At 39.0% G+C, this 72,089-nt stretch overlaps 1 protein-coding gene across 1 annotated transcript; it reads left to right on the forward strand.

Moving 5' to 3' along the window:
* Positions 1 to 6,801: 6,801 nt before the first annotated feature.
* Positions 6,802 to 53,580, forward strand: Epm2a (EPM2A glucan phosphatase, laforin). Its single transcript, XM_090338003.1, has 4 exons — positions 6,802 to 7,171; positions 22,235 to 22,409; positions 43,599 to 43,840; positions 53,207 to 53,580. Exons 1-4 carry the CDS (start codon positions 6,865 to 6,867, stop codon positions 53,482 to 53,484), a joined length of 1,002 nt encoding a protein of 333 aa, XP_090194129.1. The 5' UTR covers positions 6,802 to 6,864; the 3' UTR covers positions 53,485 to 53,580.
* Positions 53,581 to 72,089: the final 18,509 nt, after the last annotated feature.

Raw genomic sequence — 72,089 nt, forward strand, 5'->3', positions numbered from 1 at the left:
AGAGAACTGTTTTCTGAAGTCAGTAAACATAAAGGAAGTTAGTAATTTTTTTCATTATTTATTTCTCCTTTCCTACAGGGTTACTGGTTACTTAGCATCTGGCTAACCCTGCTGAAAAATCTCCTTTGAGTAATAAATTACCAGTAAGAATTGTGTTGGTGCTTAAACTGTAGATTAAAGATGAAGTTAAACCATTTTCCTAAAAGACAGAATTGATACCAACAAACAGATTTAGATCTAGACTGCCTGTTTAGGATCCTCAGTAATCCTGTTACTTACGCATAATGAAAACTCTGAAAATGGGATTACATATGTCTGTGTCACATGGCTAATCACGCTCTTTAGTATTTAATGTGAGCTAGTTCTCCGAAAGCATTCTTTATGGACTCTGAGAACAGACATATAAAGTCTACTGTGGCTAAGACAAGAATACATTCTGGTTTGCCTGGGATGGATCTATTTTATGTCTTCTGTAAATAGAAACTCTCAATTATCTTAGCTCTTCTTTTTATATCCAAACTGACCTGTGTTGGATGATGAATTACATTGTCACCCTAGATTTGAAAAATTAGAACCATGCTAGAAGAGAATAATGGAAATAATTAGAGACCTTAGAGATAGTCCCCTCAGGGAAAAAATGACTAAAGAAATCACATTTATTTGTTGAAGCATGCAGAAAAGCAGGGACATTATACTTGCTGAAGAGCAATTATAGACTATACTTGACAAATGAAAAGCCTTTGTCCTTTCCTCACAGAATCAGAATTCACGACTCTAGGTAGGGTGAATGATTTGTGGCAATTAGGAAGATATAATTAGGAAGAAGTTGTACTTGTAACACTAGGGCTCTGGGTAAAGATTACTTTCCTTCTTTTGAACATTCTCTAAGGAACAGAATATGAGCATATTCAATAATTTACAATTGTACTCCAAGGTATACACCCTTGAGAAACTTTTGCAAATGTGCCTTACCTTTCAGGACTACCTGCTATCACTACAATGTATAATGTATAGAGTATTCAAATAATAAAATATGCTAAATGGAAATCAAAACAATTGAATTATAGCTGTATGCCATATGGTTGTGGACTCTATTTTCACGTGGGGCTGACATTAACAAAAAGTAACCCAATTGTGTCTTCTCTTCATTTTGATCAAAATGACTCAAACAGTGCAGGCATCTCCTGGATCAAAAACAGGAGGAAATAATTAGAATAGTGTAACTTTCTGTTTGTGTAATTCACATAATGTAAACCCCACAATATTAAGGTACATAGTTAAGCTGTTAAAAAATTTATCTAATGTATTGTACAACACTCAACACAAATTAATTCTAGTGCATTATCATCATCTTTTTTTTTTTTTTTTTTTTTTGCCAGTCCTGGGGCTTGAACTCAGCGTTTAAGCACTGTCCTTGGGCTTTCTTAAAGCTAGAGCTCTACCATTTGAACCACAGCACCACTTCCAAGTTTTTCTATGTATGCGGTACCAACGAACTGAACCCGGGTCTTTCTTCATGCTAGGCCAGCACTTTACTACTAGGCCAAACTCACTGCCCACTATTATCATCTTTCTAGTACATTATCATTACACATATTTATAACCAGTCTCGAGTTCTCTTTCTGCATCTGCATTTAACCCCCTAACCAAATTCTTTCCTCTGTGGATTTGCCTATTTTATAAATTATAAATTTCACATGTAGCAATTCTTGCTTGACTTCTTTCACTTACTATAGCAATTCAATATGCAATGGCATATACATATTTCATTTCTTTCTCCTTTTCTGGCTGGTTTTACAGTGTGAACACCATGTTGTGCTCATCCATTCTATTGCCAGACGTTTGGTTGATGCTTGGAGGTATTATAAATAATCCTGCTATGAACAGTCAAGAGATATATGTACAAGTTTTCATGGGGACATTTGTTACTGATTATCTTAGGTGTATACATAAGAAGGGGATTGTTGGATTATATGTTAATTTTTTTGTGTGTGGAGAGTCATGGGGCTTGAACTCAGCCTGGGCCCTGTCCCTGAGCTCTTCAGCTCAAGGCTACTGCTCTACCCTTGAGCCAAGCCCCACTTCCCATTTTCTAGAGGTTAATTGGAGATAAGGGTCTCAGGTCCTTTTGTGCCCAGCTGGTTTTGAACCTTGATCCTCAGATCTCAGCCTCCTGAGTAGCTAGGATTACAGGTGTGAGCCACTGCACCCAGCTATACTTTAATTTTATGTTTAATTTTTGATCACCTTTTAAACTGTATCCATGGCAGCCACATTATAATGTAGAGTACCTTTTAGCAATATATGAAGCCTCCAATTTATCCTCACTCTTGCCAATACTTATTGTTTTTTTTAGGTATTATTATTGTTTACGATTATTATTACAACTATCTTAGTGGGTATAAATTGGTATGTCACTGTGTTAATACAAAATCAGTTTCTGTCCTAGAATTCTATCATTTCAGTTTGTAGGTACCTGATTTATCTTGAATTAATTTTCATACAGGATATGAGATAGGAGTCCACTGAAGAGGAATACAGAACTATATATTTTTTAAAAAAAAACAACAGGTGGACTACTGGGGTTAGCAACAAGTGCTGTTCTTGCTGTTTTCTGATTACAAAGAAGATTTAAGGACACTGCTTAAAATACTTGGTTTCATTTGCCAAATTAAAGATGTCTACACTAGTCTACATTCCAAACAACATAGTGAAAACAAGTTTCTGTAAAGAACTAATAAGAAAGTTTTTGTTCCTTACCATTCATGCTATTTGGTTCAGGCCTGAAATTACCTAAGCACAGAACTGAGCTGATGACTCAAACTATGCATACCTTTGTCCCCTACCCTTAAATGATCACTATAGAAATCTAATGGTAAGGTCTATACCCTGAAGAGGACTGATGATGATCTGCAGTGCTGTCTTTCTGGGGCATTATGCCATGTAATTACTTTCTCTGTCATATTCCTTTCCTAATAAACTTTTTCATCACTTTTACTACATTCACTTTGTGCTCTTGTTGTGGGGTTGGACTCAGGATCTAGGCACTGTCCCTGAGCTTTTTAAAATGTTTATTGTCATAATAACGTATAGAGAAGTTACAGTTACATTTGTCAGGTAGTAGGTGCATTACTTCTCATGCAGTCTCATGTTTTTGTTCCCTTTCCCTCCCCCACAATTCCCAATCATCTTGTTTTCCTCCCTTCCCTTTCCCATTTCAAATAAATAAATGTATATACAATATATCAGGTACAAAATTAGATACAGTAACAATATGAGATTAACCATAATGGCAAAAGAAAAAAGAGAAATAACATAGTACATTAAGAACAATCACACAAGATAAAGCTCTTGTTTATATATCCTAGAATTCCTTTCATTTAGTCCTGAGGGTTTGTTTTTGTTTTTGTTTTTGTTTTTGCCAGTCCTGGGCTTGAGCTCAGAGCCTGAGCCCTGTCCTTGGACTTTCTCAAGGCTATAGTTGCACCACTGCTGGCTTTTTTTTTTCTTCTATGTATGTGGTACCGAGGAATCGAACCTGGGTCTTCATGCATGCTAGGCAAGCACTTTTACTAGGCCAAACTCCACCCCCCCCCCCCGCCCTTTTTTTTGACTCAAGGCTACCATTCTATCACATGAGCCACAGTGCCACTTCCAGTCTTCTGGTGGTTAATTGGGGATAAGAGTCTCATGTCTTTTCCTGCCAAGGCTGGCTTTGACCCTCCAATCTTTGGATCTCAGCCTCCTGAGTAGCTAGGATTGCTGGTGTGAGCCACTGGCACATTCATTTTCTGAATAAATCTTCTCTTGTCTTCTTAGGTCAATTGCAAGAACCAAAGTTTGGTTAACCATGCATAATTTTCAATAACGGCAGAACTTTATTTAGATTGATTGAAAAGTAGGATTATTAGAACCTACTTGAATTGGGAGATTTTTATATGCAACAAAAATAGTTTAAAAATAGTTGAGAAATGTTCAGGGACTTTTAGACAAAGGCTTCATGTAATGTGTTTTTAATGTTCTGCATTCCCCAAAGGGTTTCAAATACTGAATGTTAGCTATAACATTCAAAACTTTCTAAGTTACACTCAGACTTTCTCTGGCATCTTTATTTCTTTCCTAAGCTACCAAATTGGAATGGTATATGTGATACATTTAACTTTTAGATTTACTCAGTTGAGTAATAAACTAACACATATAACAGCCCTTAAAGGGTTTGGATAAAATGTGGTTTACATCAGTGAGCATACATCTACATACATAATATTATAAAAGAAAAGATTTACAGCTCACTGACTCGTGAAAGATTGCTTCAGAAAACAAATCAGTAGAGAACCAAATTAGTTTTCTCCCAAGAAGTCTTCCCAAGAAGTCTTTGAAAGAATGTATTTGAGTTGGCGACTGAAAATTATCTATTCTACAAGAAATATTGCAGTTACTTACAAGATGACACCCCAGAACTGAAATTCAATTCACAGGAAATTTAGTTGGTCTTTAAAAAAAAATCATCTGAATTAAATGACTCGACTGAGCTAATTTTCACTCTAAATTCAGCTTGTTCCCAGAGCTCAATAGACTGACCTCAATAGACTTCAAAAATTATTCCTTTCAACAAATCTGTGATTCTTTAAAATGTAAAAGGAAAAGTTCACATGGAACACCCAAGTGAATATTTTTAGGTACAACTAAGTGACTGGTAAAGCACCAGTTCTTGAGTCTGTATTTCTGTTGTCAACAAGATAGGACTATAAGAGAACATTTACAAATTCCTAGGAGCAAAATCAAATCCTCTATAAAGACCAAAATATTTGTCTTTTAGACTCACTGATCAGTTTAGACTACCACTGGTGATTTATCTGTTTGCATCATTCCTGAGGATGTAATTAGTCACAGGACCTAATTGCAGAAATTTCACTTTGTATTGAGACCTAATGGAGAAAAGCATCTAAATATGCTTAGGTTTAAGTACACACTCTACGGTTTTCCTTATCAAACTATGCAACTGACTCTAAATGAACACAGATGCCTTTTACAATCTGTCTTGGCCCTGTGGTTGCTATGGACTGCATAGGGAAGCATAGAAAGGTTTATGTCTCAGTTTCCTTGTATTTGAAAATGGGGACAATTGTAGTTATCTCACAGGACTGATGAATTAAATGAGATTATAAAAGTATGTGAACTGTGTGCCTGGCACATAAGAGGCCAGCAGCAATGACTGTCAATAAAGCCAAAGACTGATTGGTCAGATATGATCAAAGCTATGGAAGGCATCGTTTCGTCTTTGGCATTCTTCTTTCCAGTGGCAGTTTTCTTGGTACACATTGTAACCACCAACTTTGCACCCTATTTCAGATCACACCATTAAATAAGGGTTTCCTATAGTTTGTTTAGTGGTTCAAAGGAGCTTAACTTCTTCCAAGAGTTAAAATTATTTAATTTTTTTTTTTAATGATAGAGAGCCTGTGGAAAAAATGCCCTGTGTGAAATACATGATTCAGGCCACACCACAGAACACAACGAAGTCTGAACAGTGAGCTTTGGGGTTCCTCAAAAAATGAGGAGACTCACTGAAGTTTGAATCCCACTATAGACCAATAGTCCCCTGGGCACAGCCAAAGGACTACTATGTACCTAAAAATCACTGTTTTGTAACAGCAGCTTTAAGCCGACTTGCCTGCCATTGTGACTTCGCATCTGCTTGGAATCAGCTGTGTTTGACCAGCCTTGCTGGGTTCACATTTTTCCCTGATGTTTATCTTTAAGCTTAGCAACCAATTAAACTTTGACTATCAACCTTCAGGGAGAGATGTGCGACTGGTTTACTAACTATTGGGCAGTTTGCATTTTTGGTACTTTTTGTCTTATGATTTTCTGCATACTCAAGATTTTATGTTTCCCCTTCGACATGCATAGGCTTTCAAATACTAACCAACAGGCATTTTTCTGTGAGTTTAATTCTCAGTAGACGGGTATGGTGTTAAAAGATGGTCTTCTATAGCAGCGACAAATTGAAGAGCCCTTCACATTGACACGAACAACTTTTCCTTAGGCCAAATGAACTACAACCCCGTTAGCTGACTTGAAGACGTTGCGAAAGTTGTGTTTTGTACTAGAAATAAAACCTAAACAACAGGCCTTATGTTTATGCCATGAAAACGCATGAAAGTCGTTAATTCTGGGTTGATAAACAACGAATGCGTCGTCGTCGGCCTGTGTTGAGGTGGGGACATGTGTGCAATACTCACTCCAATTCTGGTTTACGCACTGAGCAAAGGGTTTTTCCAGGTGCGGGGCTGGAGGGAGCGGGGTGTGGACAGGCGTGGGGCGAGCCCTGGGTGCTGGCCACACACCCTTCAGAGTTGGGGGATCCCTCTCTACTCCCAAGTTCAGAAACACCTGCTCTGGAGTCTTCCCCACGTCCCACCGTTCGGAGGCGCAGTGTAGAAGCCATTTCCTCCTCTCTGCCCTTCCACAGCTCCTGGCCAATCTCGGAGTCAGGAATTTCTCTCTCTCCCTCCCCACCCCCCCCTCGATCTCTCTCTGCCTCTCTCCGTCGCTAAGTCCCCGTGGAAACCAACCTCCCGCGAGGCTGTGATGCGACCAGAGGCCACGGGTGGCACCGCTGACCACTTCCCGCAGCCTCACGCCGCGACTGGCCGTGGCCTGCGCTCCGGGCCCGCGTGATGCCACCCCAAAAAGGCGCGGAGCCGCCCGCGTCCCCGCAGTCGCCCCGGCCTCCGCCTCCTCCTCCGCCGCCGCCGCCATCCAATCGCCGCGGCCGCCCGGCGCCCGGGCCTAGTGGCCCGGCCTCGGGGACGCCGCGCGCGGTGGCCCCGCCGTCGCCGCCGGCCGCCGCCTACCGCCATGCGGTTCCGCTTCGGGGTGGTGGTGCCGCCCGCCGTGGCTGGCGCCGGGCCGGAGCTGCTGATCGTGGGGTCGCGGGCCGAGTTGGGGTGCTGGGAGCCGCGCGGCGCGGTGCGCATGAGGCCGGCGGGCACGGCGGCGGGCGCGGGGGCGCTGGCGCTGCCGGAGCCGGGCCTGTGGCTCGGGGAGGTGGAGCTGCGGCCCGCGCCCGAGGAGGGGGCGCCGGAGCGGGCGGAGCCGGGCCGCGTGGACACCTTCTGGTACAAGTTCTTGAAGCGCGAGCCGGGAGGAGAGCTCGCCTGGGAAGGTACGGGCCCGGCGCCGCCCCGAGCCGCCCTCCAGTCCGCCCCGCCTGGGCCGCGCGGGCCCGGGACGCCGGCCGCGGCCGAGCCTCGGTCTCCCCGCCGAGGCGTCGCTGCGCCCTCGCGTCGCGGGTCACTCCCCTTGCCCTCCCCGCCGCCCCATCTCTGCACCCACCGAGTTTCCTGGGCGCCATTGTGGCTGCCGGGCCTGAATCGCGGGTCGCTTCCCTTGGTCACCCCCTGTCTCCCCCCGACACACACTCCGCTGGCCTCGCGGTCCCTTTGCCTGTAATCCCCGCCCCATCCCTGTATCCCCCCCTTCCCGCTCCGGGGGTGCCCGCCCCCCCACAGTGTCCCCTAGATTCTTGGAGCCCTTCATTCACCCAGGTTCCCCAGAATCTTATTCTGAAAATCGTTGCAAGCCCCAGACTTCATTGTCCACTTAGTGTATAGATGTTCTTCTTCTTCGATTATTGACAGGGGGAAAATGTTTTCCTAGCAATGGAAGAATAGACACATGCGCTGATTTCTTAAGAATAGGAAAGTAGTAACACTGGTTGTAAAGACATACGAATCTACAAGCAGTGTCTCCCTCCACGCTTCGCACACGCTGCCTGCACAAGCTGCCTTCCCCACCCCAAACTGTACAATATGTCATGCAGAATCTTGCATTGTGGATGCCTTGCAGTGTCACGACAAGCGCTTTCCTTTTATATGGAAAAGGAAAAAAAAAAAAAAAGGAAAGATTCTGCCTCAGCGTGGCCAGGGGACTTGAAGGATCAGAAGGGAGTTGGGTGTTTCCAGGTGTCCGGGGTTTTGAGTGGTGCTGGCTAGATTGGAAGTCCCGCAGTGTCGCATTGTCTTTGCGCATTTGAGAGTGTTCTGTTGGATAGATCCTGTGAAGTGAGATTGATAGGTCCAGATATGTAGCCAGATAAGACCCTGACGAAGCGATAGCCATGCATCGTGGCTCAGTGTGTAAGTTGGAAAAGATAGGAGACTAGGGTTGTGATTCAATGCAGCTGAAAGCATGAGTGTCTCCTGAGAAGTTCATATGAGAGGAAAATGGACGACTGTGTAGACCCGTAAAGAATTCACAAAAATGAAGGAGTGCGCTGCAATATGTTCCAGCCTGGTCTTGGTTTCTCTTTTTGGACCCAACTGGGTTTTGTCTTGGTATTTATTATCATTTTCATTCCAGGTGTCATACTTATTGGTAGCACAGAATTGTTTTTCATAATCAAATGCGACTTGCTCATTTTTATAAAAATGTTACTTTACCCAGGCCCTCTCTCTCTCTCTTTTTTTTTTTTTGTCATGAGGCTTGCAAGGCTACCTCTCTACCCTTGAGCCAAGCCCCACTTCCCGTTTTCTAGAGGTTAATTGGAGATAAGAGTCTCAGGACCTTTTGTGCCCAGACTGGCTTTGAACCTTGATCCTCAGATTTCAGCCTCCAGGGTGCCCGGCTATCTCCTCCTAAAGCTCTAGTAATTTGCTTATATTGCTTTTTCTTGATGTACTCACTTTGTGTTTAGATAGTTACATGTAAGTTCTATGTAACTTAAAGAAAATTGCAATTAGGCAGTATCTATTGACATCTAGTGGATACACACAAAATTAACCCCGGTTAGAAATGTGAGGAGCTCTGCTTTAGCTCACCCTCTCCTCCCTCTTGATTTTGGTATTCTTATTTTAAATTACATAAATATAGATGACTGTTGATATTCTATTATGTAGAAAAATCATTAATGTAGTTCTCGTATGAAGAAAATTGCCCCAAATAAGAGATAATAAAAATAACTGCCATCACTGCAAAGATTAAACTGCTTAATGAATGAACTTGGTTTACTCAGATAGGACATATACTAATTTAAAAAGGATGAATGTGTTATGTGTTCCATAGAGCTGGCTCTTATTATTGTACCAGAAACCAAATTGTAAAATTAAATTAAAGAAGGAGAAATACAAATCTATGATACAGAAACCATCATTGAAAGGGGAGGGGTAAAAACCCTCCCATTTCGTCTCTATAAAGCAGGCCTTTTACATAAAATGAGAGCAGACTTTACTTCCTACTTGGACTAACATGTTTTTCTACAACTTCATCCTCAACTTTCTGTAAATTACTTTAACCAAAGAATTACAGGGAACTTGCAACATTTCCTGCTTCATTGCTCTATTTGCAGAGGTGAAGTTGCTCAGCTCTTGAAGACAGTTTGGGGTTGAGTTGGAATTCTTCTCCTGTGTTTCATTGATCTGTATCTTCCTGAGCATAGCTATGAAGACCATGGGAGATTTTCTTTTAAAGAAAAATCGAATACCTGTATGCATTGTGTTGTGTTGAGTATAGGTTGTTGAATTGCTGAGAACCTCATTTTGTTGATTGTATTCTCAAATAACTTTTAAGAAATGAAAGGTGGTACCTGAGTCCCTAGAAGTCTTCAGTGGCTTTGTGCTGCCCTCAGGATTGGTCAGTCCTTTATGGAGTGTATTGTGCACTCATCTCAGAGTACTTTCCCTGTTACATTGGCTTTGCCTCAGTACTGACAAGTATTCATTGTGGCTGGTAATTCTAATGTCAAACTAAGCCTCTTCTTGGTGGTCAACTTGTTCTGTCATGCTCTGCCTCTCTCTTTAGAAGCTTTCATATTTTTTTCCCTTATCTTAGAAGGATGCATCTCACAATCATTAGTTAGTGTTACTGACACTCACTTGTGTCTTTTAATTCCAGGAGTTATTTCCTTTAGCTGAAGCTTTCATCATTTCTTTGATTATTTCTTTTCTTTCTCTGTTGTCTCCCCCCACCTTTTGGGTATATGTTAGTATATGTTATACTTTCTGCTTATATGTGGAATGCCTTTAAGCTTTTCTCTCTTATTTCTCATTCATTGTGTTTGTATACATTTCTGAGATATTTATTTGCCTTTTATTTTACATGTATACACGTGTTGTGTTGTATATATATGTATGTATGTGGATATATACATATATCATAAATAGACATTATGAAGAGACTTAAGCAGACATCTCAGAGTTGACTGCAGCTATCATCTCCAACTCCCTTGACCACAGTAGGGCCTTTCCCCCTGGCTGGGGAGCATACTGACTTTTCGTGGCCCTTGGGGAAGGCTTATGTAGAGGAAGGAGGTGGGAAATCTTTCCACAGACTCTGTCTTCTCTAGTCTGATGTATGTTTATTTGTAGGTCTCCTTGCTTTGGGCAGTAATGAGGATTGAACTTAAGACCTACTAAGCAGGTGTCCTATCCCTGCAGCCACACCCCATCCTTCCCTAATTACCTCACTTTTTTCATACACCTGTTTGCTTTTCTCACACCTAGAAGTACAGCCCCAAATCATATTGGTGATAGTGGCATGGATTCTTTAGTAATAGAAACTGAATGTGAATCAGTCTAAGAAAAGAATGAAGTCCTACCACCTACAAAAGGTGGGAATTTAGACAATTTTTATTTTCTCATATTTACTCTGTAGCTTTTGCTCTCTCCATCACCTGGGCTTCATTTTCTCAGTCTGTGTGCATCCACTCAGCCAGACTTCCCCATAGAGCACTCATGCGTATATGGTTTAATCCGGAGAAGAAAAATATAAGTACTCCTCTTCCTTTTATGTATTGAACTGCCCAAAAGTATTGTGCTTGGCAATTTCCACTACACATGTTACTCAAAACTTTGCTTCTTGAACAAAATTAGGGTCCTGACTGCCAAGAATAATGAAAACAGTAGATCTTAGGTGGTTGAAACATTACAGCATTTTGAAGGAAAATCAAGCACGCTATTTGTATATTTATTATATATATATTTCTGCCATTCTGTGAGCATAGGGGCTGTGTGTGTGTAACTTGTCTTTTCATTATACTTTTGTGACAAAGAATTTCTCATTGTTTATTTTTAAAGCATTTTTACACACATCTGAATATGTTACATATCTTTGTATAGACAGAAATATGTGTGTATTCAGGATAATATATTACCTTGAATTTTGTCTAGCGAAAACCAAAGAGAACTAGAAGGATTTATAAGAAACTGTCTTCTTTGTTTAGTTTCAAAGGCTCCATACTGCTTCTCCAAGAAGAGAGAATTATTAGGCCAACCAGCCATGATGGCTCATATGTGGTAGGGAGAGTGGGTGGATATTTCAGGATACAAAGCTGACACTCAGCAAGTGTGTGAGACTCTTAAAAATAATCAAAACAGCCGGGCGTAGTGGTTCATGCGTGTAATCCTAGCTACTCAGGAAGCTGAGATCAGAGGATCATGGTTCAAATCCAGGCACAAAAGGACCTGAAACTCTTATCTCCAATTAACCCCTAGAAAATGGGAAGTAGGGCTTGGCTCAAGGGTAGGGTGGTAACCTTGAGCTAAAGAGCTCAGGATCAGTGCCCAGGCTGAGTTCAAACCCCATGACCCACAAAAAAAAAATTGAAACATAAAGGACTGGAGCATATCTAAGGTGTCTAGCAAATATGAAGCTCTACTCAAACAAACAATAAAACCCAAACTATAGAAGAGAATTACCATAGTTTTATCAGTTATTGCTAATGTTTCTGAATATTGTAATTGTAGATTTCAGGAAGTATTTGTACCTTAAGGAAAAGCTAATTTCCTGTTGCAAAATAACAACCTCTTCCCATCTCCATTGATTTCAATCAGTAGAGATCTATTTGATGGGTGCTGCAACTATTTAGCACAATTCTAGAATTGAAATCATGTAGACTCTCATACATGGAAAAGTAGATTTAGGGTTACACTGTTGTCATTCTAGATTTGGTAGTATTTGAATATTGGCCTTGGTAAAGGTAATTCTGAGTTTTGTGTGAGAATACATTGGCTTAGGTCATTACTTTAACATGCATTAGTTCAGAATAATATGAAAAAAGTGAAGTTAATATAGAATATTATCAATGGAATTAAAACATTTTATATATAAATATTGAATATTTCATTACTGGTTGGTTTATGTTTATTAGTTTTTGATGTTTTTTCACATTTCCTCTGTAAAGTAAAATATCTCATAAGAAGAATATTTATTTCAACATTATATTGCCCAAAAGCTGAATATATTTCTACCCTCTATCTCCTCTTCTTCATTGTACGCCTGTGTCATGGAGTTTATCAAATGAGATAATCATAAAGAATTGTATAAGAACATCAACTTTTGGAAAGGCATTTGAAAAAAGAAAACGTGACAATGAAAACACACATGTGTGTCCTATTGAATAGGACACAAATCCCATGTGAATTTTAGAGAACAAAACCCCAGACTATCAAGATTTTCATGGTAATAAGGTAGTGGTTTTCGGCTGTGTTTCCCAGGCTACTTGACTGTGTTTGAGACATTGTGGTTACGTCAGAGTCTCAGTTGATCCCCTGTGAAATGCTATGTTTGGATAGGAACAGAGGTGTCATGGGAAACTGAGAAGGGTCATGTGATGTGAACTGGTGTTTCTTTGCTATTAGTCATAGGACTCCATCATGTCATTTGATCCATATCTCTAGACTCAGAAAAGAAGTATTAACACTTCTGTATATTCAACTGGATTTTTAAAGGAATAATATGTTTGAAAGCACTTTGAAAATTAGTCAGTTCTGTTATTCTACTTAAAAGTGATAGGAAATTTGTAATGTTTCAAATATGAAAATGTCTCTACATTTTAGTTCCACTAGGTGGCAGCATGTCATTTTACTATTTTTACAATGGGTTTGCGATCTCAGGAAAGAATTCAATATTTTACATGTGGAACACTCTCTTTCCACCCCTCTCTCCTTCCTCATCCCACATGCAAACAATTCTAAAAAAATTCTCATTTACTTAAAAACATTTTAATGTGAGGACAATCTTAAAACAGCAATTCTAGAACTTCTCCATATTTTTTTAAATGAGGTCTGTTAATTACTTTTCTGTGATTTTTGATATAGAAGTGTGAAATTAGTTAAAGCATAGCACTGCTCTTTATGAGTGCTTAACAATTAATTTTTCAATAAACTCATGTGGGCATTTTAGACTATGCCTCCTACATACTAGCCTTCCGTGTGCTATAAAGCCATCATATTATTGTAATTCTGAATCTTTTGATGATGATGCTTTAAGAAATGCTTTATCCTGATTCTGACACATTGTTAGAATCTTACAGAATTTCTCTACAAAATGAATTCAACAGTGCAAATACCTTGCTGACTCCCACTGATACTAAACTTCAGCGCAAGGTAGCATGTTCTTGTCCTGTTTCAAAGAAAGTCAGAATTATTCAGTTGTGTAGTGGATCACTAGTGTACAGTTGTAAAGGAATAATCTAAGTCATTTTTAAGCTACCCTAGGAACCATATCCTGTAGAAGTGAAATTATGTTTTGAAAAATTAGGCTATTTTAAATTGTTTATTAAACTAGACTCAAATACATAGGACATCTTTATTTTGAAATGACTAAAACTTGGTAGGAATTTTAATTGCTGTGTGTTAAGTAGACTTTTAAAAATATTTTAAGGGAGGCAAAAAGTTATTTTATCTTAAAACATCTTATAGTAAATTGATACAGTGCTGACAATTTCATGCTTTCCAAGTTGAAGTCATAAGCCATGTTTCCTGACTTAAAATGTCTAAAATGATGATAAGTTTTGGATTGTATTAGCCTGCGTATTTAAAACAAGTTTTTTTTTTTTTTTTTTTGACGAAGATGATTCAAGTTCCTGACTTACTCAGGTACTTAGGAACTACATAAAGTGAAAACCTCTGATGGTTCACCATCTTTTCTTATTTCTGCTACAGGTTTAAAAACTGGGTCTGAAATCTTACCTGATATGATATCAATCCAATTTGTTCAGGAGGATCTTACATTGTGAGAGTATCTTAGTTTCAACAAAGGGTATTTGAGAAGTGTCATGACTTTCGTTTTTGTATACAAATTAGAAAAGGACACAGGCTGGTTAATTAATTAGTGAGGATGATTTATTGCAACTTGAGCAGCTGGACTGTGCAACATGTGCACCGAAGACTCAGGAAGCAGAATTGCTAATTTTCCAAAGAGGGGAATTGGAATGAGGGAGAGTTGGTATCTTGATTGAGAGAAGCAGCATTCAAAATATATCCCAATGACTAAACCTAGAAGAATAATTAACAAGTTATTTCAGGTAAATAGGAAACAAGATTATGGTTGTCAAAGAGAAGGGGAAATATTTTGGAGTTTCACAGGGGAAAGTGTGCATGGTTTAGGAAAGGATTGGTCAGAGTCCGAAACCAGGTGAGTGATGGGAAAATCAGAAATCTTACATTGGGAATACATGATCCACATGATTAAGGTTATTATATCAGCTTGAACAAAACTTAGTTAAAACTATTTGAGCATGTTTTAATGTTGCAGCTGTTTTATGCATCAGCGCATCTGTTTTGCACACAGATTACAAAGATTGCAAAATGTAAGGCAGGCATAGTACTTGAGTCATTGAGTTACTCAGCACCAACTGTGATAGTCCCTGTGTTAAATCTTTTGAAATAGATTATCGAATTGAATTCTCCCACAACTCTATGAAATAGATCCTACTGTTAGCCTTGTTTTTTTCCAAAAACATGAAAACAGCCACAGGTTGCCTAAGTGATTGTTCTCATTCCTGTGTACAAACTGCAAGTAATACAGTCAGCCTTCTGCATGTGTGAATTCTACATCTGTGAATTCAATCAGCCTTGGATCAAAACTATTTGGGAAAAAAAAAGAAGAGTTGCATCTGTACTGAATGTATACAGACTGTTTAAGAAATGTAACTCCCTAAATGATATAGTACAACTATATAGTCCGCACATCACATTAGGCAGTATATGTGACCTAGAGGTGGTTTAAAGTGTCCAGGAACTTGGCTTAGGTTACATGCACATATCGTGCCATGGTATCCCCACACATGAGAAGCTATGACTGTGTAACATGGATTGGACTTCGAGTCTGAATTCTGGGGCTGTGCATGTGCCTGCTATAATCCACTGCCTTCCAGAAGAGACCTTCAACAGAGGGTGGTCACCTGCATTACATGGTAGTAGATGGGGGAGAGGGGCAGAGGGGGGAGAGAGAGAGAGGGAGGGAGGGATGGAGGGAGAGAGAGAGAGAGAGAGAGAGAGAGAGAGAGAGAGAGAGAGAGAGAGAGAGAGAGAGAGAGAGAGAGAGATTAATATTAGCAGTTAAGGTCGCTTGGTGGTGTGCTGAGGGCAGCTGTTGGCAGTCTCTCATGAGTGAGCAGGGAAGGAGGAAGTTGGGTGAGGGCAGGCCAAGAGAAAGTTGGAGGCAAGTAGAGATAGTGTGCTAACACACTGGAGCTCTCAGAGAGGTTGTGGGGAGGGCGGTTTAAGGCTTGTATCAGGAAGAGGAGGTAGCTCAGTATAACAAGGAGGCTATAATAAAAACACCTTCAGGAAGTAGAGCCAGATTTCCTGTTTCTCTTTCCTTCTGTCTTTGCAAGTCTTAAGAGGGTTTTCGTTGTTTTGTTTGGTCCTTGGGCCTCAGGCTTGCTAGGCAGGTACTCATCCACTTGAACCACACTCCCCAGGCTTTCAATGTTTTAAACAGTATATTACAACACTGCTTCTTGTATGGTTGATTAATTTAGCTTTTATGGTTGATTAATCCTATCCAATTAAAGATGTGATACATTGGGTTCTTGGAATGAAGTCAGGCTCGGCGTTGTAATCCCTCAGGAATATGATTTATGCCCTAAACGTTTTTGTAATGGAGAAAGATGATGTTTTCCAGCCTATCCATTGTCATCAGTGGCCTAAGTAGCAATTTGTTCCTCGGTGTTCTCAACTAGCAGAACACCCATTTGTCCCATCAGTGGCCCGATCAATCATTTTAACTCTAAGCAGTTTCTTTATTCCGCTTGGCTAGCAATTGATCTCCCGATATCTAGGTGGCAAGAGCTGGGTATTTTTTTTTTTCTTGCCAGTCCTGGGCTTGAGCTCAGGGCCTGAGCACTGTCCTTGGAGGCTTTCTCAAGGCTAGAGCTCTACCACTTGAGCCTCAGCACCACTTCCGGCTTTTTTCTATGTATGTGGTACCGAGGAATCGAACCCGGGTCTTCATGCATGCTAGGCAAGCACTCTACCACTAGGCCAAACTCCCGGCCAAGAGCTGGGTGTTCTTTTGGGTGAGAATTCCAGGAGAGCATTCGCTGTTCTCATATAGTGGGGCATACACAGGTGGCCTGGCCTTCTTCCTTCTTATGACAAGCACTCCACACAGGATGTCTGGTGGGTAGGGTCAGCCTCGGAATATGAGGTGTGACAAGGCCTGGCAAACACCCAAGTCCAGACCTGGAGGACGGCATAGCTCAGCATGACAGGGAACTTGGTCTGGACTGCTCCGAGGCTGTCTGACTTCCCTTCCTCATTCTGTGACACAAACATACTGGTTTAAGTTGACATTACTCAAATATTTTTTTTCTTAAAACCAGATACAGTGCATAGAGGAACAAATCCTTGAGTTGTTTCTTACATGCATGTGCTTTACATTTACAGCAAATTCCAGGATATGGTCATGAGATTTGTCCTTCTGAGAAATATGCCTTAGATAATTCCCTTCCCTTCCCTTCCCTTCCCTCCCTCCCTCCCTCCCTCCCTGCTTTTCTGCTCTCTCTGTCTCTGTGTCTGTCTGTCTGTCTGTCTCTCTCTCTCTCTCTCTCTCTGGTTGATCATGGGGCTTGAACTCTGGGCCTGGGCGTTATTCCTGAGCTCTTCAGCTTAAGGCTACCACTCTACCCTTGGATCTACAGCACCACTTCCCATTTTGTAGTGGTTAAAGAGTCTCATGGACTTTAGTGCCTAGGCTGGTTTTGAACTGGGATCCTCATATGTCAGCCTCCTGAGTAGCTAGGATTATAGGCGTAATCCTCTGTGTCCAGCGGCCTCTCTCCACCCCCTTCTCTCTCTCCCTCCCTCCCTCCCTCTCCCTCTCCCTCTCCTTTTCCCTCTTCTCCCTCTGTCTCCTTTCCTTCCTTCCTCCCTCCCTCCTTCTCTCTATTTCTGTCTGTCTTCTGTCTCTGTCTCTGTCTCTCTGTCTCTCTCTGCCTCTCTCTCTCTCTCTTTGTCTCTGTCTGTCTGTCTCTCTGTCTCTCTCATTGTGGGACTTTAATCCAGTGCCTGGGTGCTGTCCCTGAGCTCTTTCAGTCAAGGCCAGTGCTCTTATCACTTTAAGCCACAACCCCACTTCTGGTTTTCTGGTGGTTAATTGGAGATAACAGTCTCATGGACTTTCCTGCTCAGGTTGGCTCAGCTCTAAGCCTTCTGGGTTACAGATTTGAGCCACCAGTGCCCAGCAGTAATTTATTTGACCATCATGGAGTGTCAGCACAGAAGCCAAGAGGGCTACCTCATCATGAAGTGGTATCATCTTACTGATCACCTTCACACAGGCAATACATCATTACTGAAATGTTACCCGACTCTGTCTCCCCAATTAATATGTTAAGTAAGAACTTAACACAGCCTATAACATCTCAGTAAAAGGAGTTCAAACAATTTGACTTATCATTTTCAGGAACATTTAGTCTTTGAAATTTTGTTTGACTCTCTCATCGCCTCTTTCAATGAGATATACAGTTCTGGTTTACTTCCCATAATTAGGTTGAGGCCTATATGATATTCACATCCATTGCATATAAAATATTCATAAAATATTTTGACAAGAAAGAAACCGATGCCATGAAAGATATTTTTTTCACAGAAGAACTTGATCAGTTTAAGGGAACATTTTATTAAGCTATTCAGGCCACATTGTAGGAAATCTTAATTGAAGGGATATTCGATCTTGACTATGCCTTATAGGTCCTTGTAGTAAAGCACCAGTCCTCAAGGAGGCATTGTGAGGTGGGGAAAATCTTTAGGGGGGGTCTCACAGGAACCCTCAAGCCCTGAGGCGTCAGTGCAATGTTGTGAGACTGGGATCTTGTTCTAACTCTCATTGTTTGCTTCCTGGCTTATGAGCTGAGTCATACAATCTCTTCCTTCGCCCAAAGCAATGGATTCATTCACTCATCTTGGGCTGGAACCCCCAAAGCCTGTCTTTTCTCTTTTTTATTTCCTAGTTATGGGGCTTGAATGAGGGGCCTGAGCACTGTCCTTGGATTTTTCTCAAGACTAGAGCTCTACCACTTGAGTCACAGCACCACTTCCAGCTTTTTTCCTATGTTTGTGGTTCCCAGGGATTGAACCCAGGTCTTTGTGCATGCTAGGCAAGCACTCTACCACTGGGCCACACTCCTGGACCTTGTTTTCTCTTTATACATTAACTGTCTCAGTTATTTTGTAACTGGGACCGGAAGGTGATTAGCCTATATGACTTCTTTAAATAATGATTAAAGAAGGGAATAGAAGTCCTGTACTTTTCGAAGCATGGAATCCAGTGAAGGGCATGGACTTGTCACAGGAGCACCCTGGAGTTCCAGGGTGGTCACAACCTTCACCTAAATTTGTTCTTATCCATGTTCTACCCTAAACAGAAACCATTCATACATTGTTGCACTATTTGTTATGTGCCTGAAGTAGACATCACTGTTAATCACAGCTTAGGATCTGTGCCCCTATTCTCAGGCATTCATGCATCTTTCTTCAATGAACTCCATTTTCAGTCTTCTTTATCCAAGAAGAACATCAAGATTTTCTTTCCCAGAGATCCAGTTGCCCCTTAGCATGCCCTTTGACATAGCATTTTTAGCCACCATACATTGAAAACAACATTTGAGGTGAAGACTATTTACAACCTCTGCTAATTCTCTTCAGGAAAGAATTACTGAAGTTTATTTTTTCTCCAAGTTCCTTGTTATTCCCTTAGCACATTGCTGTCTTTTATCTATTTTTTTTTTTTTTGCCAGTCCTGGGCTTGAGCTCAGGGCCTGAGCACTGTCCTTGGACTTTCTCAAGGCTAGAGCTCTACCACTTGAGCCTCAGCACCACTTCCAGCTTTTTGCTATGTATGTAGTACTGAGGAATGGAACCCGGGTCTTTGTGCAGGCTAGGCAAGCACTCTACCACTAGGCCAAACTCCCGGCCCCTTCTTAGCACATTTCTTTAACTTAGCTTGATAAATGTCTGTACTGTCCTCATGTCTTTCTTTACTCATGGACATTTTCCCTTGTAATATGTACTGTTTTGTGTAGCTTGGAAGTGGTTAAAAATATTTTCTTAAAATTCTATGCTACACCTGATCCAGGTTTCTTGAGGAGTTGTCTTTTGAAGTCCTTCTCTGGAGGCATAACTGTAAGTGAATCCAAACCTGAAAGGTACTTATTCCTACTGCTCTTTACGTCACCTCAAACTTACCTCTGAGAGGACCAGTGTGTCTCGATGGCTGCTGAACCACCATCTCATATGAATAAGCCTAAGTTTCATTATTAACGAGGACAACTGAGTCTAGGCCTATGACATATAGAGCATGTGTCCACTAACCTGACATTCTATCAACTAAAACCAAATGGTTCTCCACTCTATGGCTCACTTGTGACTAGAGGTAAATTCTCAAGTACAAATACACAAAAAAGGCTCAGATATCCCATATTTCAACGTCCTTCCTTCTCTCCCTCCCTCCCGTTCTCCCTTCCTCCCTCCCTTCCTTCCTTCATATTGCTTTTCTTTATGATTCATCCGTGTCCTTATCTCAAATGTCATTCAATCTCAGATGACTCATAATTGTATTTTTAGCTCAGGTTTCTTCTGATCTGAGTGCCAAACCATTAACTCCAGCTCAATTTGACATCTTCTTTTGTATATCTAAAAATAAACAAAGTTAGCACTTGTAACTCAACATTCTAAACCCAGTTTCTTTCAGATTTTGCATCTTAGTAGATGGCCCCCACTCTACATTGAAGGTATATTCACTAGAAGTTTGGGAATTCTTATTAATCCCTTTTCCTTTTCATTTTCTCTATTTTATTATGATTATTGAACTTTATTTTTTCTCCAAGTTCTTTTTTTTTTTTTACTAACCGAGTCCTGTACCCTTCCCCTTCTGAATCTACCTTCCATTTCCACCTGCGAATTTTCCTCCTCTTCTACTAATGATCACATAGTAGTTTACTAAGTAGACTCCTTTTCCTGTCTCGTTATTTTTCAACCAATTGATCCCACTTTGGAACCAGAGTCTTTTTCAAAATGTTTGGCTATACTGGCTTAAAGTACTAAAGAATTTTAAAACCGCTCTTATAACAAATATTTAAATCCTCATGACTACCAAAAGATTTTATAAAAGAATAAACTTATGTAATTTACAGTATTTTTCTATTAAATGCCATTGACATCAACATGCATCTATATTCTTGCTACTAGTTCTATTGAACATAAATATCAGGTGTGTTGCTATCATCTATTAAATATCAAGGTTAATGGAGAGGCAGTGCAGCCATTAAGGGAATAGAGGTGTCTAATCTAGGAAGATTAGTAATGATTTATTAAATGAGTCATTGTGATTTCCAGCTGATGGAAAGGGGGTTATTTTCCAGAGAACCACCTAATAATTTAGAGGTTTTTTTTTTCCCCTTAGATTTTATATTATGGAGCTTTAAGCTACTTTGTAAGAATGAGCACCTAGCAAATAATTTATTTAGTTTTTGTAGTCATAACAAATTAATTCCTATAAACCAGTATGACATTTATTTTGCTTATATAGTTTTTTTATATTACATGACAGGTGCATGATTTAAGGAAAAGAATAATTTGCAACAAAATAATCACATAAGTTTTTTTTCTTCGTTGTGGAGCTTGAACTCTGGGCCTGGGTGCTGTCCCTGAGCTTTTCATCTCAAGGCTACTGCCCTACCCCTTGAGCCACTTTGTATTTTCTAGTGGTTAATTGGAGATAAAGTCTCATGGACTTTGTTGTCCGGGCTGGCTTGAACTGTGATCCTTAGATCTTAGTCTGCTGAGTAGCTAGGATTACAGGTGTGAGCCACCATTCCCGGCTTCACATAAGTTTTACTAAAAAATAATGAATGATCAACTTCATATTAATGAAGGATTTTTTTGGGGGGGAGAGTCATGGAGCTTGAACACTGGCCTGGACACTCTCCCTGAGAGAGCGCCCTGCAAATGAAGCATTTTTCTTTTCAATCTCTTCTCCCTTCCCTAACCCTTCCTACTCTCCTCTACCATTTCCCTCTACCTTTGTTTTTTTTTTATTGTGTGTTATATATTTAACTTAAAAGCAATAGAAATATGTTGTAATTGTGAATACAGGGATCCAAGCTCAAGGCTCTAGCAGCTTCCATATCTAGTGAAGGCACACTGTGGCTCAGAGATGGTGCCTCTTGTATCTGTTTATGGGAGAAGGGACCACGCAGTATCTGTGTACCTCTTTTAAAGTAGCCCCCTTGTGAAGCCTTCTCCTGCCATGCCCCAGTTGTCTCCCAAAGGTTCTACTTAGTGCTGTAGCCTTAGGGGTTTGGATTTCAGCATATATATTTTTGGGGTGGGGCAGGAGGCTATGACATGAATGTTCAGAGCATAGTATCTAGTGTTGTTGATTCAGGGCAGAACAAAGTAGGTAAGTAATGTTTTAGAGACATATTGTTCTGTCTCTGTCTCTTTTTCTCCCCGGCCCTGGAAGGAAGATGCCATGTTTTTATATATGTGATACAGGCAGAGAGGAGCATGAAACTACTAGGTGCTTGAAAAGTAGGTGGCTATGGAAAACAACTCACTACTCACTCTGTGCTTATTTGGTGGCCTTAGAAAATCTAGTAAGGGTTTAGTTTATTTATAAGTGATAATAAGCCATATTTTACCTGCTGGGCTCTTAAGGCATAGAAAAGTACCATGAAATTCTGAAGGAGTTAATCCTTTTTTTTTTTTTTTCTTAAAGGGTGTATGTACTCTAAGGGACCACAGAATCCTCTGATTTTCTTAAGTGACTGTTTGCAAATTCCTGCTGTTCTCCCTCTCAGCTATTTATGTTTATCTGGAAATGTGTAGACTCAGTGGCTCTGCATTGATTTTCATCTGACTGTTTATTTTGTGTGAGACACCTGCGGGTTGTTGGGGTGGACTGTTCACCTAACTGTCCTGTGTGTCCTTTCTTCTTGTCCCAGGCAATGGGCCTCATCATGACCGATGCTGTATTTACAATGAAGACAACGTGGTGGATGGTGTTTATTGTCTTCCAATAGGACACTGGATTGAGGCTACTGGGCACACTGATGAGATGAAACACACTACAGACTTCTATTTTAATATCGCGGGCCACCATGCCATGCACTATTCAAGGTAAAAATAGCGCCATGGTGATAAGTTAAAAGTAGAACAAGAGGTAACATTAGGACAAGGGAATATCTACTGTGTTGAAAATGACAGTGGCTCCTTTTGGGGGAGGGAGGCTCTACAGCTCTTCAGTGATTTGAGGAGACAAGACCGTGAGTCAGGGTGTAAGCTCTTTGGTTCTAGCTGTGGAAAATGCTTTAAAAATTAGATTCTGTGCATTAGATATGTATGTTCTTTTTTTTTGCTTTTTTTCTTTTTTTAAATATTTTTTATTGTAATTAATAAAAGGGTTACATGATATTTGCCAGATAGAAGGTGCATTAATTCGCATACATTGATACACTTTCACATGTCTTGGTCCCCATTACCCTCTCTCCTCATCCCCCTATCTGGGTTTTCCCCCCTTCCCTATCCAATTTTTTGACAGAGTAGTAACCACTAATCTATTTTGATAGAGTGAATTAAAAATAGTTGGGAGTCCTTTCAATTAGCTTCATAGGGACCTCCAGGATATTGAAACAAAAGCCATATAATGAATGATTGTTGTCCTTAATGTACTGTTATCTCTCATCTCTTTTGCTGTCCCTTGGTTATCTTATATTGTTACAGTATTTCACTTTGTTATCTGATATACTGGATATATTTGTATTTGGTTATTTGAAATTGGATAGGGAGGGGGGAAAACAAGATGAGGGGTGTGGGGGGGAGGGAAATGGGGACCATGACATGTGAAAGGGTATCAATGTATGTGAATTAATGCACCTTCTATCTGGAAAATATCATGTAACCCTTTTATTAATTACAATAAAAATATATAAAAAATAGTTGGGAATTTGGCCTACGGGTAGAGTGCCTGCCTAGCGAGCACAAAGACTTGGGTTCGATTCCTCAGTACCCCATACCTAGAAAAAGCCAGAAATGGTGCCGTGGCTCAAGTGGTAGAGCTCTAGCCTTGAGAAAGTCCAAAGACAGTACTTAGGCCCTGAGCTCTAAGTCATGGGACTGGAAAAAAAATAAATAAAAATTAAAAAATGAAAATGCACTGAAAGTATTCCAAATGAGCATTTGTATCAAGTATGGTACTGACCAACAATAAAATACGAATTGGTGTATCCTTACAAGAATTTATTCAACTGACTGTGTGGAAAGCAAGCCATATGATTCAGGTGTGGTTATTTCCTTTATCATTTATTAATGTTTGTATGTATTTGTTCATTTAAGCAATGTATACCATAATCAAGATATCAAAGAGGATACTAGATGGAAAATAGAGCTTATGGCACTTCCTTCATTCCTACTCATCAGATGTAATTATTTTATATTACTTTATGCTTGGCTTTCCTGGAATCTGAAATAAGATGTTGCTAATTCACTTGTTAATATATTAATGTAAGATTAGCTATTGACTGCCCTCTATAAGACATGTGAGAACTTCAACTATTTGTCCTTCCTATCTGTTTCAATCTCTACCAGATGGTACAAAAATTTTTATTACTTACCTTCATAAAATTATATTCTGTGTTCCATCAATTTTTGACAGTATCTTGAGATTTCTTATTTTGTAAGAGTAGGCTTTTTATGTCTCCATGTTGTTCTACATTTACTTTCACTTTACTCTTGTTTTACTTTTGACACATTCCAAGTTTATAGAATTTAAATTTCATTTACTAGATAAAAATGTTCATATTTTAACACTTTGAAATTTAAGTCTAATTGCCAACATTTCAATTGTCACTTACATATTATTTACTACAGAACATTCAGTGTTTATGCCATAGGCAGAGATGTATTTTTGTGTTTTTGAAAAATGTATTACTTTGAGTAGAACTATAATTAATACAGTTTGATCAGTGGGAGAGAAAGTAAATGCAGCTTCATCAAAATATTAGGGAATTAGTATTCTTCTTGAACACATTTTTCTGACATATTCGTATTTGGCTTTATCCTGGTTGATTGAGTGGAAACAAAATATGAAGAAGAGAGGCATGAAATATGACTTGTGTTTTTATGAACCAAACAATGGGTTTAAACCTAGAAACAAATATTTCTAAACAAAACAGGAAAATGGAGATTAAAAATGATATACAATCTTGATACATATAGTATGAAGCTAATTGAAAGGACCTCCAGGATATTGAAACAAAAGCCATATAACGAATGATTGTTGTCCTTAATGTACTATGTTGTCTCTCATCTCCTTTGCTGTCCCTTGGTTATCTCATATTGTTATAGTATCTCACTTTGTTATCTGATATATTGAATTTATTTGTATTTGGTTATTTGAAATTTGATAGGGAAGGGGGGAAAACCAAGACGGGTGTGGGGGGGGAGGGAAATGGGTACTAAGACATGTGAAAGGGTATCAATGTACGTGAATTAATGCACCTTCTATCTGGCAAATGTCATGTAACCCTTTTACTAATTACAATAAAAAATGCAAAAAAAATGATATACAAAGTTGTCTAATCCACTTGCCAGACCAACAGGTGACCCTGAATTTGCCATCAGTTAGGGTGCAGCGTTGCTGAGATTGTGTTTTGAGCCTCAGCTGGAGCTCATTTCTGCACAGGGGAATATTGCATGCCATAAAAGGCATAGTATCCTGTCAGCAAAGCAGATGAAAGCAGAGGATGTTAAACTAAGTCAAATAGTCAGATGCAGAAAGACAAATCCCACATGTTCTCTCTCATGTGTGGGTGTTAACAAAAAGAAAAAAATCAATTGGAAGGTATAACATGATGACAGTCTAAGAAAGGTCAGGGGAGGAGGGTTAGAGGGAGATTAGATAACAAGGAGCAAACGGTCACAGGAGGAGTAAGTTGTAGTCTTCTACAAAATGGTGTGTGTGACTTATGCACGTGTGTGTGTTTGTGTGCATCTAGAGTTTATGATAACCTATGATACATTTTAGCAATAATGAGAAAGAGGTATACAAAGGCTCTAGACACAAAGCAATAACAAGAAAATAGATATGTCGGGGGCCGGGAGTTTGGCCTAGTGGTTAAAGTGCTTGCCTAGCATGCATGAAGACCCAGGTTCGATTCCTCGGTACCACATACATACAAAAAAGTCGGAAGTGGTGCTGAGGCTCAAGTGGTAGAGCTCTAGCCTTGAGAAAGTCCAAGGACAGTGCTCAGGCCCTGAGCTCAAGCCCAGGACCGGCAAAAAAAAAAAAAAAAATAGATATGTCAATTGCCCTGTATTTATTATAGTCTTTTTTTGGTGCCAGTCCTGGAGCTCAAACTCAGGGCCTGAGCACTGTCCTTGGGCTTTCTCAAGGCTAGTGCTATACCTCTTGAGCCACAGCACCACTTCTGGCTTTTCTGTGTATGTATGTGGTACCGAGGAATCGAACCTGGGTCTTCCTGCATGCTAGGCAAGCACTCTACCACTAGGCCAAACTCCTGGTCCCAATTACCCTCTATTTATTGTGGATAAGTATTGAAATATCATGCTGGAGTCTATCAATATGTGTGATTGTTTTGTGTTAAAACATTTTAAGGAGATAGAAATAACTCTTGATTTGATCACTACACAGTGTATGCATGTATCAAATTACCATATTGTACCCTGTGAATTTGTACAATTAAAATAACAATTTAAGAAACTAAGTTGGCAGCAATTTAATTAAACATCAAAGCCACTCTTGGATTTTGAAATTAGAAAGCTGTTATGGATTTTCACTACTATTTTTTGCCTTTTTAAAGGCAAAGTGTATTTTTCACATATTTAAGTTTGTAAAATAGCTTATTAAGGCATGTGTCATCCTCGAGTAGAATTTTTTATTGCTTAATGATGAATTGAATTTTAATGAAAACAGCATAACATTCATCTGAAATTCAGTGAAACATGCCATTACTAAATAAGACTGGGATAAGACTGTTTGGTTGTATTTTTAAATTAAAGGAATAAGAAAGACATCTGTTTGGATTTTTTTGCTTTTAGAAATAAAACCAAGAATAAATAACTTTAGAAATGTTGCTGAGTTCTGGTAATAGTAATGAGGAGAAGTAATGACTTGAGAAGCAAAAGTCATCTATTGTATTGTAAATGATGAACCCAAATGACAGATCTTCATTAAAAATAAGAAGCCCATAAATTTAAATAATACTATAGAGTACGGAACAGGTCAGCCATTTAATGGAACATATCTATAATTAAATTGCAAAATAAGGAGAGGGTAAATCATAACTGCATGCTTGGATAGATGCATACAGTAGTTGCTTTGGCTTAAACTATTTCATCTTGTTGATTAATTCCTTTTATTATTTTTTTTGCCAGTTCTGGGCTTGAGCTCAGGGCCTGAGCACTGTCCTTGGAGGCTTTCTCAAGGCTAGAGCTCTACCACTTGAGCCTCAGCACCACTTCCGGCTTTTTTCTATGTTTGTGGTACCAAGGAATCGAACCTTGGTCTTTGTACATGCTAGGCAAGCACTCTACCATTAGGTCAAACTCCCAGCTCCTTATTGATTAATTTCTTATTTAAAGGTATTTGTCTTGGGTTTTCTTGTTAATGCAAAGACCATTTTGGGGAACAACCAAACAATAAATACAGACAAGGTAAAGATAGTTGGTGTACTAAGAAAACGTTCAGAAATGAGATTTTATCTCAGATCCTAGACAAAGTAAATGTAGTGTTCTGGTATACTCAGCTGATGGGAATCCATGCAGATACATTAGGACAAAGTAGAAAAGCAGTCACACTTAGCAACTGGGTGTGCTGTGCCTGAATACAGTGTACTCTGGGGACAGAGACCATAAATCTTCGCTTTTTTAAAAGTGGACTGACAGTCCTCTGATGAGACCATGAAATGGTCCTGAACAGGAACTTGAACATCTCAAGAAGAAAGCTATACTCTGTATCTAAAGCGTCATAAAAGTCTGTGCTAGCCTCAGACCCCCAAAAGCCCAGTCTGAAGATTATGCAATGCCATGTAACTTGAGGGGCAAGTTGTTTTTATGGGACCAAATCATTAAGAGACTATCAGAAAAGAAGGAGCGCATTGAAGAATGGAAAAGAGGCCAAAGGCAGAAAGACAAAGCAAATATATCCTGATACCATTAAAGAGAATGAATCCTGTGCATGAGTGCCATAAAATATTTCCATTCCTGCCTAGAAAAGGAATCAAAAGGAGGAAAAAATTCATGGGCATATTTTTTTTATAATCTGATTTCACTTCAGGTTTTACTGTTCATTGTCAACCTAGTATTGAAATTCTTTAAAATTAATGCTTTTTAATTTTATTAGTGGGCCTGGAAAATAATTCTAGCTTTTCCTATAATGACAACAACCACCACCAACAACAAATAACCATAAAACTGTCTAGTAAACATAAGAGCCAAGAGAGTATTTTACCTTTAGCAATATATTGAATTTTTAAAAAAATGGTTATTTTATCTTTAATTCTTCCACTTTTTTTTTGCCAGTCATTGGGCTTGAACTTGGCCTGAACACTGTCCTTGTTTTCTTAAGGCTAGAACTCTACCACTTGAGCCACAGCACCACTTCCAGCCTTTTCTTATGTATGTGGTATCAAGGTATCAAACCTGGGTCTTTGTGAATGCTTAGCAAGCATTCTTACCAGTAGGCCAAACTCCCATCCCCATACAATATAGAATTTTGATCTCCTCCATTTTTGGTGGAACTGAGGTTTGAACTCATGGCCTTGTGATTTGCATCTTGCCCCCAGTCATTTGTGCCTTGTTTGAGATAGGATGTCACCTTTATACTGAGCAAGAACTGGACTACAGTCCTCCTTGGTTTACACTTCCCTCATTGCTGGAAGGTCAGGTGCTTTACTATACCTAGCTTTTGATTGGTTAAGATAGGGACTCCCTATCTTTTTGGCTGGACTGGCCTCTAACAACAATTCTCTTGATCTCTGCCTCCTGAGTAGCTAAGATTTTAGGCATGAACCACCACACTTGACCTTCACAATCCAGACCTTTTATTCAAAGCTTTGGAAACTTTTAGGTCGCTGTCATGTGGTGTTGGAGGACTGGAGAGAGGAGATGACATCCCAGCTGCTACACAGTAGTAGCTTAGTTACCATGGAAGGGGGCATGTCTTCTCCCCTTTAGATTTCCGCACTGCTGGAGTCTGAATATGCTTTTATCAGAGGAAACCAAACAGGTGACATTTCCTCAAAGCACCCATCCCAGAAGGCCATGCAGTCATCCTTACAAGGCCATCTCCCCACTGTGGGGGGGGGGGGAGGCAGGAGACACTGCATGTGCAGTGAGGTCTGGGTGGAGTGGGCATGCTGACCTATCCTGGAGAAACTGGGGTGGGGGGCTGGGAGAGCTGGGGGGAGCTTAGGGGCTCTGAGAAGGGAGGGGCCGCAATGGAGGGCTTGCTAACGTTTCCAGTAAGAACTAGTGGATAGAGTGGGCAGTGTCGGGTGGAGAAGCCACAAAGAAACCTTAAGACAAGAAAAAGGAGAAGTAGACAGTTGTCAACTACCAGTATAGAGTCAGTCCAAACAGTCGGAGGTGGAGGACTGCATTATGTTCACTATGCATAACGGGAACTGTTCTTAGAGAGGGATGCACACACAACTCTGGCCCTTTCCTGGTTTCTGGGATTTGGCTGGTAGACCTTTATTTGCAATGACACGAATAAAACAGCAACAACAACAACAACAACAACAAAACAGCTTTCTTGAAATAAAGGTGGCTCACTGCACTTGAACTGTGTAAAAAATGTGTTGATGAAAATTGACCTTTCTGGTTGCCCAGAATTTGGGCCCTTGCTAGGAAGAGGGTACCAACCTACCAACTCCCAGTAAGAATGGTTGGCAGCTAGTCTCTCCAGTGGGCGTCCTGTAGCATCACTGGCTTGTGAGGACACAATTTGATGGGGAGCCAAGCACATCCTGTCCAGTTCCTCCGGGAAGGGACTCTTGGAAGCTTGTGCCTGGTTTTCCTTTGTATCTTTTCATTATAATAAATCGCAGCTGTGAGTACAAGTGGCTCTTGCGAGGTTGAGCAGCTTACAGAGCTTGAATGTCAGTCTCCTTGGGAAACCGGGATGAGCTTCTGTAAACTGTCTTGCTAGCAGGCAGCTGAGATTTATTTCCCAGTTTTGGAGTGGGGAGTGCATGGTAGCAAGGGATTCCTAGTCTGCTGCGGGCCTCTGTGGTGGTTGGTTCCTAGATGACATGTCTGGTCATGTTATCCCGTGGGAGAAGTGGCAAGGAAACTTTTTCTTGCTGTTTCTTTATGTGGGGCACCAATTCCACTCATGAGGATTCTGCTCTTTGGACCTCAGCGCATGTCGAGGGTTCCATCTCAATGCTATAACCCTGGGGGGGTTGCCATTTCAAAATATGAATAGACACTTTACTACCAGAGCTTATTGTCTCTAAGTACATGTATGCCTGTGTTCCAAGTGAGAATTTTTTCATTATGCTTTTAAATTAATTTTTGCTTACATAATACATTTATTAAAATTCTGTTGTCTGAGTTGGATTGTCAGGGGTTTGAACGTCAGCTTTACTACTTATTGGTGGGGCTTGGGGTTAACTGCTGTGTCATTTGTTAGCTAATAATAATAACAATTATTATTCCATTTTTTTACTATCATTAAGTAGCTGTACAAAGCAGTTGCTATTTAACAAAGTAGTTTATGAATACAATACATTTTGATCACCCTTTTGGACATTCTCACTCATCCCTCCCCTACCCACTCCTTCCTTCATTTTCTTAGAATAATATCTGTAGGATATACAGATATCCTACATTTATTTATTCCCCTCTTCATTTATTTATTCATTTCCCTTTGAAAACTTGCCTTGTGTGGATTTTTCCAGGATTAAATGAAGTAAAACATTATCACATGTAAGTTTCTAAGAGATGTTTAATCAATCATCATCATCATGAGTGTTGTACATTAGCAACTAAGTTGCTCTTGAACTTGTGAGGGAAATTCTTTTCCTCATGGAAAAGAACTGGAAAAAAATCTGATCATGTCAATAAGATAATCTTGTGTATTCAGTCATAAAAATGCAATTTTATTGTCCACTCAGAGGGTTTGTTGCCGTGGAATAGCCAAACGTTTTCAAATCAGATCATGTTTTGAACATTTTTTGTGTTAAATTTGGTCTTGTATGCTATTAAAATCTTAAGCCTCACCTGGTCAAAGTATCCCACACCAGTAATCCTAGCACTTTGTGAGGCTGAGCAAGAAGTATGAAGCATTTAATACCAGCCTGAATTACATAGTGCGACCCTGCCCTAAAACAACGAGAATCTTAAGCCTTGATATATTTTTATAAACAGAGATTTCATGTTGAATAAACTAAAAATAAATTACTTATACATTTATTATGCATATTTTCTAACAATTTTACTTTTGGTATGGTTTATATTTGCTACATTCAGTTTTGCTTTTTCAATAACGAAGAGAGTAATTTTTTGTTTATTGATGGTTTGAGAAGGGTAAATCTAGCCCATTAATATTTAGTGGTATAAAATATTGTCTTAATTCTGCCACCTATTTAAAGTTTCCTTTTTTTAAAAAAACAATGTAAATGCCTTCTCTCCTTTGTATAAAGTAATTTTCTTCTGATAAATTGGAAGACACCTAGATTATTTTTTATTTTACTAAGTATCACCTTTGAAATGTTAACATGCTGTTGTTTCAAGGACAATAGCTATTATCACACAGATCTCTCATAGGGAAGCAGACTCAGTTTTTATTGTATTAGTTGGGAATTTTTTGTATTCCTTATAATTATTTTTTATGCTAGATATACTTTGTGTTTTTATATGTGACACATTGTTTCATCATTTTGATAAATTATTTAGACTTTATAATAAATAAATATTTGGTATTAGGAACTCAGCAGCCACTTATCAAATTCCATATACAAGCCAAATTTGTTGTTTTATTTCATAGAAGCAGGAGGTGTTGCCTAAGAGCAAATGATTTATGTCTACCATTATTTCAGAAATAAAGAAATTGGAATCTCAGATTGTAAAGCTTTGTAGACAAGTGGGAATTTCTGTTGGATTATGAATAGGGCAGATCAAAATCCCTTTATATTTCCTAAAATTTTCAGTAACAGGTTAAATTATTTATATTATGATTATGATTATGAAATGATTTTCTGTTGTCTGTGCTTTGACACGATATTGAGATTGCACACTTTTGCAGAGCATGGTAGTTCACTGACACTTGAATCAAAATATATTGCTATATTGACACTCTTCCTGCCTGAGGAGCTTAGTAACTAGCATTAATGCCTGCTAATTTAATTAGCGATGAATCAGTCAATCAAGTGAAGACAAGATCAGAAAACCCCCTAAGGGTTTGTTTTATGTGTTAGCTTGGCTAAGCCATTGGATATCTAGTCAAATATCTTTTTCTAAATATTTCTTTGAGTTAACGTTTCACTACCATAATGAAATGTCTAAGATCAGTTAATATGATAGAGAACAAAAGCCTATAGAGCTCTTAATTTTAGGGGCTGAAAGTCAAGACAGCATGGCAAGCCCCTGGTCCAGGACCTTAAAGCTGGCTGCACCTCCTGGAGGATAGCAGTGTAGATGGGAGAAAGGGATGGAATTTCAGCACAAGAAGCTAGACCAGACTGGGTGAGGTCAGGCTCTAACTTCCACAGCACCTTCCTTGAAAGGACTGGAACGATCTTAATCCTTTCCAAGGGCAACACTTCTGTTGACGTAAGGGCCTCCTCCATCTTACAGCTTCCAATCTCTTCTACATGGCCACACTGGGGTCCAAGCCTCCACAATTGTTTTGTGTGTGTGTGTGTGTGTGTGTGTGTGTGTGTGTGTGTGTGTGTGTGTGTGTTTTTAAATCCACATTGAAGCCATAGCAGCACCTTTAGATAAGATTTGCACATCAAACAGGTGAAACAGGTGACTGCCAGTTAAACAGATTAGGATCCCTAGTGTGTGGTGACCTCAGGAAAGAAGAGTCCTTTCTGGGAAAAAGAAATAATTCGGCTAACAGATTGCTTTGGATTTCACTTGCAAAGTGGGTTCTTCTTCAGTCTTTGTCATACTAAAGACTCACCCTGCAGATGGACTTGCTAGCCTCTGCAATCATTTAAGCCAATTCCTTGAACTAAGTCATTTTCCTTAACACACACACACACACACACACCCCACATTCATTTTTTTCTTCTGATTAACACAAAGCCAATAACCTCTAAGAACTGTGATCTGAGCAGACACAATTAGTTGAAGGATTGATTATAATTTATCTATTGTCTCGTAGCGTTTTTCTGTGTTTAATCTTCTTTCCTACATGGTGAGCTGCTAAAGGTCCTAGGGAACAATATCAAAGGTTTGGTATGAAGACTTTGAAGGAGAATATCCTCTAATCCTTATATTGAAAGCAGCTACAAGCCCTTTAATCTGCACAGGAGATAGGCTTGTCCTATGGCTTCTCCTCTCCACTGTCTAGGCAATCCCATGGAAACACACCAGATGAAAAGTCTAGGCTGTACTCTTTCAGAGTTGCATGACAACCTGCAGATGACTCCAGATTCCTTGCTTTTGTTTCTGTTTGTAGATAAAGCAACCTAATGGAAGTTCATGTACCCAGGAAATAAAACAAAGCTACTTGTTGGTGTAAGGCAAGATGGTGGTTTTCTTTGTAAAAACTGACAGGATTGTGAGTTGTATATTTAGATGTACTTGCCACTGATTGGATATTGGGTCATATCCAGTTTCTTAAAAATAATTCAACAGCACACTCTGATATGCCTGTAATGTACTCAGGTACATTTTGATAGTTTTTTGTTTTTTATTTTTAAATTTTTTTTTTGCCAGTCCTGGGCTTGAGCTCAGGGCCTGAGCACTGTTCTTGGGCTTTTCTCAAGGCTAACTCTCTGCCATTTGAGCCACAGCACCACTTCCAGCCTTTTTCTATGTATGTAGTACCAAGGAATCGAACCTGGGTCTTCATGCATTCTAGGCAGGCACTCTACCACTAGGCCAAACTCCTGGCCCCATTTTGATAGTTTTACAGTGCACATACCCGTTCTTGTAAACACTTCAGAAATAGATAGGATGCAAAAATCTTAATATATTCCAAAGTGAATAATCAAATGAACTCGTTGCTGGGTTTTCCCTCAATAATTTCCTTTAGGAAATTGGATTCCCATTCATGGCAAGCAAAAGAAGGTGGCGAAGTGTAGTCAAAGATAAACCTCCTTTCAGCTCATCAACTGATTTGCAGTGAATCCCCTGAACTGTGCGTTGATATCTTCCAAACTCTTCTCACTTACAGTTATCTCAAGATGCAATGAAGTCAAATGGTTGTCTTTGCCAAAGTGTTTCTTTATGTTTGTTAGAATACCGTAAAAAATCCAGGTAATAGCTGCACCGTCTTTGTATAGATCATAAAAAGAACAAATAGTCTTGTAAAAATGTATATGAAGCGTCCCAGGACCTAGTCAGAAATAGAATAATTTAGTGTTTTAATAAAGCCCTGGGACCATCCTTTTTTTAATGAGCCACAGTAAGTACCATACCAGTTGTCTACTTTTCATACCAAAGACAAGTGAAGTTTCATGCACAGAAAAATATGTGGCAAACATACATACATTTCTTGTAGTCTCTTTTGACCTATTTTATGAAATATCACAATTGCAAATTATGAGTCGTTTAAGTAGCTGAGTAGCTAAGGAACAAAAGGACTATGTGTCACTAAATCTCAGTATTTTTCTCTTGATTATTTCACATTCTTGACCTTCCTTTTGTTTCTTATGTAAATACAAAGTAATATGTCATACAAATCTTGATTTCTTTTAAATGAAACACTGTCTAAAGAAGGCAGTTCATGGATACATCACTCCGTATTTCAGGTTGCATTAGTACTGTGTGTTGCTAGTGGAGGAAGAGGGTCTCAAGAGAAGCTTCCTTTGCATTGATTGAAGCAGGTGTTCTCTTTAGTCGACAAGTCAGCTCCCTTCTGAGCATCTTACATAAGTGATCCAAATTACATCTAAGAGGAAAATCCACCAAAGCGTAATTACCTGTCATCAGGGTGCAGCAGATAATGAAAGGAAAGGAACAGTCAAAGTGTATTGTAGTCATCTTAATCACCATCATTTTAGAAAGCTGATGCAGGATTCACTCCTCCAGGAAAAATTGTATAGCTTTGGTGGCAAATTAGGCATATTTTCTAAACACTAAATTATATTTCTTGTAATTTACATTTGGCTGAGAAAAGCTGGCTAGCTATGGAATACAAGAGAGAAGGTTTGCAGCTGCCATTTTCAAACAGTGCGGCTTTTCTCTATTCTTTAATAGCTTCCTGTGTTCTACTCATATTGAATTCATCCCCTAAGATGAACGTTATGGGGTTGCCATCTGTGCCAGATTCTGGCAGATTCCTTACTTCATCTCATCTTTCCTTTCTTTAAATTTCCTTTACCCCATCCAAGAGCTAAGCTTGTAGAGAATCAAAAGGCTATTAGTAGGAAAAAAAAGAGAAACATCTTTGCTCAAAGGTAGCCTGTGATCTAGCATAGTAAATTAAAAAAATCTCAGTCATCAGAACCTTGTGTAACATTTCTTTGGATTTAGAAGTAATTCCTGACTGGTGAGACACAATGGAAGCTCTGAGACTGAGAAAAACAAGAAATTTGACTGCAAGCTCAACTGTGGAGAGGGCATAGAGAATTTCCTTAAACTTGATATGACTTGGGGTATTTACCTCTAGAATTAGGATGCTAAGACCTGACTTATGAGAATCAAACAAAACCAGAACATGCATATGTATGTATGTATATATATATATATATATACCTATCAATAGATAGGTGTATGATGTTTTTGAGAAAGTGTTGTTGAATTGGGTTTGAAAGTTTTTTTTTTATTAAGAACTTTTGCATTTATGTCCACAAAATAAATTTGCCTGTAATTCTTTTTTCTTGAATAAGTTATGTCCTTTTCTGGTTTTGGAACAAGCATAGTGCTGATTTCATAGAGATAAATTTATAGTGTTACTCCCATTTCTGTTGTATGAACACACTGGAATGGTAGTGACACCACTTTGTTTTCTTTAAAAGTCCAACAAATTTTGGCAGTGAATCCATTGAGTCCTTGACATTTCCTTGTTGAAAGGCACTTTATTACTGCTTCAGTCTTATTACATGTTATATGTCTATTTCAGTGGTGTATAGCTTCGTGGTTATATTTTGTAAGGCCAACTGTAAAGATGACAAATCTTTATCTCCATCTCGACCCCTCTCTCAGGCTCCACCCCAGTGATTTCTAGGCCTTCACGTCCCTTAGAATCATTAAGAGAGCTTAGAATAAAGACCCTTGAAGCCATTCCCACCACTGCAGAGATCCTGATTTCACTGGGAATTTGACAGAAATATTTCCATGGAAACCTTCAAGAGATTCCAAAATGAAGCCCATGATTTTAAGCACTACTCTAGAATTTCACTTGGTTTTGCTTTTGAGAGCATCCACTTGGATTAATAGCTAATACATAAAATCCATAGCATGAAAGAAACTTAGTGTTATTGTCCATGGGTTATAATTTTTAATGCATGATAGGTAATATAAAATATATGTCATGTATATAATTTTTACAGATGAATTATAATGCCTATTATAATATTCAGTCCATTTTGTGTGATTGAGATCTTTGAATAGATGTGCATGTCTGCAGAATCAAACTAAGACTCAAGGATTCTGAAATGTAATGAAACTAGCTGACTCAATAAAGTCTCTACCTTTATGTCTTGATGGAAACTACGGAAAGTGAAAGAAATAATTGTTTTGTTGAGTTTCCCACCATTCTCCACCTGCTTACAAATATAAAATTATTTATAATAGAAGACTTTGGAAAAGCTATTGTGTTGTATACATAGAAGCACTTAGGATAGAAAACAGTCTGTCTATAAGAACAAATAGAATAAAAATTAGAAGCACCTGAGACGGTCTAATTACTACTATTGAACACTATATTTAAGTTTTTTGGCAGTTAAGACACAAAAAGGAACACACTGAGCTACATAGTTTTATATTCTCACTAAAAAAGCTTTTATATTTGCCTGTAGAGAAAAGTTTTATTTTCAAGCTAAATTCAACTGATAATTTATTAAATATATTCTTGGGATAACACAGTTGAAAATGTCTTCATCACCGTTTGTAAAAGTTATAGAAAAGCTGTTCAATTAGTGGTTGAAAGAACCAGCTAAAATATCTTTGGCTAATCAAGCTTTTATTTTTCTTCTTTTTTTGTTGGTCTTTGGGCTTGAATTCTGGGCCTATGCACTGTCCTTAGCTCTTCAAGGTAGCATTCTACCATTTGGGCATCAGTACCACTTCTGGTTTTCTGGTAGTTAATTGGAGATAAGAGTCTCACTGCCTTTTGTGCTTGCGTTGGCTTTGAACTGTGATTCTCATATCTCAGCCTCCTGAGTAGCTAGAATTACAAGCATGGGCTACCGGCACCCAGCTAGTAAAGTTATTTCTACAGATTGTATTTCATTCTTTCATTTGTTCTTTCAACCATCTGTTGGCTTTTAATGGATGCAATGAGGACACTGTTAAGTTCTAAGGATATGGTGATGCATAACACTATTCTAGTTTGTAGGAACTCACTGTGAGGAGGAAGTTCTTAGAAAACCAAGCATTCAGAGTAAAGAGACAGGAGCCTGAACTAAAGTTATATAATTTTTTTGCAGAGCTATCATGGAAATGTAAGACGGAGCTTAGTGAACCTATGGAGAATCAAGGAAGATGACCTTAGCGTAATCAGAATATGAACTGTGCAGAAGACAAGGAGAGCAGAAGGCATGGAATTTTTCCAACAAATGCAAACATTGCCCTTAGATCTTATGCTCACATGGTGATGTGGGATTAGAGATGTCCATGGAAGTCTTATTCCAGATGAGTAGGTCAAAGCATTGAGATGTCACAGAAAGTGACAAGTCATCAGCTCTGTGCTTCCAGCAGAGTGTATGATTCTTTTTTGTTTTTTAGGGTAGGGGGTCAGCTTGGTTGTGGGGCTTGAACTCAGGGCTTGGATGCTTTTATTGAGTGTTTTTTTTTGTTGTTGTTCAAATACTCTACCATTCTGAGCCACAATTCCACTTGTGTTATCTAGGTGGTTAATTGAAGAAAAGCGTCTCATAAACTTTTTTTTTTGCCCAGGCTGGCTTCAAACTATGCTTTTTAGATCTCAGCCTCCTGAGTAGCTAGAAGGCATGAGCCACTGGCTTTTGGCTGTGATTTGTTTTAAATGAGCACCCTGGTAAAGTTGGAAAGGATGACAGGCTGGGAGGTCACTTAAGAAGCTGTTGGTATCAATCACTTTTTGAGTGCTGAGGGTCTGAAGGAAAGCATTGACAACTGACAACAATTCAGAATATTGACTCGTATGTCTAGGCTAATGGATATGGGACAGGGAAGGAAGAGGGAGAATCCACGTTAAATTTCCTGGTTTAGGTGACTAGGTACCTTGCAGCGACATTTATGGAGATGGGGAAAAATTCAGAAGAATTAGGTTTGTGGGTAGGAAGCAAAGAGTGAAAGTTAGCACAGATGAGTTCAGTTGATACAGGGGGAATTTCCAGTTGAGATCTGAGTTAAGTAATTTGGAATTTGTGAGCATTATAGATGGTAGTTTAAGCAGCTATGCTAATGAGTTATCTAGGAATGTAACAACTGAAGAGAGACCAGTTTGGAACTCTGAGAAACATTTACACTTAGAAGGCATGTAGAGAACACAGAGGAGACAGAAGCATAGTGACAATAAACTGGAAATCTAGAGTGTAACAGACAGAATCAGTAGATGCCTGTAATGACCTAATAAGGCAATTTGGAACAGACCTAGAAAGCAAGTGTACGTTCAACTGTCTGTGAAATAGCATTGTGTCAGCTGGCACTTGGTAGGTGTTGGCTGTCTGGCTTCTGGATTGAATTTTATTTTCACTTTTCTTTCTTTCTAAAAAACGTAATTGCATTTATTTGATCTATTTCTATTATCATTAAGTAGTTGTACAAGGGGATTTTAAACTCAACATGTCAGTTTGTGAGGACACTGTGTCTTGATCCTGTTACCCTTTTCCTGTGTTAGATTTCAGATTTAGAATCACTGTTTCAGGGAACCCCTTTTTGTCGAATCTGAGGTCCAGATACCCTATGGCTCTCTTTTAATTCCCTGATTTTGTCCTCTATAAGTTCAGTAAATTGATATTTACTGACTGCTCTCAGACTATGCATGCTCAAGTAAAAGTATGCTTTGAACGCCTGGCAAAAAAGAAAAAAAGAACCTAGATAAACATGCCTCATTATGTATTTGTTTAACAGGCAGAATGATCTTAAAACAAATAAAATTACCCATGTTTAATTTTTTATTACTTCTTTGATCTTCTGTTGTTCCCAATTTATTATGCCAAGTGATTAATTTTAAATAAGTCCTTTCAAGTTCGTTATGTGGAAAAATTTCAAAGATGACATTTTACTCCTTCAAAGGAGACTCAGCACTGGGAACAAAATGAACTCACCAAGAGAATATTTTAGTGGAATATTTTGTTTAAATTCAAGTCAAGGGAACTAATTGAAGTGGCAAACTTGTGTGTCCTAGTCTTTGTGTTGTGGTTGACTTTTAAGAAGTGAACTGTGATTTTACCACCATACTCTGTAATATGGCATAGTAACTAAAATTCCAGGGTAACAAATGCTTCAAAGCAGGAAGGACAAATTGTCTTTGACTCAAGAGCCTTAAGAAATTGTAGTACTAGGCACAGTAGTACACACCAGTGGCCCCAGCTCTTGGGAGGAGGAGGTAGTAAATTTGTGATCTAAGGATAGCCTAAGCAAAAGTTAGTGAGATATCTCAAAAGCAAATGAAAAGCTAATGGACTGAGAGCGTTTCATGATAGATGACTAGGGATATAAAGAAAAAAGAAAAAAAGTAAGTCATGAGCCTAACCCTCCACTGTGACTTTTAGATATTGTACTTTTATACATTTTGGGTGATTTTCCATTGAAGTCTCTTTTTGAAAGGCACATAAAGGGGGGCAAACACTTTACTGCATGCATTAAAATGAGATGCCTGAATGGAGGCATTGGCAAGAAAGCCCGAAGGGAAGGGTTTAGTCAAGGGTGTGGTGGTTTACCCCCAGGTGGAAGGGGTTCACGGGAGAAGCTGAATGAAGGATGATGGATTAGAGCTGTGGGCGTTGTACTGTGTCCATAGGAGTAATTTGAGTGCTATCCACACACAGTAGGAGCATTTGTAAAATCAGACAAATTCCTGTTCAAATACCTTAAGTGCATCTGTGTATTGCCACATGAAGAATCTGGATGATTGGATGGATATATTTTAAACCTGAATGTGTACACCTTTGTTAGTCTATTACGGCTGCCATTACAGAGGCCCAGAATGTAGGTGGACTGCAGCAGAGAACTGTGCAGCTTCATATTTCCATGTGTCTAAAAGTTTCCATAAGAGTGGCAAGAGAAAAAGCGCTGTTGCAGGCTGCCTCTTTGGCCTACTTGCAGTTGATTGTCTTCTTTCCATGTTTTCACATTGTCTTCCTTTGGTCTGTTTCCAACTATTGCCTTGTAAGAATAGCAGTCCTATTGAAGTGGATGGAGGAGCTCAGATTAACTTGATTACTTCTGTAGAGACCCTACCTCCCTATAAGGCCACCCTTTGAGAAGATGGTGTTAAGACTTTACCACATAAAATCTGGGGGGGTCTTCATAATTGACTTAATTATATGGAATTTAATAAGATAGAAATAGGGTTATATAAAGACATTAGAGCAAAATTATTTGCATCATCTGGCTATCAACTATGTAACATTAAAAAAAAAGCAGTATGGTCATTTAAAGCCATCTCCATTTGTTTTATTTACACTGTATCGTGTGACCCATGTGAAAGGATAATAAATGATGTTTTACAAAAGTAACTGATTAGTATAGTAATACTACTAATACTAATACTACTAATACTAATAGTAATAATATTGGAGTCATTAATAAGTTGACACTGTATACCAGAGGATAGATTTTAAGCAGAAGGAGCTGTATGAACTCCTGAAACTTAGAGCTTATGAGATGTTGACATTTTATGTTTCTCTTGCTTTATCACTAAATGAGATCCAAACTATAGGACTGATAGACACTTTTTAAACTTATTAGTCAATAGCCAGGTCACATTTTAATTTCACATGAAATCACCCACAAAATATTAAGTAAGTTAAATGTGGCACACTTATCTAACCAACAAAATACTGCTTTGTATTTTCCTACTAAATTCTTCGGTGGGTTTTGAAAGAGCCTCGTGTGTTTTCTTGTTTTATTTTGTTTGTGGAATGGTGGTATGCTGGTATGTCAAAGAAGATGGCACTGTAATTCTATAACTGGGCTCTTATACATCAGTTCCACCATTTTCTGTGGTTTCTCTCTAGTCTTTTTATTTCTCCTGTGGACATAACATAATGGTAATGCTCACCTTTAGGAAAAGGTTATTCTGCACTTTCTCATAGGCATTAATGAGGGCATCTCTGCTGCTGAGCCCATACAGTGGACGCGTCTCCTGTCTTCCATCTTCGTTGCCCCCATCAGTCCCCCATGGTGACTTTTGCAGCGTGCGTGGTGTTCACTCTAGCTGAGGTCCTCACTGTTAGCAGGGAGGCCTCCTTTGCCTGACAGCTGAGGTAGGCAAGCAGCTCTGGTCTTTCGCTTCAGTACCTGCTGGGCTCCAGGGCTGACAGGTGGAAGAGATGGGGTGGTGCTGAGGTGTGCCTCCTGCACCCCAGGTCCACACTCCCTCAGATGAATTACACTGATTTTGAGATGCAGGCTGAGAAAGCAAACTCCAAAATTGGCAGCCATCCATTTCTTTCCCCTTGTGTTCAGTTAAATTGTAACATTACTATGATGAATTTTATTTAGATGTAGTTTGGTTTAATCTCAGCAGAAATAGTAAAAAAATTTAAGTTTATAATTTTTTCTATAGAATTTGTTCTTTTTTACAAACACAATAAATACTTGTCATGACCCACAAGTCTGTTTAGTTTTTTTCTTCCTGATCCTGTGCTTGAACTCTGGGCCTAGGCACTACCCTTGAGCTTCTGTTGCTCAAGGTTAGTGATCTATCATTTGAAATATAGCACCAAATCAGCTTTCTCTGCATAGTTTATTGGATAAGAGTCTCACAGACTTTTTTTTGCAGAGGCTGGTTTCAATCTGTGATCTTTAGATCTCTACCTTCTGAGTAGGTAGGATAATAGGTATGAGCCTCTGGCACTCAGGTTTTGAGCTTTCAGAACACCTCATGCATTAAACACATGGACACACAGTCTTTCAACTATTCTGTTGTAACTACTCCCTTGTTTCTTACTTTCTCTCTAGGAGTGATTCGCAATCTTGAAATTGTTTGTGTAGAGTGATATGTGGACTTAAATCTATGTGTACATATGGTAACACTGAGAAATTCCATGTTTTCTCCTTTTCAAACATACTGCTTTTGAAAGACTAGTGAGATATTTATCTCTATCTATCTATCTATCTATCTATCTATCTATCTATCTATCTAATCTATCCACCCATCTATGTTTTCTTGCATGCAAAGGTACCTTCTAAGCTGTGAGTCTGAAATATGATTGAATAATCTGGTAAATTTCTTAGAGAAACGGAAAAGACAAATGATCCATGAAATCACAGGCCTTATTCAAAACCCATGGTAAGAATATGTCTCTGAAAGATTCTGGTAATAGCTGTTTTTATAAAGTACCTCATGTGACATGAATGCAAAGCAAAGAAGGGTGGGAAAATGCACTTGGGATAGTCATTGTAAATATATAAAAATGGAACTAGGGGCTGGGAGTTTGGCCTAATGGTAGAGTACTTGCCTAGCATGCATGAAGACCCAGGTTCGATTCCTCAGTTCCACATACATAGAAAAAAGCTGGAAGTGGTGCTGAGGCTCAAGTGGAAGAGCTCTAGCCTTGAGAAAGTCCAAGGATAGTGCTCAGGCCCTGAGTTCAAGCCCAGGACTGGCAAAAACAAATGGAACTAGATAAATGGATAGGATTGGGAAAGATTGGGGAGAAACATGAAAGGGATGACATTGATCAACAAGCATTGTACTCACAGACTGGTATGCTGGATTGCAATTCCTTTGTAGAACTAATTAGGGATAATTTATCTATATCTATATCTATATCTATATCTATATCTATATCTATATCTATGCCAGTCCTGGGCCTGGAACTCAGAGCCTGGGCATGTCTTTGAATACTTTTTGCTCAGGGCTAGTGCTCTGCCACTTGAACTGCAGCTCACTTCTGCCTTTTTCTGTGTATGTGCTAAGGAGGAACCAAACCCAGGGCTTCATGTGTGCTAGGCGAGCACACTACCACTGGCTATGCTCCCAGCCTGAAAATTTATTTTTAAGCCACAGGCCTCCAAACCTCCTCTGGTTTAGTTGTCACTGTCCATTTGGTACAGTGACTTATCTTTGACCTTTCTAAATTATCTCTGCTAGAGAAACCAGAAATTCTCAATGCCAATCATAATCTATGGTAAATTATTCACAAAATGGTTCTCTGGAGACATTATAATGTCTTTTACAATTCAATTGTAAGATAGCCATAACATTCATTCATTTATTATGTCGTTGTATTTTGGTATGTCTTACATTAGAAGTACCTAAATATGATTTTTAGTCTCTAAACATCCTACATTAACAACTGTTTTTTTCACCTAAAAATTCTTATTTTAAAAATTGCTTAAACTGTCACTGACATCAAAACATGATTAGAGGTAAGATAAGCTGAATAAAAAGACACTTTTAAAGGTGTAGGATTATTCTCTTTGGAATGGATTTATTCAAGCTTACTTACTATAGAGAAGCAGCACCAGACATTTTGCTACCTCCAGTGTACTGGGTAATTAACCACGTGTCATTGAAAGAAGCCTGAGGTGGGAGGGGCAAAAGGCACTGCGGCCATCTGATGAGATTTGCTAATGCATTCCAACATTCTAGCTAATTGAATTCATTGTTTTCCTCAAAGCAACAACATCAATATGTCTTTTCTTTCAACAATAATAACATTGTCCTTCATATCCCTGTACAATGCAGGCTTTCCTCTGCCAGATTGCAAGGCGGATTATATTTTAACACTTCTTGGACATCAAATTAGACCCACAATGCTAATGCTTGACTCCATGTGTTCTCATTAGAATTGTGCCAAATATCTGGCTGGGTAGCTGTCCTCGCCAAGTAGAACATGTCACCATCAAGCTGAAGCATGAACTGGGGATTACAGCTGTCATGAATTTCCAGACTGAATGGGATATCGTGCAGAATTCCGCGGGCTGTAACCGCTACCCAGAACCCATGAGTCCAGACACCATGATAAAACTGTATAAGGAAGAAGGTTTGGCCTACATCTGGATGCCTACAGCAGACATGAGCACTGAAGGTAAGGACGACTGAATCTGAACTGAATGCATTTCAGGAACCTAGTACTCTGTGTCTGTCTGTTTGTCTGTCTATCTATCTATCTATCTATCTATCTATCTATCTATCTATCTATCTATGTACCTATGTAGCTATATATCCATCTACCTACTTAGCTGTAATTCACTATCTTAAATATGAAAGGTTGAAATGGAGTAAATGTAATGTGTGGGAATTAATATATTGAATATCTACTTTCGACTCAGATTCTGTTTATTCTGGCTTTCTTCATTTTGGATTCATCAAATATGCACTCATCGTGTAACTCTAGTCTACATGCTGTGAACAGGATGGTGGAGAAAGGCTGTCACAATGTCATCACGAAGCCTTGTAGTCCTGTAGGGAAGGCCAGAACTGAGTGCACAGGTAAAAATGGAAATGGAAAGGTATGGTGTGTTTCCGTGCTAGAATGAGACATAGATATCGTGATGAGAACACAGATAACTAGGAAGGTTTCCTTAGGAAGTGAGGTTTGAGCTAAGGGCTGAGATGACTGCAGGAAGGTGGGAGGTAATGTGCTGGTCTCACTGACTGTGCAAGTACTGGACTGGAGGATTTGCCAACAGGGAGTTACAGTGTGGCTATTCCTGTGCAGCTGGGGGAGGCAGACTTCTGACTTAAAGGCAGAGATGAGTTCAAAACTTACTACCACGAAGAGAAGAATGGATGTGACAGAATGAAAAATGTGCTGTGGCAGAGGAAGAGCTTTGGAGGAGCACAGGGAGACCAGGCAAATGCATTTCCTTCGGGCTTAACTTGGACAGGGAGATGTGAATGGAGGAAGGATCTATTTAGTGGAATAGTTACACAGAAGAATGGGATTGTAAAGAGACAATATGTATTTCAGCTTGGTTGTAGATTAGGGTATTTTCTATGTTCTGCTGATAGTATTGATGGTGTGTCAGCAGGGGGCAGCAGAGAGCTGTGGAAATTTCATAGGCGGAGGCAGCTTGGTAAGCTGCTCCTTCTGGGGAGAAGGCATCAGGCATTGAAGTCCAGGTAGGGAGCCAGTAAACTTTTGTACCACCAACCCTTCCTCTCTTCCCCCCATCAAATACTCTCCCAGGCAACTTGCATGCATGGATTTATCTAATTCTCACAAGAAGGCTCTGGGCAGACGTTGTAGTAAATTCTATCTTTATGGAGGAAGAAAGTAAGGTATAAAAAGTTAAGTAAGCTTGACTTCCTGTTCACAAAAACCTCCTGCCCAGTCCAGCCTGGACTTCAAGACCTGCAGTCTGATTGAGAGAATCGCCCCAGACACAGGACTGAAACGTCTCTCTACATTCCCCAACACATTCTTCAGGCACATTCCACAGATGGACACAATTTCAGTCTGTTACGGAGAACTGGAGTTACACAAACGTACAAGCTGCAGGGGAGGGTGCTTATTTCTCAAAGAGTCCATGATTGGAAAGACGTCATGCCTTGAGGACCACGGGGAAGCTGCCTTTTTGGCCTCTTTTGGACCTCAACTGGTGCTTTTGGCCACTTTGGACCCCTTATTATTGAAGATGGGGGTCTAGTTTTTATTCTCAGAGATGGGGAGACTTATGGATAGTTTGGTTATTCCTTTGAGTAATCTGGTACAAAGAAGCTTGATTTAGTCTTCAGAGCTCTGTTCTTTCTCCAGGAATGGGAAAAGTAGGTTGCATTTACTCTGGTCACTTGTTTGGATAGTATGATGAAGGCTGCTTTCGTAAAGATTCCATTGCATCTTTATCAGCTGGAGTGCCATGGGAGTCAGGCTGAGAGAAGAATGAGCTACCATACCATCCAAGCACTGAGGGTTCTGCAGATGCTTGACAGAGGTTTGTGCTCAAGGAACTATTGCAGTTATCTTCAACCCATGGGTGGGGTTAGTAGATCACCATATTCCAGATGTAGATAACAGTTTATGCTGTAGTGGTCACCTGCGCAGATAGTGTGGCAGCACAAGTGACAGTGACATGAAAGCACTCACCTGAAACAGGCCGAAACGCTAAGATCAAATAGAAGATTTCTTTGGTTCAGTTTACCCGAGAGGAGTAATGAAAGAGTTAATACCCACTCCTTACTCGTGACTGACAGGAACATTTTACAATAGATTAATCTATGCTGCTCATAACAACAGCACAATGCACACAGAGATTAAACCAGCAGAATATTTTTAGAACTCTAGAGGAAAGAAAAAGCAAGCATCCATTTTGAAGCATTTCGAGCATCATGCTGTCAGATTAACTCTGGGAAGGAGACAGGCTGGTAGGATGGACTGTGCTGCTTGTCACAGATCTGTGACAATCAATTGTGTTATTGATCTTTCTTGTCCACTTAGCCATCTGCAGATGGGGATGGCTTAGATTTGCTTCTTCTTTTCCTTCTTTATTGCTTTCTAAAGCTTAGTCTCATTCTCCTGAAAAATGAACATCTCCCAAATCCAAAATGCTGAACAGAACAAAGTTTCTCATTGAAACATCTTTCCCATGGAGAGAATTCAGACTGAATTCTGACCTCGGTTCATGCAGAGCTGTGTGTGATGTGTAGCCTGGCCTGGCCTCCTGAACGAGTTAGAGTGACACTCAGCGTCCTTAGACACCCTTTGTAGGTATAACCACGGTGATTTTCACTCACTCACTCAACAGACTGAGCTCAGACTCCAGGCAGAACACCTAGGCACCAGCTATGTAGTCACGGAGAAACAGTGTGGTACTCACCTAGTAGCTCCCACAGTGGAAAATAAACTCTGTGATTTCTACCTCACTGGTTTATAACAATAGAGGCAGGCAATTGACATGAAAGGATGATGAAAGTCCTGAAGCTAGGACTATGGGATCAGTCCTAAATTTTAAGTTCCTTCCCAAAGTTGTTATAGATAGAAATGGACCTTATTCAATATTATCTCTAGCTGGAAAAAAGATAGGCTCAAATAAAACAATAATATTCTTAGCCATATATCTGCTCCTGTAGTAAGGAAGGTGTATGTGTTAGAAAGGCTGAAAACTGAGCCATAAAAGAGTGCATCCAAGGTCAGCTGTAGATAAAACATTCCTCTAGGGACCATTGACCTCCCTGTCTTAGCCTCTGATGCTTTCGGGGGTTCCATATTATCTGCCCAAGTGAACTAACCCTGTTTCAGAACCTTGAAGTGCTCAATACATGGTTCATCTTTAGGATGCTTTTGTCATTCCAGAATGAGATCTGCGTGGACCAATTGTGAACCAGAAACTGTGTTAGGATGATCTAAGCAGTGACTCTGTATTGTTTGGATGTTTTTATTATTTTTTTCTTCTTCTTATCCGTGCACTTAAGGGATGTTTATTGAACATCTACTGAGCCCCAAGCCTGTTCTAAATTCCAAAGTAAGAAACACAGATGGTAGAGTATTTTGTTTGACCTACATAAGATTTATAAATTTTCAACTCAGTTGCCAACATTTAAAATCTGGGATCTTTTACATAAAAAGTTTTGGATCTTTGCCTTTTCTTGAGATATTACTATTTTTTTAACCAATGGAAATTTTTCTTCTCACATTAAGGTCTGCATGGAACTAGTACAGGAAATCTAAACATTAGCTGCCCTTGATCTTGAGGATCTTCTTTCTCCTTTAAGTTCATTTTATCACTCATTTATATGCAAATCAAAACACCTTACCTGAGTCAGAATGGCCATTTTCAAGAAAACTAATAACAATAGATGCTGGCAGAGATGTGGTCAAAAGGGAATGTAACTAAACATAGAGCTCCCCTATGACCCAGCAATTCCACTCGTTGGCATTTACCAAAATGTCCAGAAACAAGGGCATACTAAAGCAACTAGCACAGTGATGCTCATTGTTGCACTATTTACCATAGTGAAGATATGGAACCAACCCAGATGCCCTTCAGTAGATGATTGGATCAAGAAGATATGGTACTTATACACAATAGAATTCTATGCTGCCATCAGAAAGAATGACATCACCCCATTTGTAAGGAAATGGAAAGACTTGGAAAAAATCATATTAAGTAAAGTAAGCCAGGCTCAATAGTTCTCTCCCTTTGAAATAATTAGTACACATCTAGGACTCTCCTAGCAGAGGATTACAATAACTCAAAACCTAGGTACATAAGGTCATATAGGATAAGACTAAACAAAAGGATCTCTAGGATATGGAAACAAAAACTTTATCTTGTGTGATTGTTGTTCTTAATGTACTCTGTTATTTTTCTTCTCTTTTTTGCCCTTTGGTTAATCTCATATTGTTATTGTATCTGACTTTGTCACCTGGTATATTGTATATACATTTATTTGTTTATTTGAAATAGGGAAGGGGGGAAAACAAGATGATTGGGAAGAGGTGGGGGAAGGAAATGGGGACAAAAACATAAGAAGTGGTATCATTGTGTGAGAAGTAATGTACCTACTACCTGGAGAATGTAAGTAAACCCTCTATACATTACCCTGACAATAAAAATTAAAAAAAGAAAAACATTCCAAGTTAATAAACAAATATTGATTTATTATTTTAAAAACGGGAATGTACTTGTTCACCCACTCTGGAAAGCTGTATGGAGGGTCCTCAAAAGACTAACCATAGAACTTCCTTATAACACACCAGTCCCATGCCTGAGTGCTTACCCAAATCATCACAAACAGGGCTACATTAAAGCTACCAGCACAACTCTGTTAATTGCAGGATTATTTACCATAGCTAAGATATAGAATTGATTAACATGTCCCTCAGTAGATGAATAGATCAAGAAAGTGTGTATATGTACACAGTGGAATTCTATGTTTCCATCAGAAAGAATGAAATTGTCCCATTCATAAGGAAATGGAAAGACTTGGAAAAAGTTATATTAAGTGAAGCAAGCCAGATCCAAAGAAAGGTAGGCTCCATGGATTCTCTCATTTGTAATAACAAGAATTTGTCTAGGATATTCTTAGCAGAAGATCACAATATCTCAATAGCTATGTGCATATGACCATATAAAATGATGCTTATTGGGCTGGGAGTTTGGCCTAGTGGTAGAGTGCTAGCCTAGCATGCCTATCCAAATGAACTCTAAGAAATGGAAACAAGTGTGTGTGTGTGTGTGTGTGTGTGTGTGTGTACTGTTTGCCATCACTTCTTTTTTCCTTTTATTTATTCTGGGTTGTCACTGTTTTTGATTTCTGTACCCTGTCTTGTATATAAGTTTTTCTGATCTGGGGAAGGGAAGAGGAATCACAGAAATGGTGGGGCAAAAGGTGAACCAACACAACAATGGTCCTTACAAAACGCTATTTTGGAACTTTACAACTTGGTTGAGGAGATTTGGGCTGGGAAGGAAGAAAGTGGGAGAAAGTGAGAGGGGAGCAACACTGTCCAAAAAGAAGTGTACTCATTACCTCATTTATATAACCTCTGTACATCACCTTTACAACAAAAACTTTAAAAATTTATTGTTACTCTAGTGGTGATGTGTAGAGGCATTGCATTTATTAAGCACATTTCCTTTCATTTAGCGTCGGCTGTTTCCCCATTCTCTTGCAGCCCTTTCCTCCCATCTCCACCACCTGTTGTATAGTTCAGTTTTATCAGTGTCTGGTAGGCTCCACTGCTACACTTTTTAAAATCCTTGTTCTCTAGAGTTCTGTGCCCTTTGTACCACCTTCCCCAAATTTTACGTGTAAATATACATCTAGAAAGAATTGTCAAAAACTAAAAACTGAAAAAAACCCAAGTCTTTTGTTTCCATATTTTTGGAGTTCATTTCAATATGTATAGTATTTAATATAAATATGAAGAGGCACGCAGGCAGTGTACATTTGTGATTCTCTCCTGAGAGTATCCTGCTTTGCTCTCACTGTATGTGAATATCTAGAATCCTACATAATTTGTCATCTCCCAATGTGTTTTAGATTTAACTTGAGCATATCAGAGAGAACATGGATTGTTTGTCTCTCTGATCTTGGCTTATCTCACTTAACATGATTTGTGCTAGTTCCCTCCATTTCCCTGCAAATGACAAACAGCCTAGATGCCCCACAGTAGATGAGTGGATCCAGAAAATGTGGTTCCTGTATACCATAGAATTTTACACAGGGCCTTCCTTTTTGGTCCTTGCTGGTCTGGGCTTCCTAGAAGTGGAGAGATGGGTCTCTTGGGTGCAGAGCACTGCTCTAGGAGAAGTTCTGCTTGCATACTGCTCAGGACTAGAAGGTAGGACACAGAAGTCCCAATGGAACTGGGGAGATAGTATTTGTAACTGGATAACTTAAAGAAGAACCACAGTGGAGAGGTTAAGATCAGAAGCTTTGGAGTCAGTCTGGTGGGGCTGAGTTGAGTGCCCACTCACTGATTAACTTTGGATTAAACCTCAGTGCCTCAATTCCTTTACCCAAAAACAAAGGATAGCAATTCACCAGCCTCACAGATACAGAGAAGTGATTATCAAGGATCTATTTGATGCAGAGAGCTTAGAAAAGCTTTTGGTGGAGAGAAAGACCTTGGCATGTTGTCTGTCAGTGATCAAAGCAGAGTGAAGTCACTAGAGTTGTGCTCAGATGCACCAAGGTTCTAGCTGAGGCTGGTTTAAGATGATGGGCACATTGCTCTGGCCATTTTTACAGGTGCTCCTCCTAAAAAATCTATCTGTTCTCTTCAATTCTGGACAGCCTGGAGTGGTTGTGTGAAGAGGCCATAGGTGGTTGTGTCCCTGTGTAGAATCTATGTGAGGCTGAGAGCCTTTGGCTCATTGATGTTTCACTGGTCTCTTCAGAAGGATGAATCTGAGACGAGAGAGCCTCAATCCAGCATGTGTCCCTTTAACTCATAAACTGCACTGGAGCCTTGAATAATCTTTCAGAGATTAAGGAAAGGGAAAGGAAGGGACCTGCACTCTTAGTGTCTTAAGGAGGACTCTTTCTTGAAGAACTTCTGTCCAGTGAGCAGGCTGAGGCCTAGGGACAATCCAGTCTGCGGGCCTTGTGTGGCCCAGCTGCCTGAACTGACGCTGTGTAAGCTGAGCATCTGACTGAAACTCCCTGACCAGAAGCTCCTACTGCAAATGTAACTGCGGTCTATGCGGAGACTGGACCTATGCCAAGAACCTACGTCAAAACTGTTGCTGATTTCCTGGCAAGACGTAGTAAGGGAGGGTGGTGAGCATAAAGAGACAGAAGCAGCCATAGATGAGAACTTTTCAAGTCCTGTAGCAGCAGGAAGAACCCGTGCATCCTAGAACCATCAGCATATTTTCTTCCTGCTAGAAATTTTATAGCAGGTGTCTCACTCACGTCTTAGTAGGACTAAATCCATGCAGTGAGCAGCAAAACTCATCAAGTGCATCTTGAAGAGCTGACCTCCATTGATCTCTACTTAAATAGTGCATCTACCACATAGTGCAATGGCTGGGAGGCAATTTGCTAGCACTTCCGATCTTTTCTGCACCATGCTTCATCTTTCCTGGACACTTACTACCTCTAAATGAGTTCGAGGAGAAAGTCTGGCAGGTCCATTCAGCTCAGAACATCCCGAGACCAGGCCTGTGGGTTTCAATGAATTGAAATTCCTAGATTAGGTTGACATGGACCCAGACCCTCCTGGGAGTGAGTGTGTCTGTTATCTAGATGCATTCAGAAACCAGGCAGAGATCATGTGTTCCTAGCATTGAGCAGTAGAGAGACAGCAGTTGAGCCTTAGAGGACCATCTCTAAACTGTTGGGTTGTGCATGCAGCTCTAGATGGCTTCATTTGAGGGGTGGAGGAGCAGGCAGAATGTCCTGGCTTCTCTACAGATTCCCACTCCTGTCTCAGAGTGTGATGAGCCTGAAGTAAGAGAGAAAAATGTGGTCTTGAGAGGGTCTTCCAGTCACGAGGGGCTCCTTTGCAAAATTACTTCTGTTTTTCAAGATGCTGGTGCCTGAATGCAATGTGTTTGGCATTTCAAAAGAAGATCTAGAGAGGAGAGGCTAAACTGATGAGAGGGGCTCTTCTGGGAGAAACCTGTGCTCAGGGAAGATCTACAGGAGGTTAGGTGTGTGTGGGGGGGTGTGGGTGTGTGCATGCATGCCTGTGTGTGTGCTTGTGTGTGTGTGTGTGTGTGTGTGTGTGTGTGTGTGTGTGTGTGTTTTCAGTCCTGGGATTTCACCTCAGGGTCTGTGCTCTGTCTCTGAGCTTCTTTTGCTTATGGCTGGCACTCTACCATTTGAACCACAGCTTCACTTCCAGCTTTTTTTTTTTTGTAATACATTGGAGATAAGACTCTCATGGACTTTCTTGCATGGACTGTCTGTGAACCGTGATTCTCAGATCTTTGACCTTGAGTAGTTATGTCAGATATTTTAGACAGTGGCTTTTCCCATTTCATCAGACTTCATAGGGCAATGGCAGTATGAAGCTTGCACAGGTCTCTCCTGTGTCATCCTGGGAATATTCTTTGGGGTCATTGTCCCTCTGTGGAAGGCAGAAAATTCCAAGGTGTAAGAAAGTCTAGAACTATAACCCATGATTCTGTATAGGTGGTAATTTTCAGAGACCTTCCACCTACCAGCAAACCAACTAACCAACCGACCAAAAATCTCAACCCATTAAGTATTTCTGTAGTAAGTCGTGGGAGCAGGAGCATCCTTCCATGTGCAAAAGTGCAAGGGATGGTTGTGAAGATTCCTCTGCTCTGTAGGATGAGAAGAGGAACAGAGCCAGTCAGGCTCAGTAAGACAGAGCACACTCTTACCCAGTGTAAGACATTTGGATAATGTAATAATTAAAATAGCAGCCATAAAATGGTCATAACGGTAGCCACAATTGTTCAATAATATAGAAATTCAATCAGGTGTAGTGCTCATGATGTCATGAAAGAAGAAATGAAGGATTATATTAGCCCATGTATCAGGCATTCCATTGTACAATGGAAAATGAGCCTTATCAAAAATGTTTCTAATTTCATTTGTTTAATCAATGAACAGCTCATATCTTTAATAACCAATAGAGATGTGTTCTACTCAACTATTTTTCAGCTCATAGGACATTTTTGTGGAAGTGAAATTCAGTTGACAGGCTAGAGTAGATCTCCTTTGAAATTTCTCTGCAAACCCTTCTGGAAGATGTGAGAATCCATTCTTTGGAACAATAGGCGATAATTCTTCTTACAAGGGAAGTTTGCATTAATGCAACAGTCACTCAGAGGAGCAGCAGTGTCCAGTGGTTCTGAGCAGGTTTTAAACATAGCTCATCTTTTCTTGAAAACAAAGGAATAAATCAAAGTGTCGCCACCTGGCTTGGCCCATGTGGGCTGTGGCGGCCCGGCGGCCTGGAAGACTCAGTTATGAACAGTGTTGTGGAGGGTCCATCATTCACGTGCGTGCTGTGCTTTCTCAATCCTAGGCCGAGTGCAGATGCTGCCCCAGGCTGTGTGTCTCCTGCATGCCCTTCTGGAGAATGGACACAACGTGTATGTCCACTGCAATGCCGGGGTGGGCCGTTCCACAGCGGCTGTCTGTGGCTGGCTCCACTATGTGCTGGGCTGGAAGCTGAGGAAGATACAGTACTTCCTCATGGCCAAGAGGCCCGTGGTATTCATCGATGAAGATGCCTTGTCCAGGGCACAAGAAGATTTTTTCCAGAAATTCGGAAAGGTTTCTTCTACCTTATACAGTCGGTAGCTGGCCAACCTGCCCCTCCTTCCTCCTGACTCTTTTAAAATAGGAAGTGTGAGATGATATTAATTAAATGATCTAGAGACAAAGATCTCATCTGAACTGTGAAGACCGATGTGCTTTCCTTCTCCATGCTATTTTCCTTCCTACGAGGATGACTTTCTGTGATGCTTTCAGTGGACTGTGTCTTTGATGCAGCCATGAGAGAGGTTCAGAGGCAGTTGAGCTGTGCAATGTTCTAGCACCAGACAACAAATGCATGCACCCAATTCTGCGGCCTGTAAGCCGGAGAGATGTTTGTCTTGCTGGTAATGTTTGGCATGTTGACCTGAAGACTGGTTATGCAGAGTTCATTACTGTAGTTATGGTCATGTGTACACACACGCAGCATTTCCCATGAACTAAAATGACGATCATTTGCTGGAGGAAGAAACAAGTCTAGAAGCGTGTATTATGACAAAGGAAGAGATCAACAGGGTCAAAAGCAATGACGTTCTATTCGTTATATTTTCTACACACCGCGTCCTCATGGTTAAAGTCCATTTTAAGACATTGCCATTATTATCTACCCAGACTTCCCATGGGACAGCCAATGTAGAGTTAGATCAGTGTTGACTTTAACGGACATTTAATGAGCATAGAGAACTTGCCCAGAGTCGGTGGTTAGACAGGGCTGAGCTGGCTTTTGTAACCCTTGTTTATCTGACTTAACATTGTTCTCAATACATTTTGCTCTTTCTAGCATAGTGCAGTGAATTCACTTTTGTCTGTCCCAGCATGAGGTTGGTTCCCCTACTACCCCTGTGGCAGTTTCTACAGTGAGAAATGATCAGCTGACAAAGAATTTATACGAGAAGTTCTATTTGTGCAACCTTAAAACATAGTGGATGACCCGCAGGCTGCTCAGTCTGAGCTGTTGAAGTTCCTGAGAATCGCATGATCTAAACAACCCCAAGAGCCAAACGTTAAAAGTTAACCTATGACATCTATGTTTTTTTCTGTTCTTCCTTGCTTCCACAGAAACATATTGATAGGGCAGATAGTGATTTAGAGGGTCCAGGGTAAGGGTAGAAAGTAAGTTCTGGTGGCACTCAGAGGCAAGGTGGTAGGTACTAAAGAGAGGTAACAGTTTCTTTGGGCAGAGGAGACAAGATAGTCTACATTTCTCTTACAATTGTACGATTTTACAAAGTTAAATTGATAAACCAGCATTGAATAATGTGAAATTGGTTCTCTTGCTAAAAATAGCTAGGAATAGCTATGGTTCTCAAGAACCCATTAGCAATCATAATATAACGTGAAATGTAATGCTAAAAATGAAATACTCAATATACATAAGTGTGTGTATACATGTATGTTTGTGTGTGTGTGTGTGTGTGTGTGTGTGTGTGTGTGTGTGTAAGTTTCCTTACTTCTGAATGATTTGCACTATGGAATTGAATTTTGGGGTGTATTTCCAACTTTTTCTCTTTTTGCTTGGTCGAGCAAAATCAGTTTAGGACTATTTAGAATGTTCTGGAATAAACTGTAGTCTTCAATGAAAAGTATGTCTACCCTATCTCAAGCTACGTGGGATTTTTGCTGGATAAAAGCATTTAAAAAAGACCTTTATGTACAGAATTGGTTTAATGTTATCAGCTTAACCTAGAACCCCAAAGAATAAGCCTTTATTGGTAAAGGGGGCAGTCAGCTCAGCCAAATTCTGTTTCTTTGTTCCTTACTCTCAAATTATCCTATGGAAAGGCACATTTAGGTGACAAAGAAATCACAGGCTACGGTACTTCAGAGAAATAAGGATGAAGTGTCAAGAATGTGCCTGGAAAATCAAGGCAGCCAGTGTATCAATTGCTTATAATCTCTGGCATTAATGTTTATTCTGGGTGAAAGTATTAGGGATTAAATCCAGGACCCTGATATCCTAAGCGTGCTCTCTCCCACTGAACTATCGCCCAGATCCAGAAAATTTTCAGCCACAGCTTTCTCCAAAATAATCAAGGAAGAGCTCACTTAAGTAAACAAATGCTCAAGCAGGGTTACTTTCCTATAGACTTTGAACATTAGCCTTCTCTTATCTATGTACAAAAGTTAGGAAAATTATAAAAGTTATGTGCTGCCTTTTGACCAACATTATGGTACAAGTGAAAAACACTTGACTTGGCATAACAATAGTAAAAATATGATTAAGACATTAGAATGAGAGATATAATGAAGAGACTTAAAAGGGAGCTAGATAGACACACATGAGAGATGATAGTATGGGATATAGTAAAACATATAGCCAAACCAGAAGTTTAATTAATGCAATTAATTTTAAAGATAATCTAGGTAGTTCCTTCATTTTATGAAAGAAGCAAAAGGCCAAAGCCAGGCCCAAAGATAGCAACTGACTTTTCCTGATACCAAAGAGTTGTGATTGAGGGCCAGAGGAAAGTAACCAGGAAGCTAGGTCAGAAGAATCTTTGGAAGGATGAATGGAAATTGTGGAGGTGGAAGAAAGTGACTAAAATGAGAAAATGCAAAAAAGAAAAGTGACAATCCTAAAAAAAGGAAAAGCAGATGTTTTCTGTGGGGAAAGAGAGAGATGGTGTGACTGCTGAAGTAGAAGGGAGTCAAGGTGACAGACATGTCTGTGTTAGAGGGACATTCCTACTTCCCTGAGGAATAGAATGAAACATAATTACATATGATGGGTTATATGCTTTATAGACATAATGTTTTGTTACATATATTGATGTGTACCTGTGACATAGAAACCCTCAGCTTAATTTTAATTATGTCCTAAAATCTAAGGGCCAGTGATTATATATAGAGATTCCCTTCTTGAATACTTGTTTGTTAAACATGACATTTGAAATATGATGTGAAAGTCAATGTTAATACATTCTTTAATTAAAGAAAAGAATGAATTCAGGGATGGGGAGTTTGGCCTAGTGGTAGAATACTTGCCTAGCATGCACGAAGACCTGGGTTTGATTCCTCAGTACCATACACATAGAAAAAGTCGGAAATGGTGCTGTGGGTCAAGTAGTAGAGTTCTAGCCTTGAGGAAGCCCAAGGAAGGTGCTCAGGCCCTGAGTGCAAGCCCCAGGACTGGCACAAAAAGAATGAATTCCAAAGGAATCATATTGACTCTGGAAATGAAGGTGTGGCCAAGGTGGTAAAACACCCACTTTTAGTGAAAAAACCTAAGGGAGAATATGAGCCCCTGAGCTCACGCCGCAGTACTAGCACAGAGAAAGCTTGGCTAGAAGCAATCTTCTGCTAGCTATTGGAAGGGCGGAGGGTGGAAAAAAATCTGATGGGTGACATGGCTAAAAATACTGGAAAAATAGATGAAGCTATTAGAATCATAAAAACAATGATTCTAATTATAATAAATAGAAGGGTGACTAATAATAGAAGCAACTGTATTTTGTCCTTCTCTAAACCATTATGCCAAAAATATTTTCCAATTCCGCTAAAGAAATTCAGTCATTCAAGTCCTGCCTTGGTCTGTTTTCTGTTATTGTAATGGATTACCAGAGACTAGACTGGAGAATGTGTAAAGAAGAATAATTTATTTTGCATCTTGATCCTGGGTACTGTAAAGCCCAAAAGTATGGTGCCATGATCAGTCTGACTTCTGGTAAGGGCTCTGTGCTCCTTCAATGCATGGGAGAAAGCCAAGGGCACATGGGCACATCTGAAAAGGAAGCAGGATTCCCACGAAAATGAATTATTCCTGAACGAAAGGCATTAATCCCCCCATGAGGGGGTCTCTTCTCATGTCCCAAATACCTAACACTGGGCTCCACTTCCAACAGCGGTCCTTTGAAATAGAAAGGTTCAGTATGGGTATTTGGGTGGGGGGTGACAAGCTTAAACCATAGTGTGTTTTTTTAGTCTCTAAGTCATCTCTGGCTTTCCTGTTTTCTTTAAAACATCACATTGGGTCTGTTGGGAAAGCCTGTTGTGTATCTAGTCTCTATGCTTTAAGTAAGTCCCCAGCCACACTAATTGTCACGCTGGATTTCAGGAATAAATTCCTCTATAGTGTCTCTGTTTCTGTCCTTTCTTCTCTAGGCCCCACCACTGCCAAGTATGCCCCCACACATGAGCCCATACAAATTTCTCAGATCATGTCACTCATGGTAGAACCTTTGAGGTAGGACCCATTGGTAGGTTCTGCATTGTTCAAGCACTGCTCTCAGTAGAAACTAATATGGTTCTCACACAGGACTTCAGTCAGTTTCTATAAAGACTACTTGCTACAGAGTGAGACTGCCCATGTTCTTGGCTTCTCTGGCATTCGGTCCTGTCCCTTAGATGTGACATATTTAAGACACCCTATCCTCAGACTGAGTCTATGGAACTGTTAGATCTCATTCTTTTGGCTTCCAAAACACTGAGTTAAATAAATTTCATTATTTTAAATGAAGAATTCAAGTATTTTGTTACAACAGCAAAAGACAGACTAATAAAAGCTGGTAGACTCTCCAAGAATGCACATGCTTACTCCTGTGCCTCCCTCAGTGATGTTTCTCCTTGTACCACTCTTTGAAGAATTACCTGACTCAGCTCTGTCCCAATCAGCCTGCAATCCCTGTCTTATTTCTCGTCATAGAACTCATTGTAGGACAACAAGTTACATAATTTCCTGATTTATTTTATTACCTACATCCTTTCACCACAGGGTTGACTTCATGGAGTCAGAGATTCACATCTGAACTGTTTGATGATGACTCTAGAGTGGTAGAGCTTGGCACACAGTTCAACCAGGGAAGGTCAAAAATAACTAATAAGTACTAAGTGCATAGAGTATCTTAGCATATTGTTCTGAAAGTGCTTTTACAGGTATGTACAGCAATTTTATCAACTCTTTCCAGCAATCCTATCAGATGTAACTGTCCTTATTTCACAAATAAAATTCTAGAGAATTAGAGAGAATGTAAATTTATTTTCAGGTGAGAAAGACTGCTTGTTTGTTAGGGGAAGATCCTGATTAAGCAGCCACTGTAAACTCTGGGCCTGTACTGCAGTTTACTAGGACAACTGTAATAATGTCCTCTACTCTTGATGGCCAAAATGATGGAAACTGATTGTGTCATAATTTTAACAGTCTGGAGCTCCAAGACCAAAGTATAGTAAGTGTGATTCCTTCTGAACCCTGTGAACCAGAATCAATTTCACCTTTTTTATTTCTACACATCTTTGACATGTCCTGCAGAACCAGTGACATGCTCTCCCTTCACTTTCCCCCGTTTGTCATGTGTGGGAGTCTGGAACCAAACTTCTTCTTTTTATAAGGGCACCAATCACGTTGGAGCAGGGCCCTACCCTTCTGCAATATGTCTCCATCTTACTCAAGTTCTTTTGCAATCTCCTTATTTTATAAAAGTCACATTCTGAAGTCATGGAGGATATTAATTCAACATGGATTTGGGGGGATACAATTACTGGTACTAACTGAAGACTACCTATGTACATGTGAAACACCAAGGTGAAACAATCTTGAACAATTAGCGTATTCTAAAGAACTTACAGTAATGTGAAAGAGATTCTACTCATGTGAAGGTACTGTAGGATGGGGAAGGGGAATACAGAGGCTGAAGCAGTTCAATATGGTCAGATACTTCATAGTTAGATGAAAAGAGGGACTTGCTGAGATTGTTTTGGGATGGGGGATAAGGAATGAGGGAATGTGAAGGGAGGTGTGAATCTGGTTGAGGTACACTGTATGTACACACTGATGTGCCAAAAGGAAACCCTCTTATAAAACTAATAAATACCAATAAAAATGTGGGGAAACATCAAAGTTAACGGGCTTGTTTTATATTTCACTTTGTAATTTCTCATGTGCATTTATTAAATAAAGTATTCTTTTGCCATGGAGTTTATTTCAAAAAGACTGTAGGGGTTTCCCTCATTTGTCATAATCAGTAGAAACCTTGGGCTCTCCTAGCAGAGATTTGCAATAGAGCAAAACCTTGATACAAAAGGCCATATAGTAGGACGCTGAATGAAAGGATGTCTAGGATATAGAAACATACGCCATATAATGAATGATTGTTGTTCTTAAGGTACTATGTTATCTCTCATCTCTTTTGCTGTCCCTTGGTTATCTCATATTGTTACAGTATCTCACTTTGTTACCTGATATGTCAGATATATTTGTATTTGGTTATTTGAAATTGGATAGGAAACGGGGGAAAACAAGATGAGGGATGGGGGTGGAGGGAAATGGGGACCAAGACATGTGAAAGGGTATCAATGTATGGGAATTAATGCACCATCTATCTGGCAAATATCATGTAACCCTTCTATTAATTACAATAAAAATTATATAAAAAAACAAATAGACTGGAGAAAAGTAGCAACTGAAAAGAAATCAGAATATACTATCCCCCATTTTCATTGGTTTATCTTGTGAGAACACTACTGAAAGATGAGTCTGGAACAGGGATAAAATGGAGATATTTAAGTAAATAAAGGCTGAAATTCAGTATTATCATTGTAGGTGGGCATATACCAGTATCACTAAAGGAAATAGTTGAAAGACAGTGAAAAAGATTGCTGGCATCCAAAAAGCAAACTGGATTAAGAGCTTAAGGTAAGCTCAGAAACAAAACAAAGAAAAATAACTAGAAAATATGGAAGCAAAGCTTCTTGATTCTGGCCTCAGAGATATATTTGAATTTAATACTAAAGATATATAGGAAGAGAGCCATAAAAACAAACAGATCTGCATTAAACTATGAAGTTTCTGCAAGGCTTGAGGAATCAACAAAATGGTAGAGGCAATCGACAGTAATGGAGAAAATATTTGCAAGGCACCCATCTGATAAAGGAGAAATATTAAAATATATAAGGTACTTGACAGTAGGGATGGAAAAGGAAGATAGGGAAGAAGGATAGAAAGATGACACTGATTAAGATGCACTGTGCTAACAAGCTGATCTGTGATATTACAACCTCATTGTACAACTACTTAATAATAAACTTAAAAACATATAAAGAGCTCAAATGACTCAGAACTCAAAAGACAATTAAGGCAAATTAAAAATGGATCTCAAAAGGCATTTTCAGGGGCTGGGAACGTGGCTTAGTGGTAGTGTACTTGCTTAGCATGCATTGAAGCCCTGGATCAAGTCCTCAGTATTACATAAACAAAACAAAACAAAACAAAAACAAAACAAAGCAAAGCAAAGCAAAATAAAAGACACATTTTCAAAAACATGAAAATAGACAACAAATATACAGAAAGGTGTTCAACATCATTAATTTTCATAAAAGTGCCAATTTAAATCACAATGGTACATAACTACAGCTTGTGAGGGTAGCTATTATCAGTAAGTAATTACTATAACATTCAGGCTTGTTTATTTTCATTTAGGTTTTATTCAAAAGAACTATTTTTTTCTCCATTATATCTGTCGCTTTTATTTTTGGCAATATTATGTTTTCCCTTACAATGATCTGTGTCTACTGGGCTTTGTGTTCCCTTCATGTTGGAATTTTAATTACAATTATGAGTTGTATGAGTTGTTTTAGATATATTTTCCCTTTCTCTCTCTCTTTTTTTTTTTTAAATTTTTCCTAGGCTTAAAAACATTTTGGTGGGAAGAGCAAAGAAAATGTTGCTGGAGACCTAATAGTCCTTGTGAAACTCGTAATTACCACTCTCTCCACTCTAACCTTTTTTTTCTTTTTTCCTCTTAGAGAAGTTGTCATCATTCTTAAAACTTTAAACCCAGAAATTCTCAAGGTTCCAGTGAGTACGTTATCTTCCATCTCCCCAGGCTGGTCTCTGTCCCTTCAAAAAATATTGCCTTTGCTTTAGTTTATCTATCAACAGTCCTCCAAAAACATTCTATCTGCTAAAGTATTTTACTTGCGGGTCATCCCAGTGTCTTCTTCACTGTGTCTTCCCAGTGGCATGTGTATTTCTGTCTTCCAATTTTGTATTGTTCAGGTGTCAGGAGGGATAGTGTGTTTGCCATGTTCAGTGCGAATTTTCTCGATCATCATCAATACCAATGACACCCAAATCTCAATCTTCTTCATTCTAAAGCTAGTCTGAATGCCGGGCTCATACATCAATTTATTCCCCCTGAATGTGTCCCAAGACATCTCACAATGTTAATCTGCCAAACAGTCAAGTCTTCTTTCTTCAAACAGAATTTCTGTATCTTTTCCATTGGGCTACTCAGGTACCCAGGACAAAAACTTGTAATGTTATTTTTGTTATCTTTACTTTTACAACCCTTTTAGCCACTCAAAAAGTTTGTTTAAATATATTTCCTAAAAAATCTCTTAACTAAGTCCAGGCCCCTCTTACTTGTGACCCAGGTGATTAAAGCATTCTGGCATTTTTTTACATTGCTCTTTGTCAACCACAACTCCATTCCTTTCACTGCTTACACAGAAACTTTGTCAGTTTTAAGTGTAGTGCTATTTCTTCCTTTCTTAGTGCTCCCCAATGGGTAATAGATATCTATGGATCATTATGACCTGGACCGTGAGTTTCTCTTCAATCCATTTGTCATCCTGGTAACTGATACTCCAAAGTAAATTAAGTTAAATGTACCTTTTTACCTTCTGCATTTTGCAAACATGTTCTCTTGTTCTTGGAATCCTTTTCCCTCCCATTTGTATCTGGACAGCATTGACTCATCCACTGACTCTGTCTTCCTGAGCCCCCAGAGCTGTAAATAATACTCAGCAGACCAGCTTTTGACATTCTTTGATGTTTAAGCTAAGTAATTTGTAGGATTCTGTGCTCAGATTCAGTGCATATTTTAATCCAAGAGCAATGTGATGAAAACATTTCATAAGGACAATTTCCCCAGTAAGTTAATGGCTGGGGTAACTTCTACAGTGGAGTCACTATCACTGGCTTCAATTTATTCCCTCCTTTGTTCTGAGCATATTAAGAGCTATTTCTCAACACACACACATACACGCACATACAGCATACTCACATTACTGGGTTTATAGCTATGCTGTCACAGCAAGTACCAGATGCCAATTTTAACCATGGTCTTATAAAAGTTTTATTGTATGTATAACCCATCTTCTTTCTGAAAATTGCATTACTTAATTCTTTTTTTTAGCTTGCCATCCTAGGCCAATGTCGATTGTCTTCAAGAAGGCATGCTATATGTATTCCTACTATGTTGTCGATATATTATATTGCACAAGATTCTCCCTACAAGTGATTTCATGAAAAGCATTTCTCTCTGGCCAAAATGAAACACAGTTGATGTTCCTGAACAACAAAAATACTTTATGTAATCACAGAGCTTGAAAATAATTGGTTTTCTCCTCTTTATAACATGAGAAGACAGTGAGAACATCTTTTTTTTTGAAATATAATTTTATTGTTATTATGAAGGTGCTATACTGAGGAGTAACCATTTCATACATCAAGCAATGAATGCATTACTTTTTTTGGAATATGTCACCCTTCCTTTGCTTTATCTCAATTTCCCCCTCCCATCCCACAAGTTACAAAGTTCATTTTCCACAGGGGGAATACTGAATAAGAATATCACTCTTGAACTAACATTACTCCATGCTATACTTGTATTTCTACTAATTTTCACCCCTTTGTCTCATCTTTCTTATTTTAAAGTTTATTTTCATTCTGTCACATTATTTGATGAATTATAATACTTGATATTTTGAGTTAGAAATCAGGGAAGCAACTCCTTTTGCAATAGCCTCAAAAAAGACTTAGGAATTAACTAAGGATGTAAAGCACTTTTATGATGAAAAGTTCAAAAACCTAATAAAGGAAATAAAAGCAGAACTAAGGAAATGGAAAAACCTCCCATGCTCCTGGATTGGAAGAATTAACATTGTGAATGGCAATCCTGCCAAGGTCTATCTACAAAGTCAACGCATCAATAGCCCAATGTCATTCTTCCAAAAGGCATTAAATATCGAGTTTTGTTTTTTCCCCTTGTGTTCTCTTATTTTACTTTTTTTATTGTATTTTATTGTCAGGGCAACTATAGAGGGGTTACACTTACATTCATCAGGTAGTGGGTATATTACTTTTTGAACATTGATACACCCTCTCCCACTTTTCTCCCACTTTTCTTCCCCCACCCTCTTCCAATCATCTTGCTTTCCCCCATCACTTCCCTACTTCATATGTACAGAATATCTCCACACTCTTGATCTAACGAATGTCAGGCACATTGTCTTCTAATTAAGGATGAACTAGAATTTGGGGGCCATAATCCTATATTTCATCCAGATCAAAGACCCTAAAAGTTCTTTCATTTTGTGAGTAATCTATAAATTATCTTTATCATCACCTGGCATGTGGGCACCCTGAACAGTCTCTCAAAGGAAAATAAATGTGATTCTAGGCAAGCCCAGGGAAAGGTAGAGGGACTTTAATCTCAAAAATAGAATATAGAATCCAAGGGCTGGGGAGGGTTCAAGTGGAAGTAAGCACAAGGTCCTTGGGAGTTCAATTCCCAGGAGTGCAAACAAACTTATTAAAAATTTAAGTAAATTAGAACTCCCACACTCCCTCCCCAAACTATTTACGTAGGAGGCTGAGACTTGCTTTGAAAAATCCGTGAAATTGCATCTTTAATCAACCAGCTAAATTCCAGACTCAAATTCCAAGGTTAAAATTCCATGGCTGAAATGATTGAATGCTAGCCATGAGCAAGCTAGCCAAACTAGAGGGCCAGGCTTCAAGTTTAAGCTGCTATACTGACACAAAAAAAGAAAAGAAAAGGGCTTTGAAAACATCCTGTGATTCTCAGGGGCGAGTAGCTTTTCAGAAATAAGTAAACTATATGAAGGAAGCCAGACTCAAAGGAACATAGGCTCAATGGTTTTCCTCACTTGTCATAATCAGTAGAAACCTTGGGCTCTCCTAGCAGAGATTTACAATAGAGCAAAATCTAGATACATAAGGCCAAATAGTATGATGCTAAATGAAAGGACCTCCAGGATAAGGAAACAAAAGCCATATAATGAGTGAGTGTTGTCCTTAATGTACTATGTTATCTCTCATCTCTTTTGCTGTCCATTGGTTATCTCATATTGTTACAGTATTTCACCTTAATATCTGATATATTGTATATATGCTTATTTGGTTATTTGAAATAGGATAGGGAAGGGCGGAAAACAAGATGAGGGGTAAGGGTGGGGGGAGGGAAATGGGGACCCAAACATGAGAAAGGGCATCAATGTTTGTGAAGTAATGCACCTTCTATCTGGTGAATATAATGTAACCCTTCTATTAATTACAATAAAAATATATGAAAAAATAAGTAAACTATAAAACATACTATCTACACATTTATGACAAGAACCATGTTAATCTTTTGCCATCATCTTGCTCTGTCATTAACCCGCTATTAACCCTTCTCCATGTTTTCCTGCCTCAGGCCTTTTCCTGGTCCTCATAATGCCAAAAAAGCCATAGTGAATGCAAGCATTTCTTCCCTCTAGTCCTTTGGGTCTGTCCTACTCTGCTGCCACTCAGTTTTCTCTTCTTGCTTTGTCTTATGCTTCTTGATGTTTCTTCTTGCTTGTGATGTATTTTCATGATTGGACTATGACCATTTTCTAAGTTCTAGATGAAATGCAATCGAATGATTAAATTTTTGTTACATTGACATTCTCTCTCTCCCTCCCTCCCTCCCTCCCTCCCTCCCTCCCTCCCTCTCCCTCTCCCTCTCCCTCTCCCTCTCCCTCTCCCTCTCCCTCTCCCTCTCCCTCTCCCTCTCCCTCTCCCTCTCCCTCTCCCTCTCTCTCTCTCTCTCTCTCTCTCTCTCTCTCTCTCTCTCTCTCTCTCTCTCTCTCTCTCTCTCTCTCTTTTGCCAGTCCTGGGGCTTGAACTCAGGGCCTGAGTACTGTTCTTGGACTTCCTCAAGGCTAGAGCTCTACCACTTGAGGCTCAGCATCACTTCTGCTTTTTTCTAAGTATGTGGAACCCGGGAATTGAACCCAGGCCTGCGTGAATGCTAGGCAAGCACTCTACCACTAGGCCAAACTCCTGGCTACATTGACATTCTCTTCAAAATTACACATTAAAAAAGAAAATAAAAAGATAACTTCTTTCCTTGTTTCACATTGTGAAAATCTCCAGAGAATGAACTAAAATGTCCAAGACTCTGGAAGACGAGGTAAATTGACTAGTAGATGCCAGTGGTCTTAGCAATCTTTTTACAAAGCACCTACAGACTTACAACTCAAGGCCTCTCAATCATCTGAAACATGAGCTAATTTCATCTTCATTCTACTTTTCCAAAAGACATGTCAGCCTAAATAACAACAGATTCTCTGATCTCTTTAGTCCTGACAATGTGTTTATGTAGGAACAAGCAGAAGTATTGCAAGGTATGCATTTTGCACACCACAATTAACCTAGGGCCACAATAAAAGGAAAGGATATACTTATACTTTTATCTTAAGGATAAAATAAAGATACGCTTTTCAGATTTTTTCCTATTCCTCTTTCTTCACAGTTCTTTTTAAATTGTTTATCTCAGGAAAATTATGTCCAGGTTCCAATCCAAATGTTGCAATACAATTGCACAGTTTTTTTTTTTACAAACGTTCTTATTATTTAATTTAAAGATTGTGAAACAATGTAAAGAAATAAGACCTTCTTAAAAAACATTATTCTTAATGTCATACAGAGATTTCAAAATATAATTCTGTGTCTGGTATATATTTACCAGTTATTATATTTTATAGATTATAAAATTTACATTCATAAGAGGCAGGTAAAACCAGTACATAGAATCATTCACACCCACGCGCACACACACACACACACACACACACACACACACACACACACACATTTATGTGTGTCTGTAATTTATTCTTTACCAGAAATAAATGATCCTAAATAGTCTAGTGTACTCAAATGTCTAAAATATTTTTCTTGAGTATGATAGTAATTTCTTCCAGGAAGCCATCAAATCTTTATATATGATAATTTTATCCAGTCAGTATCATAATGACATCAAATTCCTAAGAACTATACACTATTTTATTTCCTAAAATAAGTTCTGAAAAATGTATAACACTTTCAGAATCTTTATCATGGCCCTAAAAGAGCATAAACCTTTTATGGTTATCCAATTTGGCTTCTATGAATAAACATTTTACTGTTGAAAATCCTGTTGAGTAAAAATCAATCAACATATTTTAATGGAAACTTCCATCAGATGTTTAAATATACTCAGAAGGCTTGCTTTTCCTTCATTTAAATGGTTTAAAATACTTTTAGTGGTTTGAGATGGAAAATGTATTTTGTACATAAGCATATCATTTTTAACTCTTATTTTTAAATGAAAAGTATCCTGTAGGGCCATCTCGAATAACTTCTTTATAGATTTTAGAATAAGATGGGATTTAGAAATGCCTGTCAGAAATACCAATTCGCTGTTTATGACGTAAGTAAACTCAATGAACATTTACTAAGTACTTATGGAGGTTTTAAATGTAATTGTGAAATAATGCCAGCTTTCTAGGAACTTATAAAATCTACTAGATGTGTAAATACATGAGCAACTTATCAGTAGAATGGGTTAATTATGACAATAAGACAATAATGACACGTATAAGGCAAAACCATGAAAATGGAATATTTGTTCACTTAATAACTGCTTTTGTTTTTCATCATCTAACCTATGTTGGCACCTACATGCCAGCTGGCAGGTGTCTAAGAGGGACATTGTTCCATTTTATTCTTTGGGGGGGATAGATGCTATTCAATTAGTCACCTGGAATGTACAACGAAACCAGAAGAAGTACCGAAAAGAAAGAACACGGGTTAGGGCACGAGACAAGACCTGGAGAGCTAAAGGTTCAGGAGAGACTTGTTTCTTCAAGTTACATTGACAACCCATAGCTCAAAGAGGTCAGACTCTTGAATAGAATTACTTTTTAATGCATAAATAACCGATTTCCCCTATACAGTCTAGTTTGCATAGAGGAAGAATTTCACAGCTGTAGCGTGTCACAAATAGGAATAATATCTGTTGTATCCCTGGGTCACTTCGCAGATATGGCGTTGCTGACACTGGCCTTGGTACAGCACAAAGAATCCTGTTCGTCTGTCTCTGAAACTGGGATGTCTCTGGCCATTCCAGTGACATGAGTTTTGGGAGAATCCACTTCTTCACCAGCTGCCTTGCAGAACTGACAAAAGCTTAAGCATGGATCCCTCACCTGCAGGGGCCCTTCCTAAACCATGCAGGTGGTCCTGTGTATTTATTTTTATTCACATATTATATAAAATTCAGAAAAGTATTTCAATTTTAACATATTGAGACATTTTTCCATCCATCACATATCCTCTGCCAGATGGCTTCATATCCATCACATATCCTCTGCCAGATGGCTTCATAGTAGCCTGAGAAATTTCTGAGACCCATCAGTGAGAAAATGGAGTTGGGATAATTAAATTTGCATGGCAGGGAATTGGAAGGTTTCAGGATTCTGGGAAGAGTGAAACTACAAACTGATGATCATCATTGTGGTACAGGAATGGTTCCTGAAGATACCTGGGTGCCTATTGTGTTGTCTCATGGGCATTATGACAGATCATGGCATGATAATATAAGTCAGTGAATAGCGTGGAGCTGCCATGTAGTGTCGGCATCATAAGTGGTGTGGGTGACAGAGGAGAAAGAAAGCCAGAAATAGTAGGTCCAAACACTAGTCCTGGTAATATCTTTCTAATCATTACTGCAGTACTGTAAAAAATAAAAAGGGTCTGGTTGTCACACTACGCATCAAAATTAATGAAAGCTTGAGGTTGTCATACTATGCATTGAGAATGCTAAATTAATGAAACCCTGAGGAATGAAAAGCATCCCAAAGTAACACATTAGGAAACACACACACACACACACGTAACAATGGAACGCATGTTTTTGGATATTTGGGTGTCCTCTAAGACTTAGAGTTGATTCTCTCATAGGAACACATTTCCATGTTGCACCTTGGTAAACTTCAGCTTCTGTTGTAATACTAAAATCTTGCTGTACTACCAGAACCACCTTTTTATTTGTGTATTGTACAAAGTATATATATAATTAATATTACTATTAATAAAATAATTATTATGATATTGTTTTTATTATTAAAAATTTTTGTTACACAGAACGGTTACAGTTACATAAGTCAGGCAAAAAATGCCTTTCCTTTTGGACAATGTCACTCCTTCCTTGTTCTTTCCCAGTTTTCCCCTCCCATCCCATCCACAGTTGTTTAGTTCGTTTTCAACATGCTTCCCAGTGAGTTCCACTGCTGCATTTGTTTACTCCTTGTTTACTCATTTCTACACCCTCTCTGCCCCTCCCAAAGACATATAGGCGAACAATCAAACCAAAAGAAAAGACAAAAACAGAAGGAAAGAAAAAACAACAGGATTATTAATAACAAGAGTACGAAGGCCATATTGTAACTTGTGTAGTTAGCCGCCAATCAGGAGACAGAAGTGCCACCATCACTGTCAACGGGGTAAGTGGAACATGAAGCACTAGTATAACAGGATTTCCCACTAGAGAGTAAGAACACTAGGAACTAGAGGAGTAGCAGTCACAAGACCAGCTCTTATTAGAGGTCTGGGGCAGCACAAGCAAGGGAGGAACAAATCTAAAAGCTCCCACCATCCACATTCCCAGCTGAGGATGAGATGCAAACCCTCCAGAAGTGTCTGCAGCCACTGTGCCCAGGTGGCAGAGCCACACAGCAGTGGCACAGGCTGCTCTGCCTCCTGCACTCCAGGAGTAAGAAAAGTCCTGCTAAAGAAGTACTTGCTGAGAAACTGTCCTGGGAAACTGCTCTCTGGCTGTTGGGAGACGCTGTGTGAATGATGTCCTCCTTGTACCTTTTGCTGTTGAGAAACGAACAAAGAACAGACTAGCCAGACGTGGAAAGAACGAAATATTCACCCTTAGAGCCTCTTCGGTGTTCTACTGACAAAGCTTAGCATCAAGCAATGATGTACAAGTGTCATAAACAGATAATGATGTGTCGATGACTTGGAATTGAGATGCAGTAATCTAGAAACCAGCACAAATTCCTAACAGACAACCATTGCCAGGCACCTACACATAAGGAGCTATTTCAAAATGTAGGGGACCTAACAATAAAGCAAAAAGATAATTTACTGCACAGTGAGAAGATGTCCTGTAAATGGTGGGAAGGTTGTGCTTAGGTTGAGAGATGACAGTAAGAAATACTTGTCAGTCATTGGAAGTGAGGAAAAAATACCTAGGCAGGAGTAGTAAGAGGAGCTCTGTGGACTCAGCATATCAACCTGAAATACATATGAGGAGAAAGGGATCTCATCAATAATTTAATAAGACAAAGGATAGAAATAACTGGTGAAGTAATATTGCTCTCATTCTCAAATATTGCCCCCCCACAAAAAATCAGAGTACAGAGAAACATAGAACACCTAAGAGAAGTTAATAGGGTTGCGAATTGGATCAACAGATGAAATTTAGTAGTAATACTGCATTCCAGGAGAACAAATTAGAAATATATTTTAAAAGGAGAAAAAATTATGTGTGTAGCATAATGAAGAGCTGCTGTTTGAAAATACATTAATCTACCAAAGAAATATGCATGCAATTTATGAAGAAATTTATAACACCTAGTTAGATTTGTTTTTGTTAAGGAACATAAAAGAAAACCAGCATGAATGGAGAATTATAGCATGTTCATAAATCCTTCTGAAGGGAAATGGTACTACTGCAGGCAAAGAGATGCTGTTATATTCTTTTTGATAAAACAAAAACAATTATAAAAATAAATAAAATGTGAAGAATGAAGAGAAAGTAAGTTTATAAATGAGAATATTATATAGGTGTAGATGCATTTGAATGTTTTAATGGGATAATGGAAATAACAGTAAACCATAATAAATGGAGAAAAAAGTGACCTTGAAAAAGAAAGGCAAACAAACTGACCTTCAAAGAAACACACATTAAAAAAAAAACACACTCTAGAGCTGGAGTTCTAGCAACTCTCAATAAAAGTATCTTTATATCATTAGACCAATTTCAAAACTTTCAGGAGAAAGTTTTGCATAGGTGTAAAACTATACATACACATATGTAGATATTGTTTACCAGTTTTGTTTTCCTTGTAGATATAAGTTCAAAGCCTAAATGCAAACATCAGCTGATTTATTTAGCAATAATAAATCTATTAAGTCACAAAGTACATAATGACCAATCATGTAAGAATATTTTGTTAGTAAGCCTGTCAACCAAAAGAATATAAAAGAATGAGAAACATTTTTTAATCTCTATAAGCATTAATGATTAGATTATACTTGGTGAAGCTCAATACCTATTACTCACAAGATAATGCTAGACTTGGAACATTAAATATAGAAACATGTTTCCTAAGTTAAAAATATTGTTAGTTAAGATGTTTGAAGTTTCCAATATTGTTATTATTTGGGGTTAATATTTTCTTGTAAGTTTCTACTTGTACAGCATCACTGGAGAGGCTGGCTAATAGGAGAGTCAACATTGCTGTTCTTCAACTGGTGGGAGACAGGGTGGAGTGCATCAAAGCTGCAACGCTGACAGCCTTTCCCAGGAAGTATTAGCCAAGGTATTAAATACAAGAAAATGAGGATAAGAAGAAAGCACTAAAACCTCGTAAGAGAAAACAAAAGGTATTTTTATTTGCAATAATGTGTTTAAAATATCTCTGCAAAATCATGAGTAGAATATGGCTGAATGCAGAATCAATAATGCATATGCCGATGGATTTATTTTCCACTGAGAATGATACACTGTAGGCAAATATATTTCTTATTTAACAGAGCAACAAAAATATGAAGTGAAAGCACCAAGGGTTTGCATTTCCTATTTGGTGTATTTAAATGAGCACACGCACTGTGGTAAGAGAGCTTATTTAAAGTTGATGGTTTCCTCTAGATTATAATCTAAATCTAAAGAAATCATTGTAAAACTTTTGTTTGCACTTGATTAAGTTGTTTTATATTCAGTCTAAATAAATATGAATAATGATGAAAACAACATTAATGATGAAAAATTTAACAGTCATATATATATATATATATATATATATAAAATTTCCATAGCTAAAGTTCTATGGGTAAGGCATCAGAACACACACTCTTACCAAAAGAATAAAACAGAAGACATGAAATAGACTGAAAAGATTCACAATTGAGTAATAGTAAATTTAGTCTCAACACATAGATTATAGTTCTTGGATAATAAATGACTTTTTAAAATAAGATGCTTTGCAGTTTGTCTGACAATGAGATGGATTACAGATGGAAAAGTACTAGAAGAAAAACATTTTGAATTGTAGATTTATAAAGATCTTTGAAGAGAAGTTTTAAAAATATGCCCCAAGGTTTGATGCTACAAAACAAATATTTAGATTTTCTAGTTACATTTAAAAAATCAAGAATAACTTATTGTGGTAAAAACAGTTAAGTAGCAGCACAAACAAGAAATAAAAGCAAATACCCTGGCAGGACAATGATTTGCAAAATCATTATAAATCCTGAATATATGAATCACTACAAAAAAATAGAAGAGTCAACTGAGAAACAAAAAATATAGGAAGATACCAAAGCTGTT

The sequence above is a fragment of the Megascapheus bottae genome, chromosome 8, assembly GCF_031878675.1.
Source record: "Megascapheus bottae isolate mThoBot1 chromosome 8, mThoBot2.hap1, whole genome shotgun sequence".
Classification (NCBI taxonomy): Eukaryota; Metazoa; Chordata; class Mammalia; order Rodentia; family Geomyidae; genus Megascapheus; species Megascapheus bottae.

Excerpts from the sequence above, each read along its gene's own strand:
- Epm2a (XM_090338003.1), top strand. The coding sequence starts at position 6,865 with ATGCGGTTCCGCTTCGGGGTGGTGGTGCCGCCCGCCGTGGCTGGCGCC. Across the intron at positions 7,172-22,234 it reads AGGAGAGCTCGCCTGGGAAG|GCAATGGGCCTCATCATGAC; the intron begins GTACGGGCCCGG and ends TTCTTGTCCCAG. Across the intron at positions 43,841-53,206 it reads AGCAGACATGAGCACTGAAG|GCCGAGTGCAGATGCTGCCC; the intron begins GTAAGGACGACT and ends TCTCAATCCTAG.